At 39.2% G+C, this 63,925-nt stretch overlaps 2 protein-coding genes across 4 annotated transcripts in view; one reads left to right on the top strand and one right to left on the bottom strand.

Annotated features, from left to right (window-relative positions):
* The window catches only part of PDSS1 (prenyl (decaprenyl) diphosphate synthase, subunit 1), a 21,956-nt gene extending 18,876 nt beyond the window's left edge, over window positions 1-3,080 (top strand). The window contains exons 9-10 of the mRNA XM_010006961.1: window positions 2,012-2,092; window positions 2,832-3,080. Of these exons, the coding sequence (XP_010005263.1) occupies window positions 2,012-2,092; window positions 2,832-2,972 (222 nt within the window). The 3' untranslated portion in view covers window positions 2,973-3,080. The remainder of the gene's footprint in view (window positions 1-2,011; window positions 2,093-2,831) is intronic.
* A 1,224-nt stretch (window positions 3,081-4,304) lies between these two features.
* ABI1 (abl-interactor 1) lies at window positions 4,305-58,829 on the bottom strand. Of its 3 annotated transcripts, XM_010006962.1 has the most exons (10): window positions 58,665-58,829; window positions 33,939-34,115; window positions 23,162-23,262; window positions 19,580-19,720; window positions 17,258-17,358; window positions 16,063-16,143; window positions 14,293-14,469; window positions 11,479-11,565; window positions 6,854-7,039; window positions 4,305-5,196 (listed from the first exon to the last, which is right to left on the bottom strand). In XM_010006962.1, exons 1-10 carry the CDS (start codon window positions 58,692-58,694, stop codon window positions 5,021-5,023), a joined length of 1,257 nt encoding a protein of 418 aa, XP_010005264.1. In that variant the 5' UTR covers window positions 58,695-58,829; the 3' UTR covers window positions 4,305-5,020. The 3 variants fall into 3 exon arrangements, with proteins under 3 accessions (XP_010005264.1, XP_010005265.1, XP_010005266.1); XM_010006963.1 differs by lacking the exon at window positions 11,479-11,565; XM_010006964.1 differs by lacking the exons at window positions 11,479-11,565; window positions 14,293-14,469.
* Between the last annotated feature and the right edge of the window lie 5,096 nt (window positions 58,830-63,925).

A 63,925-nucleotide genomic window follows, 5' to 3' on the forward strand; every position in this document is an offset into this window, starting at 1 on the left:
ATTATCTTATGGGTGTTGAATATTCAAATGTTTAAAATGAAAACTGTGTTTGGGTTGGCTGTCGCTGACTTTCAACTTCATTTATCACTTAATTAGCTTTATAAGATAAATTAGTTAAGTTCATCATTATGGAAATACAAGAAAAGAAAATTTCAGTTTTATTTTAAAAATATTACTTGTTCTGTATAGGTCACTTTTAAACACTTTTCCTCATTTATATCTTTCATAGCAGGGAAGTGTACATTTTTACATTGAAAGATCACTTGACCATCTTGCAAAGTCTTGCATTACCTGGAAGGCTTCATTGCAGAACATTTATTGTTTTTTTCAAGAATCTGGAAGAACAGCTTACAGACTTAAATGATATAAAGTATTAGTGGTAAAAAATTAGGACCTTCAGCAGCTAATTAACTGTACTGCCGCTTGTATCTGAAAATAAAAACTCCTGAGTTAGTCCAAAATGTAATTCTCAGACATAGACTCTTTTTGCCTGTCTTTTAATACATCTGGAAATCCTCATGTTGTCTTCTGAGCAAACATAGGTTAGTTCTGACTGTGCTCTGAAGCTTGAGTGACAGCCTTTTCTTTTGTTTAGTTAGATCCATTTATTCAGTATTAGTTAGTTCACTCAGTTAAAAAAAACAAACAAGAAAAACCCCAACCAATTATTTTTAAAGAAATACACGAGTATATGCTAAGTCTAAATCTACTCTTAAACTAGTATGGTGGAAGACTACGGGTTATTTTATTATAAACTTTTTTATAATAATGTTTTTAAGTATTCCTGTCTTGCTTATATACTGCCCATTAAATCTGGAGAACTGCTACTAACAGTTTTGTATTGCAGGTTTGGGGATTTTTATATTCTTTAGTGCTTAAATATTAAAAGTGAAAGCATATGGATCCTATAACATTGTAAATAAGAATAATATGGAAACTGATTATATGAACATTGCAATTAAATTGTCATTACATGGGAAGAAAGCTAGAGTCTGGAGAAAGCTGAGTATGAGTCACCAATAAACTTTTAAATGTATCTTTCAAGAAGACTACCTATGAGTAATAGGGAAATGTCACAATAATAAGGAATGCAACTTGTTTGTTCCCTAACAAGTTTGTAGATCTGCAGTTTCAGGACCAAAGGTGTGCAAGAAACGCAGGTCATAGTTTATTGCAAGTGTATGGCAATAATCTTGGTTTGACTATAACCCTTTCAGACAAGGTTAACAAATACCTTTGTTTTAAAAATAGTTCTTCTGCAGAGTAGCTGCCTTGAATTGTGACATTTGTTAAGCACCAGGTTCCTCTGTTTCTGCAGCATCTGAGGAAAATGCCTTCCTGTTTAGATAAGTGATGCAGTGACTTTCTCAGACAAATTACTTCAGTTATGTACCTGATTCGCAGGGAATTGAGTGAGCAGTACTAACCACAAATTCTACAGGATTGATTATAGTTGTCATTTTTCTCTAATAAAAGTCTGTCCTGAGCTTTCACCAGGCAAAGCCTGTGTATATAAAATACTAGAGCAATGAAAATCCTAAGCAGTCATGAAGGGTTTTACAGATTGAACTGTGCAGTATAGGTACAAGCCCCTTGGGTTCTCTGTTGTATGTGGGGGAAGAGGTGCATCTTCTAGGTGTGCCAACACCAGCCTTCAGCTGTGGCACAGGAATACCATGCCTGAACCAGACGCCACACCTGAAATATAATGTGGATACACCTGCAAGTAGCCACAGCAGATATTAGCACATTGGATTATCTGCTTAACATGGCAGACAGACAGGTGCTTATGTTTGCTGCCAAAATAGTCAGCCAGTTGAAGTTTTAAATGCTTGAGCTTTGCTATGCTACAGTCCTATGGAGGTTGCAGGTATTATCCTATAGCTATACCTGTAGCAACAGCAGTGACAGGAGAAGTCTGTACTAAGTTTTCTTTTTGACCATAGCAGGACAGGCAGCTACATGGAAAACAACTCATAAACAGTACAAAACCTTCTCCCTTTGTGATTAGTTTCCAGAAATGAATGCCATGATAATGAGACGATTCAGTAAGCCAGGAGATGTTGAACGCGCTCGGAAATATGTGATGCAGGTAGGACCAGTATCAAATGTTTCATTCCTGAAATGCCATCCCTGCTGAAGTCAGCCTGACATTCACTGCCTTTTCAAATACATGCTAAGTAGCATGCTATGTACAGTACAAAGTGAGGACTCTTCAGCTGCCTTACTGGCACAGTGTTTTAGCAGAAATGCAGGTACTGAAGAACTTTCTTTCTTTTTTCCTTCCAATAGCATAAAATCAACATAAAGAGTAAAAAGCTCACGCACGAACTCAGTTCCTTCAGCTGAAGAGTAGCTGTATCCAACAACTGGTGTAAGCAATGCAATTACCAGTCTTGTAACTGCAGTGCACACTCCTGTGTCAATATGAATTGACACTGGTTCTGAAAAGACTGAATAATTGTGCAAAAATAATACCTATTTTTTCAGTGTAGTTTTTTTTTTTACATCCCTATTTAGGGCAGGAGGAGAGGGGTTAACCCATTACTTTCTAATCCTACTGAAGAGTAAGTTATTAATACCATTAATGTTTTGTAAGTATACTTAAGCTTAGCATGAATGAGTTTTATTATTTTAAAGCTTTGGGGAAGAGAGGTAGGATTCAATGAACATAGAATGAATCGTTTTCCTTTCCCCTTCAAAATATACTTGTTTAGGGTACTTACTGACCTTAAAACTACTTCCCCCTGGTAACTGGAAGGGGCAAAAGGCAGGAGGGGGGGGCTGAGCATTTATCCATTGCCTTTAACATCTAACATCTTGTACCTAAGAGTGATGGTGTGCAGCAGACAACCTACCTCGCCCAGCGCTACTGCCATGAAGCCACGAGAGAGATCAGGAAACTGCGGCCGTCCCCGGAGCGGGAAGCCCTGATCCAGCTGACGGAGATGGTGCTCACAAGAGACAAGTGAGAGAACTCCTCCCACTCCTTCTGGCAGCTACTTACCAGACTGTGCCTAAATTTAGTTCAAAAGTTATTTGCTTCCAACACAGGCTACCAAAAATTATTTTTTTAAAAAGCTTTTTTTTTTTTTTTTTGGGGGGGGAGTTCTTTTTTAAAAAAACCCAAGTTTAAATGTAGTGTTTTATTGTGGGAAGCCATGCAATTCAGAGCAGATCAAATTGTGCTGTACAGTTGTTAATTGAGGCTGTTAATTGTGGAGGGCTGGGGAAGATGTTTACATGTTGATGCACAAAGGCCACAATGAGAATAAATATAAATCAGTGTAAGAGAATGAAAGTGGTTCCAAATTTCACTTGTTCACACTAATAAACAGAGCATGCACGTTACTGTCTGGTAAACTGTGAAAATAGATGGTTTGAATGCTGTTCTGACTGTTAAACTACAGAAGTACCTGGAAGTGTACATACATAAATTGGTTCATTGTAAGACTGTATCTAGACTTCAGTTGGTTGAAGACTTGAGAAGTTTGCCAATTCATAATGAAATACAGGGCTATTGGTGTGCTATTGGTTGCTACTTGCTAGCAGTTAACAAGATGCAGAATTTGAGATTGCTACAATTATGAAAAATTAGGATTTTTTACTATGCTACAGTCCTATGCAGGTTAACTTTTGAAAGCAGCAAAAGTTAGCTCAGTATTTCTAACTCACACTGAAAATGAATGATTGAGCAGCCAGGCAAAGCTTCAACTCCATCACCTTCCATCACTCACTCACTCATTTAAAAAGTATATTCAGTACCCTCCTAGAAGTCTGCTTTGAAGTCCCAGACACATTTGTCTTACAGTAATTATCCAGTACCACCACATTCCTTTTCAGGTTAAGCCACAGAATGTGTAGAACAGGGAAGTACATCATCTCTATCTCTACCTGGGATACCTTAACACAGTGGCTAAGACAGCTCCTGTCATGTTTGTTCCCCCTTTGTCATATCTTGAGGACAGCCTGCCATCTCTGCCCAGCTGGGCACAACACCAGCCAGACACAAAGTCCACTGAGGAATGTCAGTTACAGACAGTGCTCAGTTTACTGCATCTAGATAACTAGATTCAATCAAGAATCCTTGGTAAAATTAATTTTGGAAGAAAAGAACTTTTAAGAGTATGTATAAATGTGTCATTCAGGTTTCATATCTAATTTATTTGCCCTCTGTCAGTGATAAAGTCACATTACAAACATTTGCTTTTAGTACATTGCCTGGGATAACACAGCTGTGATTTTGCTACGTTAGCATTCCAAACTTCTTTGCCAAGCCAACCAACAAAGTAATGGACAAGACCTTTGGTTCACTTATATATTTATGAATGGAAAAAGTCATAATGTAAATTTACTCATTAAAAAAACTTGGGTACAAATTACACATACATAAGACCACCCATTTTTTGATTCACATGGACACCTTAGACCCAAACAACTCATTGTAATAGACTTTAGTGAGAATACTCCAGGTAAATATTACAACAATTGGAAGCATCTTGGATTTTTAAAAAAGTATATTTCAATACATAAGTTTGTATGCATGCTTTAAACAAATACAGTTCAAGAATGAGCAAAGAGTCTAAACAAAAAGTAGTATGACCAGCACTAACATTAAACTTTTCATCCAGATTTTAATATATTAGTCTAACGTAGTGTTAGTTACCATGCTGTACTGAAAAATGTAATGGCACAATCTGAATCATGGTTCATTAAATATTATACCCTACTTCCCCAGAATATTTAGGCTGGTCATAAAATTAACAATGCATAAGTAAATAAGTATAACCAGTTATAGACAGTTGCTTGTTTTACAAATTGCTATCAGGTAAGACATAATGTCTTCAGAGACTCAGAGAGATGGACATTCAATCATACCATTAAAACAGTATGGCCTGAAGAAATGGGCACATTTTCTTTTTGAAAGTATATTAAGACAATTCTGTTAGCTTTTAGTTACCCCTTGTAAATAATCATGGTATGACTGAATACAAGACCCAACTTTGAAAAGCAAAGGGTTTTAATCAGCATAGTGCATGATTGATTCAACATAATTCCCAGGAAACAAGCCAGTTACTCGATTGCAAACTCCTTCATACCAGCCGTCATCGTTCTTCTTTATCACATAAATGATTGCACCCTCCATAAACGACAGCTCATCATCTTTGTCCTTTGTATAGTCATATATAGCAACAACTGTGGATGGAACAGGGGCAAGTTTAGCATTTTATTAATAGCACCACTATTAATTGTACTTCAAAACAATGTTATTTTTTAAAAGACTGGTTTGCTATCCTGGGATCTTCTGTAATTAATTCACACGCTTTCCCTGTTGAACATTAAATCCAGAAAATGAATTTTCACTTTTCTTGCAACGTTAGCTACCAGTAAGAAGTGGGTGGTAACTACTCTGAATACTCAGTTAAGCTATTGACAGAGAGGTACAGCTGACTGCAACACAGTGAAGTGGAGCATTTGGACACTTAAAAGCTGAAGTATGAAATAACTGGCTTAATGAGCGAGGCAGTAATTTCTGGTCAGGTTACCTCACAAACATAGAGATGCATGTAAAGGAATCTCTTGGTTAGAGAAAGCCTTTAAAAAAGTCATTCTGTAAAAATGGACCAACAAAAAAAATTCCTACACTATGGCCCCTGCACATATATAGTATATGTACTTCAGTGTATTATCTTGTAAACATAGTGGCTTAGAGCCACTGTACAGAAATAGACGGTATTTGCTGCAGAGCTTCTACATGGTAGGTTTTTGGCACTACTTTTCAAGGAGCTGCAATGAGTGCAGGTATAAAAGTTACTGTAGGAAAAAGCAGAAGCAAATTCACAGCAAAATCAGCTATTTTTCAGTATTTGCTTGGTGAATATATTACTTTTACCAACCTCCAACTCATTGTGTGCAGTTACCAAAGCAAATCTCCCTAAGGAAAGTAGATGTCACCACCAAAAACTGGAATTAAAAACTACCAGTATGAATACACATTTGGACATCACAGCCTTACTCTTCAAAACAGTAGGTTCTTTTTCTAAGAACCTACTATTTTACATATGTATGTTCTCAAAAACCTGATGTCTTAATGCCTAGCAAATAAAGTATTGTCATCCCATGAGAACGTTCTGTGCACAGTCCAGCCAGGAGTGAAGACAGAACACAGCAGTTCTGCCAAGACAGGTACACGGGTACCCTACCCTGTTCCCTATGCACTGCAGTATCAGCCTGATCATAAGAAAACTTGCAACATTGCTGTTGACAAAATGGTCATTGTCAGAACACAGGCAACTCTACAGGCAGGAAATCAGCATCTCAATTATTCATGGGAAAAGACATTTACTATATGAGTTCCTACCTAAGTACAGTTCATAGACTGCTGATTTAGAGTCACTAATAAGTCTCCAAGGAAACTCACTTCACTACATTTTATAGTTGAAAGTCTAATGATCCACTCTAGCTACCTAGTTGGATAGGATAAATAAAGCTTGGACTTTCTGGCCCTTTTGCAATGCTGTTTCTAGATCATTGCCAAGCAATGCTCAGGTAGCTACAGAGTCCAGCAGCTCAGCAAAGATGAAAGCTATTCAATTTACATCTGCTTCTCATAACAAGGGATATTTTTATCCATTCTAGAGTGCTTGAAGGTATTTTATAATCCTTCCAAAAAAGGCTTATATTTTATCACATTAGGCATAGCCACAGACAAACCAAGAAGATAATGGTTCGAGTTCTGACTTATCAGGGACAATGCCTGTTTTCATCAGACCCAAGCTAAGTCCTTCATCCCCTCCAGATACCATTAATCCTCTGATTCTGCAGTAACACAGAGTTGCAACACTTCTCTTACCTTTCTCTATATAGTTTTTAGGTGCCCAAGCAGGATCTCCATCTGCATAGGGATCACTGTACTGCACAACAGCAGCCTCCTCATCCTCATAATCCACGGGGGGTGGGGGTGGAGGAGGAGGAGAGTCATCAAACATCGGCATCTCATCGGGAGGCGGTGGTGGGGGAGGAGTCGGGCTATCAGCAACTAGAAACGTTTGGAGATTATTTTTTTTTCTTAAATCAAAACAGTGTGGGGATGCAAACAAACCTGAGGCTGCACACTGTAAATAAAAGGGGTGGGGCGAACAACACACATAGCATGCACTATAATACCATGCACTGATTAGGAACAGAGGCTTTGTATTAGCATCTACAACACACAGCTACAGTTGCTATTAGTGGTCAAATCTATGTATAAATGCTACTAGAGTCAAAGCACATGCTGCGGGGCATAAGCTGAACACCAGCAGGGGGGAAAGCTTCCTGCTGTGAAGTCCATACGCTGCGGGGCTTCTGCAGCCCTTAGCTATAGGAGGACTCCGAGTGGCACCTCTGAGCCAGGCAGCAACAGGCCTCTGGACTAGACCAGCAGCTTGATTATTTTTTAACAAATCCTTCTATAACAATCACTTAATGTATTTATCAACACAGCTTCCTTGGATCCCTTCTCTCTCAGAGCTAGTGTTAAGGGGACAAGATCTGGTGTGCATCATAAAAAAAGAGAAGAGACTAGTGTTTAAGATTTAACCAGGTGAGAGAAAGCCAAGTAATCCTTCTGCAGAAGAAAAGCTTTGCAAAGGTCCTTATCTTATAGACTACCTTGTGTGTGTGTGCACACATCCAGGATTCAACTAATAAATGGAAAACTACAACAGGCAGCTGCTGCTCTTGGGGAAAAAGTGCTCAAGGAATTAAGTACATAATCCAAAATGTCAAATCTCTGCCCTGAGATTCTCCAATCAGCACAATTACGAGTTGCTTAGGGAAAGGGAAAAGGAGAAAGGCATTATGGTACAAATCACTTAAAATCACTTCATCAAATTAGTTTTCAGTAATGTTCACAGCAGCTGGCAGCAGAGGAGACAGAGAATATGCTCAGCTGCAAGACATCAAGTCACTTATCCTGTTCCTTGGGAACTCTGGTTCACTACACACAGACCTAGGTGTAAGCACTAGGAAGCCCATGTTACTGAAAGGAAGCTGCTGTTACTAAACTCAATTTTGTTATATAGCAATATAGATATAATTACAAGAGATTTGGGGGTGTGTACACCGAGAAGAGGCTTTGGGTTTGACTGGAAGGTATGACATCAGGCTGGGCATGTGCTCCAGAGCTTGGAGCTTCAGCACAGTACACTGATTTCAAGGAAAAAGCCAAGCTGTAGGGCAAGGAAAGAGTAACACTGAGAAGCCTTAGCTATTGCTAGGTACGGCAGATTAGAAATAGGGCTTCTGTTTGCTTTAATGCTCTTTACTTTTGCCTGGCCACTGCTCCAGCAGTGACTAATGTTTGCTTTTCAGCCACGTGCCCCTGACAAGCGGCTTGAGCACAGCTCCCATGTCCTAGCTGGGTCAGACTGGTTGCACTGGTATAGGGGAAGCCAAATCTCTTGCTGTGAGGGGGCAGAAGCCACCAGAAGCTGCTGGGGCAGAGGCTGCCTCAGCTCTGGCACCCAGCCTGCTTTCTATTCCTTGAAGAGCTAATGCTGTATTTCACCTGCAAATCCAGCTCTTCTCCAACTTGACCAGCTGAGCTGTATGCCCACAGCTCTCTGAATCAGTAAGACTGGCAGCCCCTGTATTAGTGATTCCTCTCCCATACAGAAGCCCACTTATGTCACTTGGAGACAGACTAACAAAGTCCTTGGACAACTGAACACTATGTCTTGCCTGTGTTACTGAATAGCACTCACAGGCAGGCTTCATTAATCCACCACAGACACATGACAACACTGTTTGTGAATGGATTGGCTTTGTGCAGTAGTTTCAGCACATCTTTCACAGAACGAATATTTCTCCCCTTAATTTTTTTTTGCAGACAGGATAAAAAGCCAGTATTGAAACAACAATCCTTTAAGATCTTGAGAAATCCTTACCTTAAGAAATGCAAAAAGTTGCATTTATTAAAAAATGAAGTTACTTATTTAAAAAGAAGAGGGCAGGAAATGCAAGTGTGGAAGCGCCAGCACACACCCTAACTGAGATGCAGTGCAGACACTGCATGCTTTATGGGAATCATTTAAAACAGTTCAACTTCACATTTAAACAAGGGGAGAGAATGGAACAAAAAATTAGACAAGTGCCACCCCATGGAAGCATCCCCCCACCTCTTTCATTTTAACCTAGACTCTTCCTGGTTCTGAACTTAAAGCAGGCAGACTCTAAAATAGTGTTACTTTTCCTAGGGGAGGGAAAAAAAAAAAGCATACAGGAAACCACACTAAATGAGAAAGGGTAAGAAGACCAGTATTTATACAGCTCCAAATTAAGACTTCTTTTCTTGTCTGTATTCACGTCCCTGTTCTTTAAGTGAAGACCAGCAGACTCCTTTTTAAAGGACTGGGTGTGACAGTACAGCAATTTACATCCATCAGTTGTCTTGGGGCACCAGACACACTGGAAGGAGATACCCACAGCATGGGCACAGGGCGCAGGAAAAGACACGTTGCACAGTTTTAAGCCCTCTGTCCTCGTTCTCTGAAAGATGTCCACGGAGCAGAGGATGTTGCTATGAGAAAGGGTAAGAAGACCAGTATTTATACAGCTCCAAATTAAGACTTCTTTTCTTGTCTGTATTCACGTCCCTGTTCTTTAAGTGAAGACCAGCAGACTCCTTTTTAAAGGACTGGGTGTGACAGTACAGCAATTTACATCCATCAGTTGTCTTTGGGCACCAGACACACTGGAAGGAGATACCCACAGCATGGGCACAGGGCGCAGGAAAAGACACGTTGCACAGTTTTAAGCCCTCTGTCCTCGTTCTCTGAAAGATGTCCACGGAGCAGAGGATGTTGCTTTCCAAAGCCACAGATCTTTATGATCAGGAAAAGACAAGCCTACCCACACATCTCCTGAACTCCACTCCCCCGTAGACATCTTGCAGAAGATGAGGCAGATGAAAGTCTAGCACACAATGCCAAAACTCAACAACAGCCTCTGCAGCCAGCTTTGCTGAGCGTATGTGCGGATGGCCACACGCACTCCTGCCTCTGGAATGAGGCAGCAGCAGCTCAAAGCTATACTTGTTATGTAACTCTCAAACCCAAGGGAGTGTTAAAAGAAAGAAATTTAAAAGAACGATTCCTAAAACTAGATTTCAAGTTTCAGCTATTTTTTCTGCAATCTCATTCACAAGTCAGCTTGCACTTTGTTGTTTCACACACGAGTAAGTCTGTCCCTTTCACCCCTGTTCTCCCAAGGGCTGTGTTATCTACAGGAGGACAAAACTTGGAACCGTTCAGAAGCAGGTGTCAATTTTCTCAAGTTTATCTGCAAGTGAAGACATTCTGTAACCTTAATCTTCAGTGGGTTTAACACTATACTTTGAATTTTGGAAAGGTTTATCAATAAAATTTTGTGGCACACTATTCTACATCAACATGATTCTTACTATCTATCTAGCACAACAACAAAATACCTCCTGTCTCTAAAGGAATGCTCAGCACATGACCACTTAAAAGCTCTAATGGGAAGATGAACAGCAGCACTATGCAAAACTGAGGGCTCCTAAATGTATGCTGGAGCTATATAGCTACTATGCAGTAGTAGCTCCTGAGATCCCAGCAAACTTCGCTGTGGCTCCCAAGCACTTTAAAAACATTTTCTACTTATTTCATGCCCTGTCTATATTGCATTCATTCTGTTGTTTACGGAGCTGCAATGTACTCCTATAGGAAAGACGTTCTCAGATCAGAAACACAACTATACCTGCACTATCATTTGGGACAGTAACATCCACCTGTGATGAATCAAGCAGTAATGGTAAAAGCAGAGTTACCAGTATAAACCACCTTGCAGTACAGATCACAGCCAGGGAGCACATCTCTTGCAAACCTAACAAGCAGAGAGCTACGCTGCAAGAAGCTCAGTAGGGAAATCTGACTGGAGAATATAGAGAAATGGAGAGTGAAAGGCTGCAGAACCTTACAATATCTTACAAGCTCCTTTGTAATGGCATTAGATCATAAGACTGCACATTTTCCATTAACTGTACAGCTTCTTAAGCATTACTACAGTATTAGAGTCAGTGGTTACACAGTACATATTTTGACAGTCTACATAAGCCTTTCTAATAAAATCTAATCAATTATCACTAGTGAAAAAGCCTCAGGCAGGATGGTTCAACATGAAATTAATATTTTTAATAAGATACATTTCTATATTCATATCAAGCAGATGCCACGTATTTCACACTCTATTTCTATAATAATTTTGCAGTTTGGAACAAATGGGTCAGTAATAATCATGCACATGTTATAAAACACTGAAGAGTGTGCCCTTCAGCTCCAATAGCATATTGACACTAGAATGCAAGATGGTATTAGCTTCTGGAAAAGGAAACAAAATAAGAGTCTGACTTGCCAGCCATGCATGCTAGAAGAAAGTAGGCTCTACCCTTTAACAGCTCAGCTTGTCCAAACTTACTGTTTTCCTGCACCCTGGCCACGAAGCCTGTGAGAGGTATCTGTGGAGTCAACTGAGGCATAGGGGGAGGGGGTGGAGCGATAGAAACTGGTAGCAACACACACACCATATCAGGGAAAAGTCAAACAGACAAAGAGGGGGGAAAAAAAGGAAAAAAAAAAAAAAGAAACAAACAAAAGCAGCCGTCAATAAAAAAAGAGGGGGAAAAAAAAGTAAAAAAAAAAAAAAGAAACAAACAAAAGCAGCCGTCAGTAACAAGGACCACAAAACAAAGTATGTCAAGAACAACAAGAACACACACACAGAAGAACCTTCTTCAAGCTTGTGTTCCCAACAAGGCTGAATTCGTGGTTAGCCAATCGAGGATCAAAAAGCAAAGCATGCCCCTGTGTTTAGCTGAACAAAAAGCCAAGCACAGGATGCGTGTCTGGAAGCTCACAGGGTGCACATGTGAAGGGACCTGCTCTGCTTCACTTGGGGAGCACACAAAATACTGAGCTTTTCATCTTGCTGCCAAATGAGGTTTACTGAAATTCAGTAGTTATCTTTTAAAAGTAGGCTACTAGAAGTAGAGGTGATGTTTTGCAGGATTCTGGACTCCTGTAAAGTAAGAGTAGAATGCTACATCAAGTGCAGCAAAGCAGCACTGAGAATGAGCAAAGTCAACTGCTTTATGAGGGAAATAATGCTGCAATTTCATATTCATACAGAGAGTACCTCTTGCAATTTTTTTCTGCTGGGACAGAGGGAAGTGGGTTAGCTTACTATGTTTTCATTTTACATAGAAAAAGAGACCTTGTTGCTCACTGGTAGGAAAATCAAATGGGTTTAGACCAGAAGAGAGCTTTATTATAAATTATTAAGTCTTCTGTGGTTAGAGGCACTCAGCAACCTAAAAGGCTGATGAAGTCTTCAACAGCTATCACTGGCTACACTAGCATGCAGAGCTTGCCAAGAAACACTTCTTCCAAGCTCATCTTCTCTGAAATATGTACCCATTTGGTGAGTAATAAGATATGAGACACGTGGCACCAGTGCTCAGAGATGCGGGCTGACAGCTAAGATGTCCAGCTCCTCCCTCTACACGAAGGAAAGAGGCATGGTAGGGCACACCATTCCAAGTATCAGCTCTGACAGGACATCTACCCATGAAGTAGGGAAAAGAAGAAAATGAAAAAACCCAACATAACATTAACTCATTTGTTTATACCATCCTCCTTCTCAGTGGAATTTCTCTTGCACTGAAGATGAGAAATTCTTGTGAAGATGGAAATTCAGCAGGGTAATCCAGTTGGAACCAAATTTGAAAGAGGTTCTGTATTTCCAAGTAAGCAACGGTTTTAAATAAAGCCATAACTAAGATTAATGTCTGATGAATAAAAATGGAGCATTTAGTTCATTACAAAACTAATAACCAGATAAACGGTATGGAAGAAATTATCAATAAGAGAGGGATAACAAACAGGTTTCTCACAAAATTGAAGTAAACATCTAAGAAAAAACAGAGTGTTTGTTAGCATGAAAAGTAAAACCTTAAGGAAACATGGGACCTGAATTTAATGTCAAGACAGCAGCATTAAAAAATAAATAAATAAAATCACCAGTTACAGAAACAGAGGAAAACAGTTTAGAGTAGAAAACCACATCCATCAAAATACTGGTTTAAAATGTTGACAATCAGTATTTTGAAAACACCAGAGAAGCTAGATTAAGGAACAGCACCTGCATTTGAGCAAAAAATTGCTTTGAACAAATATAAAAATTCAGAACCGGTGGTGTGCACTGCATTTAAGACAAATGAACTATTTTCAGAAGTAAAGCTCTGTTTATTCAACAGAACATAACTGTTCAAACATGAAGGAGCTTCTGTTGTTATGGTGAATTAATTTGGGGAAACAAGAAGGTGGAGGAAAATGAAGAGCCAGCATAAGTGAGAGAGAGTACAAGAAAAATCAGATTAAAAAAAAAGGTAATCTGTCTGGATATAATAATGTTTTCTGAAAAATCAAATACTTGTAAAGAGGACTATCATTCCTCCCTGTTTGTCTGGTCAAAATTTATGGAAATGGCAAGGAATAATTTTCCTGATAGAAACAGCTTTGTACAAACACTCAAGTAGATCCTTGTCCTGCAGATCTTTCTGCAGTTAACCTCATTTGCCCTGTTGGGTAGTAGGCAGGATGCTGCTGACTAAAACCTTCTTGCTTCCCTACGGTATACATCCCTTCCCTCATTCATCTCCATCTATACTACTGCAAGTGTGAAAGCACAGAGGAGGAGTCTGTAAAAAGAGAGAGACTGAGCTCTTCTTTAACAGCTGAGGTTAAAACTAAGGACAAAGGATAAACTTGTAATCAAGAAAGGATTTAGGAAAGAGACAGAGAGGAACTGTGTAATGGGAAAAGTTTGTTACATGAGCACTGTGCTCTGACAGTACTCTCTTGCCACTAGCCCAGCAGTGGAGGGACTATACTACAAGTGTATTAGGTCTCCTGAAAAAAAAATATCTGCTTTTAGTTTATGTTCTTCAAGCACACCTGAAATGCTAAGTAGAATGTGCCTATAATTAGATAGGCAATCATAATTTTTTGTCATGAGTAAAAGCAAACAATTCAGAGGGGAAAACAGTATAATTGCATATAGTGCAATCACTGTACAACTCCAATATGGTTTTTCTTGTTTGTTTTTCCTTCTATTTTAGGAAAGAAAGCAGTAATCAGATTGACATTTTTCATAAATTAATTAAAATGCCATGCATGCGTTTACAATCATTTTGCTCAAAACAGCTTTTGATTTCAGAGCTCAGCAGCTTACTTGAATTTTGAGAATAAAGAGGCCCGCCATTAACATGAGGTTGAGCAGAAAATGGGGCAGTCACAGAAGTATTCCGTCTGTATCCACCAGAAGATGCTGAAGAAGTGGTAGAGTTGTGTCGCGAGATTTGCCTGGTCATTGTGCCATACTGGGAACCAGGAGCTGAACCCGGAGCAGCTGAAAAGCATTAGCCAGAGGAACCAAGGAGAAGACTTAAGCAGAGCATTACTTGGGACAGAATGCAGAAAACAGAAAAAAGCCCAGAAATACTTGATTACAGGTCTCCAATAACTTAAGGCCAGTTAACAGGAGATTAACAGAAACCAAACATCCCTGTTATAATCAATAATGAGAAAAAACACACAGGACATAAAACAACACTCATATGAAGGGCATTTGAGAAATGCTGAGAACTACATTGAGAGACTGGATTGGACTGGAAAATTGAATCAGCTTCCAATTCCTAAGCATATCTCAATTATTCTACATGCAATACCCTTTATTACAAAAAACACAGAAAAAAAAAAATCCACATTCTGCTTAAAGAAAAAGCTCTCCATTATGAGCCAGAACTTGTCTCCAATCTAATATAAAAAGACACTCTAACAAAACAGTAAAATAAATGTAATGAGCTTCAAACACTCAGCACATTTATAAATCATACTTGCTAGTTGTGCTTTTATATTGATGGAATTTGCAGTAACAAATAAGAATCAGCAATGCCAGCTGACAGAAAGACATGTCTTTCATTCTTCAAGATGAACACCCATTTTTACCTTCCACATGCTTGCTGCACAAACTTCAAGGTTAATAGAACAACTGAAGTTCTCTTTTGGATTAATTTCTGATAGAGAAAAGAATCTCACGAATTGATATCACATTGCATTTTTAAATGCAAAAATTGTTTTGCAAGAAAATGTTTTGTGCTTTTATACGCATATATATAGCTATATATAAATACACACAAAAATGCATATCCACATATACATAAACAGTGTGTCATCAGCAGTTTGCAGTCTTGTAATGATAGCCACAGTCACTTTCGCTTAACACTTAAGTAAGAGAAAGTGCAAAGGGTTATATTGGTCAAAGCCTCCAAAGCTAGTTTCATAACACAATTAATTTTGTCATCAGCCTATGATAGGAGAGGGTGGGGTATTTTTCCTGCCTGTTTTGAAAAGTACAACTTTCAGATTTTGCCCTATCAGCTACATGTAACGCGTGAAGCAATTTTCCAAGAACTGTTAGTTCATATCCTCAAGTCCTCCAGTTTGCCACCCACCTGCAGCATTAGAGATTGAAACCCAAGCCACTGTGACAGACACTTCTGCTTTTCAGTCCCCTTCTGCTCACAGCATAGAATGCATACATCACCCTACACATCAGCTACCGTTAAGCCAGAATGCAACTGTAGTGGCTTAGTTTCAGCTGCAGGAGCGACACAGCAGAATACCAACATTTATGCTAATTTTGAGTTCTTAAAGATCAGATTATTTGCATCTTAGCTTTCTTGGGAACAGAGATTTCAAGCAACTGGCAGCTTTTCCCCCCTGCCTTGTGCATTCAGAGGCTTTAACCACAATAAATTAGTGGAGATTAGATTTGTTTAAAAAATAAATAAATACAAAAATCCCAGAACTGATTTTTACACCAGAATCATGTAGACCCCACTACAAAAGAAAAAACAACTTCACTAAGTCCATTAGGAAGAGATGATTATTTGATTATGCTGCATGACTGCAATCACTTCAGCATTGACACAAGTCTCACCTATCAGACTGCCCATCGGGAGAGGTGGTGGCAGTGGTGGTGCTGGCGGGGCTCCAGGAGGAGGAGGAACAGAAATATGTGCTAATAAAATAGTTCATATTCCTAATTAGGCCATATATTTTAAAAAACTAATAAACAAAAAAGCACGGGCACTTGATAGGCTTCCCAAATAAATACAGAAATACAGCTTTGATCAACTGATACAAACTCAGGCCTTGAAACTACATAGGGTTCTGTACCTGCAAATCTTTATTCCCATTGATGATGTTTTTTAGGATGCCAGAAAAAATTAAGATTTCATGCCTATCTGTACCAATTTAGGATCAGAAACAGCTGGGAAAGGAAAGTCTACACCTGCATAAGTGAAGACTTGTCATCTGAGGAGCAGAGGTATAAGAGATGCAGTACCAAAATTACACTGTTCTCTTGTGCAAATCAGCTTTATGTGCTTACAAAATACACAGATAGCAAACAGGTGACTGAGCTGCTTGGCTTATAATAAGGAAGGATTCTACACATTCTCACCATATATCCTTCTTAAAGATAAGGGAGTATGCTTTTAATGCTGAGAGATCCTGCACTGTTCTCTTCTATTGCTGTGCCATCTTACACACACTAGTTCTCCTGCCTCTCTCAATGATCTCCAATATAGCTTAGCAACTGTAATCCTAGCATAAACAACACTGGTGGATAAGCTTGAATTCTACTGCTGCTACTAGCTGTGTTTTCATAGTCATCTTCTGTGTTTTATTGTAAGACTTTTATTTAATTAAAAAAGAATATGTACATACCATCATTGGAAGATGGTTAAGTTAGCAGACTATTTCAGAAGGCAACATGTCCCATCAAACATTTATGTAGTTGCTGCTGCTTCTCAGGGCATCCAGAAATGCCAAACTGTAGATAGGCATTTAGAAATATATGCATCTCTCCTTCTATCCCCTCCTCTCTTTGATTAGCTTGTAAAAATATGGACCAACAAAGGTGTTTTAAACACCCACTATTCTATAAGTGATTGTTCTGCAAGTACTTTTGGTAAAGAATTAAAACTGTAGATGTCCCTCAGCACTCATAAGAGATTTTCTGATTGTGCCTCAGGGCAGTTTCTATCACCTCGTGTTCAGTCAAAATCCCTCTGCAAACACAAGCGACTGACACTACAGCCTGAAGTTACCACGGGAAGAGCCCCACATACCTGGTCCAATGGTTGGCGGTGAAGGTGTAGGCACGGCAATGGGAATGCCAATACTGCTGCTGCCACTGTTCTCTCGACTGCCGCTTCCTCCACTACTACCACTATACAAGAAAAACACAAGTATTAGCACAGCATTTCCTACAAAGGCCCGGCCCAAAGGTGCTCACACTTCTTGTGAGAGCTCTGCTAGCCTAACTTAATTATAGACTGTTGAAAAAATCCCCTATGAAATGCCTCTGTCTCTACCTACAATTGCAAACAGCTAATCAACTCTGGATGAACTGCACCCCTAATAAATTGAGTTAGTCAAGCTCATAAACATCACTATGCATAAAATGCCTAATTAAATGCTTTAAAAAATGAAAAGGTAAGCAACCATACCAGTTCTAGGCGACGAAGTAACAACTGCATGAACAGTTCAGAGGCCTTGTAATATTTGAAAGGAATAAGCTGGGGCAGGAAGAGTTAATGCCTAAACTACAAATAATAATTCAAGATTATTTATGATGTTGGCTGAAGGAACATTTCCTCTACTCACAACAGTTTAGATTGAGAACTTTTTAACTGAGAACAGCCATGATAAACCAACTGGGGTTTCACATGGTGTGGCTAATTTTCAGTATAGCTAACACTCCCCCCACAGCCCATGCTCACACTTTTTGCATACGAGAATTTTGTTTCTAAGATACTCTGAAAGGTAACAATACAGCCAGATCACAATACATGTCATTATATGATATAAAAATTAGAGGTCAGCAATACAGATTTTTAAAGAACATAGTTCTGTTGAATTACTGAATAACATTTCTACACTTCTTTGGAGGACATCACACTTCATTGAGAGAGATGAAGAAAAATCAAGATTCAGGTGGAATCTCTCCTTATTCTTATGCAAGAGCACTGCCTACATCAAGGCTTGAATTTACATTAAATTGATAATATAAAGGGAACTAAGTAGTCAAGATGTTTTGAGGCCAAAACACCACTTTAATGCATCCATGACAATTAAAGAGTACTGATGTTACAGTTTATTTACCATTCCTGGGTAGCTACAAGGCAGTGCTGTCAACAGTCAAGCAGAGATCATTCAAATATATCTTAAGAAAATAACATTATTACAAAAAGCAACTCAGTGATATAAAATGGAAGCCAAGATAACTCCTTCAAAATTAATGTTCTATCTGCCGAAGACCTTGATCTTGTCACCATGGTTGCGGCTGAATTTCTAACTGCAGTCTACATAAAAAGATCTTGTGAGACAGAGTAGGGAGCATTCACAGTAGCCAGCTAAACAGATTAAGATGATCTTCATTGCAGACAGATTCAGAAGTTACTTAATTCTGACAGTAATCCATGATCAATTGACCCAAATTACTGTCTTGATCCCTATTAGTGACCTACTGTGTTAGTTATAACACTTCTGGGAGTTGTCTTCTGGGAGTTGGAAAAAAAACAACAGAAAAAAAGCTCTCCTAAAAAATAAGCTAACACCTTACTTTTAACTGCACTCAATTCTTTGGTCTCTTTCTTTCCTGCAGTTTGAAGCCTATGACAAAAATCAAACTGAAAAAACTGAACTCATTCAAGAGGCTCAGAGAAGAGCTAGCCTTGCAAATAGAAAAAAAAAAACAACAACACATTTAAAAAAAACAAACCAAACCCAAACAAGGTATAATTGGAACACCCTTCTCACCTGAAACATACGCTACTCGGTCACCAAAGCCTCTAAGCACGTGGAAACAAGTGGCTGATGTATCTGCTTTATGAATAGGTTTTATTTTCTACTTTTTTTAAAGTTAGCACTGATCATGAGTGTTATGTTTTAACCAAAATAAAGCAATCAGCTCTTTCAAAGTACCTTCCATCACAGTGTTCCTAATCAACAGAAATTTCCCTTTATAATTAGTGGTCTTGAAAACAACAACAAAAAAAGCCTAAGTGTATTTTAAGCTAAGGTTAATAATGCAGCTTTAAAACCATTAGAATCTATCACTATCCTACCTTGCAACTGAATAAATTTGGAAGTTTTTCTTATTCTTGGGAAAAAAGCATCACACAACAAAATAAATTAATTGTACAAAATGAAGCCTGTGGTTATGGATGTTGCTAGATACATTAAGGCTTCTAGAGAGTGTGAAGAAATTTCTGTGTGTTGGAGAAGTCAACAATACAGTGATGTTCTGTTAATGCAGCATGGAAGAATAACTCACCTTTTGCCTTTCAACAAAAAGCCAAGAAGCATAAAGCTTCAAAGCTTTTATCTGACTTCAGTAAGCATCAGTATATGAGGCAGGAAAGAGCTTCAGAAAGAAAATGCTCTACCTGTGTGTTCGTGGTCTCTGGTTCAAGGAAGCTGTCCTTCCTGGACTGTGCTGACTGCCCAGCCTGGCAGGACTGGTCATGTAATCATTGGGGACTGTTGGTGGTTTGACTGGCTCCAGGGTTTTGTAAGGAGTATTTCGTCTGGTCAAGGAAAAAAGATTTGAAGAAAGAAAAATAAAGGATCAGAAGATCAAAAGGATAAATTAATGAAGTAGTGCAGCCATTTGTTTCCTAAGTTTTCATCAGAGATCACTACACAGTGACCCACAGTCCACTGTATTAAACAAATTCCACCAGGCAGGGTAAGCAGGTTACATTCAACTCTCTAAAGTGCCCTTACATAGATAGATCCATAAAGCAGGCCTGCAGCACATAAATGGATTTAAAAAGTGTAACGTAAATTTATCACCCAAAATATATTCTATGAACTACATAACATCCAATAGTTACATCCACATAACAATCTGGAGTTACCTTTCAGCACAGTGCACATGATAAACTCCTCCACTGTAACAATTTCCTCTTTCCCCCCTGCCCCCTTTCCCTCCCCCTCCAAATGCTTTCCAAAAGCACTCCTGATTAAAGGTATTCAACTCATTAAGACAGGGTAATGCTGAAAGATTCACTGAACAAGTTACATTTGCAATTACCAGTGCTCTTCCTATCTAGTGGCATTACTTCATGCAGTAATCAAGCAATCTCATATCACTTAAGCAGATCTTAAAAGTGCTTCACAGATGAGCTTCATTGTCTCCATTTTGCAGCCAAAGAAAATGAAGCCCAGAGAATTATAGGGTCACCTAGCAGAGCACATCAAGTCAGAAACGTAACACAGATCTTTCATGATGTATTTACCAGACCCATTCTCCCTTAAGAACAGTGCATTTATTGTACTGAATTGCAGAGCTCTCCATTTCTGACCAGTACCTAAGAGATCTCTTGCAAGACATGGAATTTGGCAGTGCACCAGCTAACCAAAACAAAAATAGTACTAAACTACAGACATTTAATCATTTGTTCAAACACTGGTTATAACTGAGTTGGTAAGTTATACAGCTTCCTGGTATTTAAGAAACTCACTAAATTCCTTTTTACAATATGGAACACAATAGTACTAAATTTTAACTATCACATTTTATTATTAAAGCCTCTCAAAGAGAAAGTGGAAATACCATAATTGTATACATGCACTGCAGTATTTGCAAATTAGTTTGTCTATACAAAGAAGTTCAGATGATTTTACTATGCAGGCTGCCACCACCCATAGATCTGCCAGAAGCAATCATTCGTGGGAAAGATAAAGCAACTCTGTATTCCAGTTGTAAGAGAGAGAGCTCTAAATATCACCAGATAAAATTATAAGCAGGAAAGATTTCAAATGTGTTTCAACAGAAATAAATCTTGAAAACTAATGTTTTAATGTATGCTACCCTGGAATGCACTAGCTATGGGAACTACTCCTCAGCTTTGCAGTACTATTTATTTTGCCTTTACAGTTTAAATATACTGTCTAAAGCAAACCCTGACCAAATCCTCAGGTTCAGCCATGCCTCAGTTTCTCCTTTGTTCTTCTCAGCTTCACTGAAGAACTCAAACTCCTAAGCATCAGAGAAGTAAAAAACAATTTCTTCCCATCACTGAAGTCCCATCCTTCCTTTTGCTTTTCTGCCACACTTGAAAGGATGAGGAAAACATTCTTTCCTGTTACTGCCTAGTACTCCTCATGGATTCAGTGAAGTGCTGATGTCCATTGCCATCACAGAGAGCTACAGCAAGGCCTTGCTCTGCTCCAGGACCCTCAACACATGGCTGCAACCACTGCCTCCATACAGCTCCAGCAATTCACTCTTTCTCCTGTGGTACCTCCAACCTAAGTGTCCAAGGTTTTCCACAGTCTCTCCCTGGTCTAGTGAAGAGACCTCTGCTTTCCTGCCGGTCCTTTCCCTTTTCAGCCTAAGCAATTTCTGTGCAGGGCTCTCTCCCCACCACATTCCTTCAGATAGTTCTGCCTTGGAGGGACAAGCTGCACAACAGGCAGCACCTACTTAAAGGCCCATGTTAGACACCAAGCTTGTTCTGATTTTAAATGCTTATCTCTTTTCTGGATCAAAAGGTGAAGATTAGTACCCTTGCGGTTTCTAGCAATTTTTTCTGCATGTATTAGGGAAGCAGTCAAGCCTATGATATTTCATGCTTTGGCAGAACACGTCAGCTCAAGACAAGAGCTGTACTTCCTGAACAAGGGCAGATAGAAATCTCTTGTTACAAACCCACATTATTCCTCCCCCTCAGCCAACTGCTGCCTCTTGTCAAGCTCATCTGGAAATGATGTTCAGCTGATTAATCCTTATCAGGCATCAGTGAAGGCAACCAAACAGCTCTGGTTTGTTCAGGGGGGAGCATTAGAAAGAGGCAGCTCACCAGCACATCCAACACTGCTGTTTCACTAGCAACCATCCAAGAGGACATGAAAGCACTACCCAGTTTCCCAGGGCTGATAAACAACTCTCTCTCAGCTGGGATAACAAAGACAATTGGAATACTGATTACATGCCCCTGAGCAATGGGAATTTTCACAAAACATGCTGAGGAAACCTCCAGAGTAATTTCTCTGCAGAATACACAACAAACACTGCAATAGTGAAGCAGCAAAGCAGGATTAAAAAAATCACTCGGTCTTTGAGAAAAGGAGTTGCTGCTTCTAATTTTCCTTGACCATTGCTCCTGATCCCCATCTTGTTCCACCTCCATTATTCCTCATTTTTCCAGCTCCACACTGCTCACAGACAACACACCTGAAGCGAATACAACTTTGCCAGCCAGCTTCACAGTGTCTCAGTCCCCCACAGCACAAAGGAAAAGGCAAAGTGACAAACAGGTAGAAGGTCTTGTTTAGGATGCCTTTTGGAAGAAGCTGCACAGTTGGACAGACAAAACCATATGGCACATGCTCTGAGCTTCTCAAGCATTAATGTTCTGGCCCCTAGCAACAATTACTTGCTGGCACACCAAGATAAGCAGATTTCTTTCCCCACAGGTCCACAGCAGCAAAATAGATGCTACAGCAAGTAACTATGATCACACTGGGACTTGGGAATAGCAAAATCCTTCCTCAATTAAACATAAAAATAAAAATGTCTAAGAGAATCAGTGTTTGCAATGCCACAAATTTTGCTTAGATAATACAAATATAGAGCCAATAGCCATATCATACTTGTTAACGTATTGAAAAATGAGCAGTCCAAAACTTTTACAATTCTTTCTCCCACTGAAGTTAAAACTTCTTGTTTTTCTTTTGTGTTACTAAGGATCTCTCCCCAAAAATCAGGAATAGCAATAGCCTCGCTTCCTCATTTACTAATATCTATAATAAATTCTTCACCCATGAAAAAACATTATTTCAAAAGGTCATAACGAAAATAAGAGTCAGTACAGCTGAGAGGGTTTATACAGAAAAGGTAACTATGTTTTTTGCTAAACGCAATCAGAATTGCCATGTATCCACGTATTTATGACACACCAACACTAGCACAATTAAAACTTCCTATATCATGGGCAGAACCAAGCAGTCTTCATTCTTACCCCAGAGTTCCCCGGCCTGACATGGGAGGACTTGGTGGTTTTTGTGTAGGCGGATTTGTTCTTGACAAGGTGCCAGTTCTTGCAGGCTGGTTATTTCCATGCTGAAATAAGGGAAAACATGATTTTATTTTTATAACAGAGCAGCCTTATTATTGACAGCTTTTTTTTTTTTTTTTTTAAGTGTAAGATTATGAAGTGAGAATTCCCAGACAGCTGTCAAACAGCAAGTTTTCAGCTACACGCAAGACGGACACCAGTAAACAAAGAGAGTCTAAAGACAAGCTTAATGTTATTTTTGCTATTAATTTACAGCAGACATCAGAAAGGTAGGCAATTGACAGGTTCATGCACAAATCTCGTATGTCCTCTTTTCTTTAAAGGGAAGCCACATTTGTGTTCATCTCCATACAGGCGTTAATAATTTAAATCAACCTTTACTCTGACAATACAACACAGTCAGCATGGGCCCAGAATTTCTCAATTTGCTCCTCCAATTTGACTACCAGAGTCATTCAGGTTGTCTGGGAAGTCTCCTGCAAAATATGTAAGTGAAGGGAAACAAGGCATCTACTGAATTCAGAGCAAAGCACTACATGTGTTAGAGAAATTAATGTATCTATGTTTAAATGCAGATGTCAATGTATCATAGATACATTGGCACACGCTAAATGCTGTAAACAAAAAAAAATCAAGTATAGCATGTTTAATCTAAATATCCTATGGAAAGCAGAGGAGAGCATGGGAGCGCACTAGTTTTCAGTTTTAATGGCTCTGCAGCCTCTACTATCAGTCACATGAGGCACTGTGGGTCAAAGGAGAAATAACACTTCTTACCTTGGCTTTTAGCCACTTAACGTTGGCAAAAAAAGGGGGGAAAAGGTAGAAATTAATGGCAGATCCATCACAACTGATAGGACAGGTTAAACGACAGATAATCACATTTTTAAAAGTCATTTGTGTCTGCTGATAATTAGCTACATCCCAGTATACTAACAGATTTTAATGGCTCACTCAGTCATTGAAAGTTCTGTGTCTAAGTGACCACAGGGAAAACACTTGTGTCAAAATTAAGTGTAGGAAAGCTTTGCCAGACTTGTTTGCCAGGCTCCTCATGGGCAGTAAAGGGCTGAGAAGCCATTTGCTAACCATTCAAGTCCAAACCCAAATCAATGCTACTTCAATGGCAATATGCACTTAAGTATTTGTTCACAAAACCACAGTTTCAACTATACGGCACAGAATAGGCTTGCCTGTTGCTTTGATACTTAACCTTCACATGTTTGGAAGAAATCCTAACTGCTAAATTGAATGGCAAATAAAGGAAAGGAAGTTCTCCAACAGGATGAGCAGCAGTGCCTTTCACCTCTGGTTTATTGATTGAAATCTGATTCAAGCCAGCACAGCAGTGGCTGCTCAAAACTGTTGGCAGCGCTCTGATGATTGTTACTCTGAAACTTTACCTCTTAGAATCAAGTCATTATGTGACTCCACTCTATCATTTTTACAGCCTTCTTGATTGCAGAGGAAAATTATTAAAATTTGGCATCATAAGAAAAAGAAATGTAAAATTTTATTTAAATTCAAGTTGAGTTATCTAATTTTAGGGGGGGGGCAACTGATGCTTTTGAATGAGAAAAAGGGTTAGTTTCATCAATTAAAAAAAAACAAAACACCACAAAAATTACCCAAACACAAAAAAACAAGCAAACACAAACACTCAACACATAAAATAATCCAAATGCTTTTCCTGAGGTTGTTTGGAAATACACTGTCATTTCCAGAACAAGCCTTCTAATGCACAGCTTTTCAAACTGCAGTTCACACCTTTCTTTCCTCCTCCTCTTCCTCCAAGAAACACAGACCAGTTTATAGGCATTCATGAAATCAACAAAAATAATTTAAACACGCTATTTAGCAATGTGCATATATGAGATTTCTGACAGGGTCTGCAAAACCACTGGAAAACAGCTGGTGTTACAAATCAAGAGGTTGAAAGTCATTGCCCTCAAGTGATTCGTATTACAAGAACAGAAACACAAAACCCTCTTCAAAATTCAAATGAAGAAATTCAGATGTGGTAAGTAAATTTGAAGGCCATCCCATTCCTCCCAGTCTGGGCAGAGGTTCATCAGCAGTGGCAGAATGGAGGCATTTAAACAACTTCTGTCCCTACATACTTATTTCATGGGTAAAAATGAAGACTCCGTTTCCAGGATGCCAGGATAGTCTCCCAAGTACTATATTTTTAAAACAGGCTTTTAGCAATTAAATTTGCTTTCTGCTCTCACAGAAATATGTGACCCTTCCCCTCATTTCACCAGTTGCCAAAAGCAATGGCATAATACTAGGAATTTATTGAGATAAACCAAAAAGTGAAACTTGGGTCCCATCCCTTCCCAGCAGCCATAGATAGGAACTTTTTAAAGCCTTAAAAGGAAGAGTGGCATGGTTTCCTACCCAGCCTCTACTACTAACTTTGCCTGCCTCAAAAATACAAAACCTAAAAGCTTTCTCTCTTTGCTTCCCTTATGCAATGTCACTCAGCACTTACGATGAGTTTTTCTGCCTCCTCCTTAATCACTGTTACATTCTGCTTCCACTGCAGTGACAATATGAATATCAACACCTAGCAATGATTCAGGAATTTTCATCTTATTTCAAAACTCTCTACTGCTATGTACTATTTAACATACAGCTGAAGTACAACAGCTCTTGACCTTTATTCCTATCAGGTGAGCTTAATATCTTTTGCTACCAGTTAAACAATATACAGACATGCCTCTATTGTGCAAAAGAATTAGTAACTCTTGTCACACTGTTTTCTATAAGCAAAAAAGCTCTTTACATGTCCTCTCTATTGCTGTCAATATAAACAAGAGTCACACAGGCAGGAAAACACAGAAGGAAGGAACAAAAGGGGAACAGGGATTCTTAAGGGAGAGAACTCTAGCTCTAAAAGACAGAAAGGGAGATGAAACATATGGCTATTTAATCATGATTAATAAGCTAATTCATGAGGAGGAGACATTTTCTTGTACTCACTGGCTAAGCTTATGAGGTCAACCTTGTTGCATTTCTTGGTATGAAAATTAAATGTAGTGCTTCCTAAGCAACTAAAAAAAAATGCTTGGAACTGGAAACAGGATTTAGACTCATTATGACTTAAAGAAAAATAGAAAAAAAAAACAACAGTAGAAAACAATTAAGAAAAAGCAGGTACATGTTTAATGTAGGTTCAAGAATCTACCAACACCTCTAGGCCAGACGGCCAGTTGGCAAAACATGATTGTCACCAACTGCCTGAGCAGTACGAAGAAGGTCAGCACGGAAGGCAGGCAATACAGGGAAGCAGCAGCAGCATGCATAAGGGCTCAAAGCTTGAAGAGGAAAGAGACTGTTCTGAGATGGGTCTATAAAATAACAGGAGGTACAAAACAAAAAATGCTTAGTCAAATGAAGAGCAGCACTGAGAACTCCTGCAGAAGCTGTAAGGAGCACACCTCCCTTCTCCTCCTAGTTGTATTAATGTATATACAGGAGACAGCCAGATAGCAGCGTCCTGGATGACGTACACATCAGAACAGAAACACAGTGTGCAGGCTTGCTGGGGATGCTTGTGATGCCAAAGCAGAGAACTAGAGAGATCAGGATATTCCCAGAAACAAGACAGCATGGTAAGCAGCAGTATTGGTTGTGTTTTCTTGATAGCATCATAGCAAGAGAGATGTTCTAAAGAAGCCAGCAGAACAATTTTGCCTTTCCAGGAAAAACCTGACAAGCATAAGACAGTCCTGGGTGAAGTTTTAAGGGCTGTCACCATGATGCAGAAAGAAACCACAGTCTTGGGCTTAATAACCAGGAGTCAGCCTCACTGTATTTCCAAAAGATCACAGCTAGGGCAGTGGCACATTCACAGGTTTTTGACAGTGTGGGAAAGCAGGTCGGACAAGGACTGAGAGTCAGCAGTGGGCTGGAAAGGAGCAATGCAATTAAGGTAACAGGCAAAACAGGTGTTTCAAACAGCCATGCAAGGCATTTATCAAAGCCACAAGTGAGGCTGCTTCTGTAACTGATGCCAGGAATTCAGAGCACCTGGACTGAGAATTTTAGCTGTGGGTTTAGACAGGACAAGCAATGTTTTGGGACAGTCAAACACTGATTGTTAATTCCAAGACAGAGGCCTACTTGCTTAAGGCAACTACTTTAGCAATCCCAGCACACTCAGTTCTGTCTTAAAAAAACACAAAAATACCTGCTCACAAAGGCAGCTCTGCAGGTTTCTGTAGCTGAGACCAAAGGCACAAGACCAAGAACAGCATGAAAGGGTAGGATGTGAGGCAATCAGAAGTTATCTACTGGTGGCCAAAGGATGCCCAGACATTTGAGGGACTCAGAGGTAGCCATCTAACTGTTTTTAATAGTTTCCATGCCAAGTTACAAGTCATGAGGGAACACTAGTCATGATTCAGGGAACCAGAAAGCTAGTATTTGGAGTCATAAACTGTCTTTTGGAAACTAGGGCTAGGGACACTGCACACAACTCACTTACGTAACCAAATGTATCTGTAAGCACAGAAATACAAAAGGCCACCTGCACACAGGAGCAAAAAACTTACTACACTGACATCCAGCAAGTTTCTCACATTTCAGCTATGAACTCTCCAATTTCAGACTGAAGAAACTCCAAATCTCTATGCAGGTTGGTTGTACTTCCCCAGCTGCATGTTGCTCGCTATTTCCCCAACTCCTGAATTTAGAGACAATTCCACACTATATCCTGCCATAACCAGGATCACTAAAAGCTGGCATTAAAGCTACCCAATATAAATGCTGATCAATTGAATCAAAGGTTTAAAAACTGCACCAGTCAGAAATTTAATGTCTGCTGTAAAAGCAATAACCAGCTTTTAGATCCATTACCTTTGACCAGTAATCACAGACATCAATCACAATAGAAAAAAAACATGATTGCTCTTGACTCTTCAGTCAACATCCCCTTTTACCTAAAAAGGTATTTCCTTTATTAGCCAAGAAAGAATTATTTGAGACATCCCTACGGAAAGGCAGCTGGCTGTAAGATCTTTTGAAGAAAAAACACTTCTTTACTGTGAGTGACAGAGCACTGGAACAGGCTGCCCAGAGAGGTTGTGGAGTCTCCTTCTCTGGAGACATTCAAAACCCACCTGGACACGTTCCTGTGTGATGTGCTCTAGGTGATCCTGCTCTGGCAGGGGGGTTGGACTAGATGATCTTTTGAGGTCCCTTCCAACCCTTAGGATTCTGTGATTCTGTGAAGTGCTATTATGCAGCTAGGCAATTCAATTGCCCCATAGGCATCCTTATAGATTTTTGCACAAGATTGCCTCCTGTCTCATCAGTGGCACAATTCTGGAGTACCACAAGACTACAGGGTCAGAGCCAGAAAAGCAGCTGGAGGGGCATTTGTACAGGAAGGTAAGGGGATGCCTGTGGAAAAGATACAGTAAAGCAATAACTCCAGAATGTCATTTCCATAGAGAAATCAAGATATGGGCTTAGGGAGAATATGTAATCAGATACGTTTTTCAGAAGGCAGACTGTATGTGGGTGTCAGACACTCAGGATAACATATTTCTACCACTCATTCTGTGCAGTTTTAAAGAAATCATTCCTGTGTCTCAATTTCTACAACAGAATAGGTCAGGAGCCTTTTTTCTGTTATTTCCTTTCAGTCTATTGTAAGGCAGATTATTTTGAAAAAAAATAGGTTTCAAATCAGTATTTCTTTCAGAATTGAACATAAGTAGGTAAGTCTCTCTTCAGTGAATTTTTACCTTTAACTATAACCTCTCCCAGTATTATTTGCAGGCTAATAATTACAGTCTTCCATTAACAGCAACCAGATGTAGCTTGTCAATATTGCTTCTGTCCTTGATTTCTTCCTCTTTTTTTTTTTTTTTAATTTCCAAACTGAGCGGGCAAAAATTTAAATCACATCTGACCTTAAGATGTTTTTATATATTAAACTACAATTAACATACAAGAACCTGCTTGTGGATGATAGAAACAATTAATACCGTTCCCTCAGACCTCAGTATTCTGGTTCAGAGAAAGATACCTAGATTCCTGCCTTTAAATACATCAAGCTTTTTTAATTCTTTGAGTTGGTAACTTCGAACCTAGCTACAATAAAATAAGATGTAAATGTAAAAAAATAAATGTATAAATGTAAAAAAAAAAATCTTTTCAAAATTAGAAAATAAAGAGACCTCATAGTTTTGAGTTTTCCTTGCAAGCAGGAGGCCTTGAAACCTACATTGTATCAGATGACACTGCACACTTCTGAATTTCCAGTAGCAAGTGCCCTATGAAAAGCACAGTGTCAACACTCAAACGGAGTCATTAGAGCTGGCAAAGGAGAGAGAGTTGCTTTTTCCCCCAGAGAAGCGTTCTTTACCCTACAGCAGTATTTACTGTTTGGCCATGACCCCAGAGGGATGATGTGACATTAATGAAATTGGCAACATGACATCCTTTGAAGCGTGAGTGTCTGGTGGAGTCTAATACAGGGACAAAGGCAGCAGAGGCTCAGGTTCAGACTCCCTGTCACACTTTGTTTTTATTACTGTGAACTATTTAAAAGTGGCTAACACACAAAAGGTCTTATCCTAAAGGGGAAGATTACATGATAAGGTAGCCTTCCACCCTCACATCAGTACCTCACCTGCAATTTTGTTTTGCAGCAACACAGATGTAAGTACAAGGACTATGGGTTAGCAGGGTCGGCTGGGAAGCATAACCAGGGTGAGAGCAAGGCTCCCTTCTCCAAGCTTAATGTTTAGTAAATTTTGGCCCAATCCCTATTTTAAAGTAGTCCTTCCAGCTTCCATCTGCCTAAGAACAATTTCTGAATTTTTAACTCATGTTTGACATCCCGGGCTAGAAAGCTTCTTACAGATTCAATGCTCTGAAATGCAAGTATTTTACAGTGATTAAATTCCAATTTTTTTTCTTAAAACAAAGCTGAAAAGTGATCAATCTTCATATACAATTCAAGTCTGGTTTTGAAGAACTATTAGTTTGTAAAACAAATTCAATCCAATTACAGCTACTAGGCATTTCCATTTAGCAAGTATTCAACATTTTATCTGCCTTTACCATAAGGCATCATTTCAGTTTCCTATTTAGCTGCCATTTTACTAATTGCTGCAATTCCACTTGCCTCCTATTAAAAAAAATTTAAAAAAATTAAAGGCCAACTTTACAGCTTTTAAGGCAGCTTCCAAGCTTCCTCCTCCTTCTCCCCCTGTTCAACTGAGGATTTTCTGTAAGAGTAATTGTATTTGACCTATTTATTTGCTGGCACACTACTTTTTTTTTTTTTTTCCCTTTCACAAAAGAAGGGGAAAAGAAGGAAGGAAATGTTAAAGTAGCCTCTGCCTAATAATTTTAAACCAAGCTGTACACAGGAAGGTAAGCATTCACATCATGACAGTTACTCTTATTTACCAAGAATGACTTCAGCTACATTCCCCTATCCCCAGAGGGTAACAGCTGAGCAACGACTTAACAGACCAGCAAAAATGCTTGCATGTGTGTTTCTTGGAGCCATCTACACATAGCATTTGTGTTGCAAGGGAAAGCCTTCTGACTAGCAAAACTATTTTAAAAGCCCCCGATTTTGACTGATGCTGGCCTTGACTTCATAGGCACCTAGGTTAAAAAAGCATATTTATCCTTTTGGAGACTCTGTATCTGCCCCTGCAGAGGCAAAGGGCAGGGAGTACAGCAGCTGGGGCAGCTTGGGGCTGCCACAGAGCTTTCGAGGGAGAAAGCACCTCTGCAGTTCTAGGGTGCTCCATAAAAGCTTTTCTACCAAGAAGCTGCTGGAGGAAGAAACTGCACTGCCTTCCAAGGAAGTGTCTCTCTCATCAGGGAGGAAACCTGCTCCTTACTATCATCACTGCCACCATCACCATCATCTGTCTGCACAAAATCACTATATGCACGTGAGACAGAGGGGGGCATGTAGAGCCCTTTTCCATGCCTTGAGCATAAGCATCTGCTTTTTCATCCTCTCTACACAACCATGAGAAACATCAGAGACACACAAAGAAAATCAGCTGTGAGTATGCACAGAAGGTGTTTCTGCATTTGCTCAGATAGAAGACAAACAGGAGAAAACATTCCTGTGAGGACTACACTTTTTAAAATTTTGAGACAGTATTTTTTACCCTTTTTATGTAAAAAATTCAGGATCATCTGCTAAAACATACTGCATACTTTATTTATATTTTTCCTAGGATTAGTATTTTATGAAATAAATTAAAGCAGAAATAGGCTACAATCCAGCCTATATCTTTGATTTATCTTCCTTCTGTTTTTCCTTTGTTTCTTTATCAAATCCCATAGGAGAAATCAGAGAGTCCCATTAACAGAAGTAAATTGTAATCCACACATTTCAGTGCGTCATAATTTTTATGAAATACTTAAGTGTCAATGTATGTGTTGTACTGTATTTTATTGGCAGTTGCCTCAGTAGAAGACATTCAAGGACCTGCAAGTTATTCAGGCAGTTTCTCTAGGCACAACTCAGACTTCTTTTGCTCTAAAAAAACATGGTTTCCAATGCCTTATCAAATGTGTTGCTGTTCAACTTGGGGTGAAATTTTTGGTCAAAAAGATTGGTCAGTTTATAGCATGCTTCCCCTAATCTGTATGTTCAAGAAGCAACTCAGATTCTCACCATCATCCATTATTTGTACTGAGTTCCAACAAGACCTAATCCAGTTGCTACAGTAGTATCAATTTGATTTTTCTTATAGCAGTACTAGCTGCATCTAGTTTGCAAAGCAAGCTCCTTCCTTCAGAGCTGTGGTCTGTGCCACACTAAACACATGTAATTATATAATCACTACCTCAACAGTGGTCTCAAGTACCTCACTCTTTTCAACAGTGTGTCCAGTACACGTCAACACTGGTGAAGGTGTCAAATGCATGACAGCCATCTGGAACTATATACTTGAGGTCCAGTGGCAGATTATTTCGTTTATGTAACAAGTCTACATAGGAAATATTAACATATTTTTTCTACTGTTTCATGCCACAGTCATACAATAGACTTAGGTCAATCACTCAATAAAGGATAGCAAAATACAAAATATAATTTGTAGCTGACTCGTAAAGAGTTGCTAATTTGGTTATTACTGGAAGCTGTTTTACTTCTGAACAAAGTTTTAAACACAGAATTAAAGCACTAACATTTAAAAAACCTTTACCAAAATGTTTTGTAAGAGCTGTCTAGAAATAGGTAAACAGCACCTTATTTCCATCCCCTAAACAAATAAGGTCTCCCTAATAAAACAGACATCAGTATTCCTAAAAGCAAATAGTCATACTGGAAAATATAACTGCTGCACCTTAACAACTTCAGTCTATGTTTATGGATTGAGCAACCTGTTTTGAGCCTCCACAACACAAGCAGTTCAGAAAAGCACTGACTTCAGAAACTAACAGTAATTATCTTACTTTTCAAAAGTTTTCTACAGTGCTTGATCGCTGGAGCACTTAAAAAGCAGAAACCAACTTTCTGACACTGAATTTCCAGATTCCTGTATTCTCTATTCATAGAACTCTCTTCTTCAATGCAGACTGTTCTGAAAAATTACCAATTTCTGACCCCAGTAATTCTATTTCATAGCATTTCAGGGCATGTCTTTCCGCCTTCTATATATAGGCTGGATTCAGTCTGGCTTACATTATTGGTATAAAACAAGCCTAAGAGTTACCAGTTTAGTACCAGTTTAGCTACAAACAAAACAAAACAAAAAATCAGGTAGACCAAAGTCACTATGCTAATTCATAGCCTATAGCTGCCATGGTATAGAGCTGCTTTCTAACTTGTGTTGGAATTAGACACCTCTGGACATTCAGATAGTTACTAAGAAGTAGGAGGTACCCTGGCACTCTTATGTATGGAATAATTCTGAAAGATTTGTTCCTCAAGAGCTCAGCAATTCAAAGGGCACATAATGGGTTGATCTAGCTGCACAGCTGACTGACCAGAGCACATAAAGCTTTAGAGGATACACAGGTGTTAAGAAAAGCTTTTTAATGCCATTCAAGGAAAGATTGTTGTGAACTGATTATACCTGAAATGCCTGCTCTAGGGGGATACAAAGCTATTTTTTATAAAGTTGTCTAGGGAGCAAAGGGTGTTCTATTAATTCACTTCAACTGTGACCATTTCAAGGGATGTAGACAGTAATTTATTAAAGCTTTTACTTAGAGAAAAGAAAAATGAGGTACTAATGGGAGTGAGATACAAAGTGCCACTGAGATTTCAGTGCCAACTAACTTTTCCTCTTCCTCCTGGATCACACTCCAAAAAACCCATAAAAAACCCCCATCCCACCAGCCAGTTTCCCCATAACAGATGACTTAATTTTTCTTAATAGCAACAGAAATAAAAGGAGTGGCAAAGACAATTTAATCAGAGAAGGAAGGAGTGATAATTTTCAAAGCCAGTCATGGCTTTTTTAACAAGTGATTAGCTGAAGATCATGAGCCATTATTTCCAGACACTGTGACTACAACTGACAGTCACAAGGTTGTAGTCAACATTGTTCAAAAACTCCTCACTGTAAGCCAATCAATTTTGTTATTAAAATGTTTGTATCTGGGAGCATATCAAACCCATAATCCTTCCTACCACCACAAAAGAACTAAACATTTTAATGTCAGTAATAACTTCTGCCCCAACCCCCTCTCCTGCTTTGGAGACCCCAGGCATTCTTACCTTCACGCCATGGCCAACATCATCCAGCACCGTGTAGTCTATAGGTTTTCGAATATACCTTACAGGACGTTCCATGTTCGCTGGCGCTATAATTTTGTGAGTTCTTGATGTGTTCTTATTGGTTGTCAAAATGCCTATCTCTCTGCGAGCAACCTTTTCTTTGTGGATGTCCACAGTCTAGAATAAAAACAAGAAATACAAATTTCTTTTGGCATTTGTTGTTATCTACACGTTTAGGCTTCACTATTAGACAAAGAATCTGAACCAAGTTAATGCTGCTGGAAGGATGCCAGTTTATTGACAAAATGAGTTTCATCTACATGAACATTGTTTGAAAATTACACTGTAATGAAATGACCAATATTAGTAATAAAATTACAATTAGAAATTACTCCTCTGACATGCTAAAGACACTATGCAGATACAGTACTTGCAGATTAACCATCAGTGTTCTTATGACTGGCACTAGTAATAAATTACTACAACTCCACAGCTGGGAAACCAGGACAGACAAGCTAAGCAATTTGCTCACAGCCCCAGAAGGGGACTAAGCTTGGGAAGTCTGTGTGGTAATTTCTTTCAGCAAAACCATCAGTGCATATCAGAGTAAGAGCCTGCATATAGAAGGTCTAATTTCAGCACTAAGGCTAGTTTCAGTCATACTGTTTATAGCAGCTTTACTAAAATAATAAAACAGAGCCTTAATGATGCATGTTAAAGAATATAAAATCAGCAAAGCTCCATCATCTCATTAGAAAATACCTAAAGAGACAAAGAAAGGTAAGTCCAGCAGTCTGTGAAGGATCCAACTAAGCTTCATATAACAGACACATGCTTCTACATGCAATATAAGCACCACTTAAGCCCTAGCTTAGGGAGAACAAGTACAAATCAAGCATCAGATGCCATAGGAAGTCCCCCCTCTAGGAAGCCTATTTGAAGATTCAGGGATTTAATTTACTGGTTTAAGTACCTACTAGAACCTCAGGTTCTCATTGCAGGAGATGGTAACTGACAAAAACTACCACTGTCTGTGACTCTGAACAAAACCTATCAAGCCACAACTTTTTCCACTAAGGAAAATTAGTCTTAGTCTGTAAAGCATCAATTCCTCCTGGAGAGACTGTCATAGAAACAGTCAAAGTTCAGGAAAAGGAAAAACCTTGTCCATCAATACTTGTTTGGGTACATCTCTAGAAATGGCCTAATCTAAAATGGATATTGTGACATGCAAGGTTTTGTTTAGTGAAGCAGAGTCAAAGATGAAGCAAAAAATTAAGTTTATATTTCACTCTACTTTCATATGAGGCAAAATACAAAAAGCATCCAGGAAATGGCCATTTCTGGGAAAGCTAGAATTCCGTGTTCAGAGTTCACTAAGATATGCCTTCAATTTAACTGCTTTTTTCATTAACTGCTGCACACACTCAAATAATCTTAAATTCCCCTAAGTACAGGAAGAAATAAAATCCTCCTTAACAGCTTTGATACTTGGCATTGCATATTACAAGTAGGAACACAAGTGAGGAAGCACCTAAAAGCAGCAATATCAAGCAAGCTTGTTTTCAAAGCTTAAAGCTAAAGAACAGACCACTTATAACATTGCAAAAGGTTCTTTTGCTTTGGAAACACACAGAATCTTTTTTCTATTAAGAGTTGTGATTTTCCAGAGCAATGTAAGACATTTATTTAAGCAATTAAATGCATATGTCTGCAGTAATTTATTTCTAATAAGTTAATTAAAGATCCCAATAAAGCTTTGGAGCAAACTTTATTGTTCTAAATACTCATGCTCTGAAAAATCCCCAAAGGAGACAATCCTATATATCAAGCATTTACCACTACATCAGTATCAGATATCAGCCACTGCTCTGGCAGCCAATTTCACAGATGACAGAGCAAAGTCTTAAGAACAAGACTACACGTATTTCTTCAATGCTTCAGCTACAGCTACAACTACTACTCGTTCCTTTTCTTTTAGAAACCAAAATACATGTTAGTTCTGCCTTTTAGTTTGCCTTCAGAGAGATCCAGAAACATTATCAGAGTGCTGTGCTACATGTTCTGAGATCATCTCTCTTCCAATCTATACAACCTGAACCCTTGTGCTCAATGGTAACACCAGGTTTCAAACAATCCTACAGAACACGTTAATAATAAGCAACTCTTCAGATTTTGGAATACATGAGCACTGCATAGGTGAAAATAACTCTTTATTTAGAGTCACCTAAACAACATAACAATATAGGAGGCTAAGGACAACATCCATTTAATGCACATACTGCAATGTTTTAAAATACAGTATTTTAAAATACTACTATGCAATTGACATAAATCAATGCTTCTACTTCATTCTCACAAACAGTATCTGTTGTTACTAATAAATTCAATTTTTTTTAGTGGATGGACAAAAAAGCATCTTCATATTAGGAGTTCTCTTCACATTGATGTCAAAAGAAAAAAGAAACAAAACTCTTCACAATACAAAAAGATGCATCTTCTCCTATCAGATAGTCCAAAAAGATGGACTTTTCCTCCGTGCAATGAACCATGAAAATTCCATTAATTACTAGAGCAGAGGATAAGAAATTCCAGGAACAGAGATGCTGTACCATACATGCTTTGGAAAATTACTTAAATAATCTTGCAGTAAGTTGTTGTTAACAGAAAAAAAGCCTCAACTTAGAACAGGAAAAGAGCATATATTAACTCTATCAGACAGCTTATAAAAAATTAAATATAGAGAAGCAATTTGTGAAGTCTTTGCACAGATTTCAGTAATGTAAAGTTAGCACAGAGAGGACTACCTGTATCACTGTGCAGGGTCAGTAACTTCTGGCACATTATGTAAAACTTGAAAAATATGCACATGTGCCTGTGCAAGAGACTAATTCAAAGCAAATGAGACTGCAACTCTTAACACATCTGGCACACTGGAAAAGCAAGGCGAAAGCAGAGGCTCTCAGCAGGGTTGTCAGACATTGGAACATGCTGCCCAGGGACATGGTAGAGTCACCATCCCTGGATGTGTTCAAAAGTCGTTAAGATGTGGCGCTTGGGGATCTGGCTCAGTGCTGGGCTTGGTAGAGTAGGGTTAATGGTTGGACTTGATGATCTTACAGGTCTTTTCCAACCTAGAGTGATTCTATAACTCTGTATGCTTTGCTCAGAGCAATATGCAGCCCATCAACTACTAGACAACATCTTGTATCAAGAAAAAACTACTTTTTCTAGACCTAGAAAGACTGCATGCTATTAATTGTCATGTGATTGACTTTTGTCAAAAAATTGTTAATTTTTATTTATATCTGTTTGCTAGATGTTGATGTGGAAGTTTGTTTAGCCATAGGCAGTGTTTTTCACTTCCAAGAGAGAAAACTCAAAACACAAGCAATTTTTAGCAGGATAGCTTATCTATCCTGCCAGCCAGTTAATTCCCAAGAGAGATAAGCTACATATACCAGGTAATAGCCAAACCAGGCCATTCTCAAAGCTCTAGACTTGGCACCTGTAGCTATAAGTATCTGCTCCATTATGGTAACAAAACAGCTAAACAGTAGTTAAGTTTGTGATTATATGCACAAAACCTACTTTAAAACATCAAAGATTGAGAAGAGCAAAGCATGACAAATTGGCTTGGGTTAACACAGGCTAACAAGCATCAGAAAACAGAGCAGCTTCAGGTATGCTCGGCCTATGTTGAAACATAAGTATGTGGCACAATTTAAAATTTGGGGAACAGGGATGGGATTCTTACTCCCACACAATGCAGCAGTAGAAAGTCCAGCATTGCACTGTTTTGGAGAAGAGGAATCATAGAACCATTTAGGTTGGAAAAGACCTTTGGGATCACTGAGTCCAACCAAGATAGCTCTTCCAAAAGCAAAACATGTTTCCTTTGGGAAGCAAATTTAAAGTAAACCATCAAACATACTCCTTTGCCATTATAGCTGGGACCTAGGGACCATGTCAGCTAATCCTAGAAGCAAAGTTAAACTTGGAGATTGAAGGAGCTGTTAATGATTAGCTGACTTCACTATCTGTCTGCTTCAAATTATATGAGAAAAAAACCACAACACAAAACAGTTGATCAACAGGATGTAGAGTTAAATTTTAACTGTTTGCTTCCTCAGAAGTAGCCTCAAGGCCAAGCACAGCACCACAATGATACAGCAAGTAATTGTTCTTTTCTCTTGGTCTTTACTGCACATACTGATCTACCCATGTGCTATGGTGTGCAACTCCAGGACAAGCACTTTACCAGAAACAGACTGCAGAATATTTGACCAAGCTAATTTGAGGGTATCTAAATAATTTTATAAAGCCCACATACAAAGGGATATTAAAAAAAACCAACCAGACAAAAAAAACCAGCTTCACATGAACCTGTACTGTTTTAGAAATACAGGTCTGTCCCACTGCTACTTCCATAAAGAAGGTATATTGCATAAGACTTCTAAAATAAATGAGTTATGGTTACTTGAATAACAACAATGAAGAGATCCTGGACAATGCCAATTGTACAGGATACCTGCAAGGAAGCAAGTCTGACCTATGAAAAGGACAATAAAATCCCCAGCTTTAATGAGCTCAGCTAGACAGATAACTTCCTTCAGGGAGAGCATCATTTTATGCTGTTATTTTCTGAAGGAAATTTAAAAGAAAATATAGTATATTTAACAAGGAGAAATGTAAACCCATTAAACTGCAAGAGAAATATTCTACAGGAAAGATCAATTATGGATTCAAGGCACATCCAACACTGCTAAGCAAGCCTGGCCTCACTGGAGATGCAGAGAACAGAGCACTGGTGCAGCTGGCATTGCTCACTCTTGTTGATTGCCATACACACACTCATTTATCCCAAGGGAATTTTCTCCAAGGTATGAGGCTCTACTATTAAAACTGTCATTCCCATTTATCAGAAATAGTTTGAATACCTTAGCTGTGTCTGCACAAACTCAGTTATAGACCAAACCAGGCAGTCTGATGGGCTTCTGTCTCTTCCAAGTTCTTCAGGACAGACACCAGGTTAAGTTAACCAACATCTGAGAAACATAAAAATCCTGAAGGAAAATATCAGAAGCATTGCCCTGTTGTTAATGACTGGTGGCACCAATCCTGTCTCTAAGGTAGAAGACTGATGCAACATTTAATCATGCCCAGTTAGCCATCAGTTGTGCGAAATTCAAGTCTCTAAGTAGCTTTGAACAAGTTTTCATCTGAAGAGAGCGCAGTGGAAGCATTATACTGGCTATCTCTCACTTTCACAGTAAAAGGGGGAAAGGTCCTCCTTACCACCAACCTCCCCACCCCTCAAGAGATGAACTCATGATATTTTTAAGAGCCCCTTGGGCAGTCACCAGAATCAAGTCTGCTAAGTACTGTAAATTTATCAGTCAATCCACAGAAGAAAGCCAGTGCTAGCAACAAATAAGAGGAAAAGAAAAGCAGCAGTTTGTTTTTTTTTCAGTTCCACAAATTCTTTTAAGAATATAAGGATTTCAAGGCTTTATTGTTTCACATATACAATCCTCCACTCTAATTTTCACTTTGGCTAAAAGTCATTTGCCTGAACACCAATGTCTAACGTCATCTGAGAATCCTCAGAACACCCTGCCATGACTTCTGAAGCTGCACCATGAAAGACTGGGCTCCTGTCATCTCTGAAGCACTTAGCCATCCAAGCTTCACCTTGTGTGTTTGCTCTGTATGTGGTGCTGGCAATGTAGGAGACAACTGAAATAGCTTTAAGAGTTTTATTTCCAGAGCTGCAAATCCAGCAATGTTTTCTTGTAGGTTTACAGATGGAAGTTCCTCACACATTTCCTTCAGCATGCAGACAAGTTACAACAGTAGGACAGACTCTCCAGAAAGCTTCATTGCCTGAAGTCCTGGTAAATCCAGGCCTCTTGAGGTAAAAGGCTATAGGAGCCAGATAAGCCGTGTCTCGTAATCTGATATCTGCAAAGAGGGCTCACAATCAAGAGCTTTTACAGATTAACATAATAAACCGAGGCCATCAATACATATACAGTAACTTGCAGAGTCTATATAAAATGTTTGCCATCATCAGAGGTGGAAAGGCACTCGGCAGAACAAAAATTAATGAAAGAAATACTAAGTATTTACAGAGGTAGCACTTGTAAATGCAGATATTTTTAATACACTTGTCTACATAAACAATACACATTTTTAATATGTTTGTAAAAATACAATGCTAACAATGCATTTTATGATTATCCAACATTGGCGGAGAGCAGAAAAGAGGTGGCTGTGGTTTTTATTTTGACAGTTTATAATTGGATTTCTTCAATTATGTCTGAATGCAGACTATATGCCAGTTTGATCTAGCCCTTAATTTAATAATTTAATTTTTTTCTGTATATACACTAGCAGATTTTCTCATTTTCCTACCAATCAACATTGGCATAAAGCAGACCAGATTTCAGCAAAGGTTTGAAGATATTTTCTAGCTTGATTTAAGTATTTTTCCTGGGATATTAGGGCAGTCGGAGTTAGAAGTCAGGAAAGGAAGTATATGTTATTCAGGACAGTTTGCTTGCTCTATGGTTTTAAAATTCAGAAGCAGAGAATGTAAAACAATAAGGTACATCATCCACAGCATGCCCTGCTCCAGAATTATGTTTCTTAAGTTGTACCAAGCTCCATGCAAGGCATACTTCACTAAGATTTGATTCCTGACCAACAGAACATGTGCTTGCAAGTGTTAACATACTAATTTCTCTCCCAAAAAAAAAAGAGGGGGCGGGGGGAGGAGAAAGGCCAGGGGTGTGGAAGAGTGAAGGCCTTGATAAGCCTCATTAAAAATCAAGAAGCTGAAAACGAAGAGATAGAGAAACAGGCTTAACGCTTGCTGGCCATAGACAAAGAGCCTCATCACCCTTAGCCCTCTTGCTCTTATGAAACTGGAAGCCTTTCTTCCAAAAAGACCACCAGAATTCACTGAGAGCTGGATCCTAGACCCCAATTTCCAAAATGCAATCAGTGAAGTGGCACATACATCTATACAGCACGGAAAAAGAGAGGAAAGCAAGGTTTGTTCAGATAAAGGATTATTTATACAGATGCTTTGCAGCATACTCTATTGGCAAATCTAGTCACACATTCTGCTGGAGAAAAATTGAGCAAAAAGGGAACATGCACAAAGAGGACATGGAGTAAGGACAGACCAGAGGGGCTTAGAGCAGGTGCATGACATTCTAGGACAAGAATCAGAGCAAAGAAAGCAGCCCTCTCATCCAAGAGCCAGATCTGAGTTCATGCCTGATTTTTCTTTCCTGGTGCCAACTGGAAATGGGGGGACTGCTATGAAGGACATATATTCATCCTTCAGAACACATTAATGTAAGATGCTAAGAACATAAAATGGGACAACTGAAGGAAACCAGTAAGTGTCACCTATGAAATGGCAGAATTAGGCTCTATAAATGAGGAGCACTTATGGAGAGATCATCACACCCTCCCCCCCTGCCCCTCACTGAGAGGAAAATTATGTCAACAGAGAGCATAAGGAGGGGAAGTCTATACAAGTATCTTTGGGAATAGGGAGAGATGTGGGAAGGAAGACTGGCAGATGGCAACTGAAGACAAAGTTTAAATCCTACAGAGGAAAATATTTTAGCAGCTCTACAGAGGTCCTCATTGTGGAAAGAAAACAGTTAAGACAACAGTCCTCTCTCCTCCCCATTGCATTGGTGAAATGCCAGAAGTACTTTGCAAAAGTTCACATAAGCATGAGGAAAATGGAACTTCAAACATCTGGAGTATGGAGGTCAGACAGTGCTGCAGAAGCAGCTGGCCCTGCACGCAAGAGGCAGCTGTCTGCCAGGACACCAGTCAAGTGAAGGCAAGAGGTGGGATGTGCCTGTGGCCAAGAGAAAGAGCCTGGAAAACAGCAGATTGAAGCTCTCTATTCCTGGCTTCATCCAACTTCCTGTGCTACATTCCAGCAAGTCGCTTCTTCTTAGGCCAGCTTCTGGAAGCTGCCCACCTGCAGCAGCCTTGAGAAGAGACACAGAGGGTAGGTGGGCACACAGGTACAGGCAATGCTGCCATAGTTGTCTGCTCTGAGCACAGTGAAACAGAGCAACAAAGATACCCAAGATTTCTCCATAAAACAGCTTCTACCCAGATTTCTAATTGCTAGTGAAAATGCAGAAGTGAATTACAGATCATACTTCCTGTGCTTTGGCAAACCCTACTGTTGACTTTAGCCATTAGAGCAAATGAAATGTACATACAGTTCATTAAGAAGTGAGCCATGAGCATTACTCATTAAAAAAAAAAAAAGCAAGCCCTCCAGTGACCTCTGGTACACAGGGAATAGAACACGAATTGCTGCATTCTTTTTTTTTTTTAGTCTTTCAAATTCAACAGCTAGTTAAATTCATGAACAGGTCACTAATGTAGATTTCTGCAGAAGACACAGAGAAAGGGGAGATGGGGAGATTATTTGTCATTATCTTCTATTTGCATCCTAAAGTCTGGTTTTTCAGTGTCAAAAGCTAGGAGTGAGGGAGAGAGAAGTAGCTCCCATGGTGTTAATCCCTGTTCCCTGTGTCCATGATCACTCTAGAATGCCCCTTCTAATACCTGCTGGTGATTCCGCTGTGGCTGAACTCCACACACCACCCCTTCACAACGACTGTACCACAGGAAGTACATACCCAGCTCTGCATCAGATCAAAACCACAGTGCAAAGCAAGTTAACGATTGCTAAGCAACCACTTGAATTTCATGCTGTATGACAAACACCTTTCTGAAGGACAGTTCCCTTACTCAGTCCTCCCTCTGCGCCAAGACTTTTCTAGTGAGCTACAGATATACTGCACAGTGAACTGAACAGACATTTCAATTATTAACTAACATCAGTTGCACTGCTAATAGAAGCTTCCAAGAGGAAAAGCTATCTAAATGGAACCAAAGACTTATATTTGGATGCAAGCCAGAAATGAAAAAAAAAAATCTGCTGATTAAAACCAGTATTTAAAATAGAAGAGACTTCAAAAGAAAAGTGTTCCAGCTGTACAATCCTACTGGTGGGTTGTGACAGAAGAACAGTTGGAATGTGCAGTCATAACATGTTATATCTGTATTCAGTCTTAAAAAGCACAAAAAGCAGATAAATGCTTTGGATAATGTAAAGTCAAAATCCCAACTGTGAGTGTATTTCAGTACCTGAAATTAAATTTTAGTAATTTCAAGGGTTTTTTTGCTGAGTATTCCTCAAGATACACATGCAGGAGTAAGCTCATTAAAAAATAATTTTAAAAAAAGAAGAAGGAAAAATATTCTTATGCATGTTCTCGACATGAGAGTTTCAACATTATAAAGTGGCCAAGTAAGTCCCTCTTCTATTTGCTGGAAGCAATGCACTTGCCTAGGATTAAACAAAACATAGAAATCTAAATATAAACTTGACTGAAGGAAAGCGCAAGGACAGAAAAGAAAAATTAAAAGGCTTCTTCAGTAGTTTGGACTCACCAAAGAAATACCATGAGAGTAGAACAAAATTGTATGTCAAATGCAAAGCATTTTGTGTGCCAGAAAAAGGAGCTTCATAGAAGATGAACACGTGCAATTGAAAAAAGCACTGCAGGTGGCTGAAAAGGAAACCATCTAAAAAAAGCCTATAAAAAAATAAACTCCACAGAACAAGTTTGAACTTTCTGAAAGTTTGTTTGAGGTAAGGAACTGATAGAGCTAGAATAATGACAAGCCAGAATGCCCATCCCTGAAGAAAAAAAAACAAAAACAAAACACCAAAAAATCAAACCAAAACAAAAAAACCCAAACAAACAAAAACTGCAAAGTCAAAATGGGCCTTTGCTTTAATTATCACCTATAATAGCAAAAAATAAAAATAAAAATAAAAAAATTCAATGACAAAGGTTATGTTACATGATTGAGATAGCAGACTTACTGCTCAAAACAATCATTATGCTACAGAACTCCCACATAAAACCCATTCTGATTTGTCACAGGTATTTACTTGAAAGTTTTCCAAACTAATTTTTAGGCCCATACACAAGTATTCCTTTATTCTTAAAGAATAAAACGAACAAACAAAATAACAAACAACCAAAAATAAACAAAAAAAATCAAGCAAAGACCACATACACACACACACAAAAATTCCTCTCCTAACTGCCCCCAAACCTTTCCCACGTGAATTCAGGACCTAGGAGGTGTCTAAGATTGGTAGTCCTGGGACAGATTGCTTCCCTCAGATATAAAACAGGGACAGTACATGTGGAAGCAACATTGAGTATCCTTTAGCCACCCATCAACATAATTTTTTTACAAATCATTGAAGGGCCAACATTATTCCTACACCTCTTTGATCTTATCTCATTTGATGGCAGCGATATAAGCCAGTGGGAAATGTGCTGGTTTTCAGTCAGGTCAGCACTGCACCAAGTGTAACTCATAAGTACTTTAATTAAACTGCCATCAAATGGCTAACGGCTGTATTAATCTACATCACCAACCCTCTTGGCTTAGTGTCACAAAGACAGTAAATCACACAGGAAATTTATCTCTTCTTTTGTTTCCTAAATGTTCAAAGGTTCAAGACCACATTTTCTCCAGAAGAGAACTATTAAAAGTTTTGGATTCTTTTTCAAAAGATTTTGTAGAAAGCAAGTCGCTATAGCAAGCAACTTAGTTGCAACATGATGAAGTGCTACTCCAGTGGTGGGATAACCAACGATGGCCAGTTTTTTCTTCTTGTCCCATTGCTGGTGGGTCTTATCAATAAGATGGCAGCAAATCTTAGCCACTATAGATCCAACTTAGATTTTCAGTATACTTACTCCACTCTGCAATTAACTTGCTACTCACACTGCCTTCACCATAGTACTGCAGGAAAAAGCTTTTCCATGCCACTTTGACATTAAAACAACTAGAATCTGACAGGCTCTTCACTTGTTTTGAAAGACAAATCTAGAGTTAGACAGATCAACTCTGCCTCAGTCTCCCCTTTCTCAAACCCCCATCAGGAACCAGCTATCCCTTCTGAAAGTACATCAAGAGAGGACAAGCTTAAAAGCATCACAAACTTAACTCAGCTTGAACTTCTGAAATCCCAGTCTCCACAGAATTGCACACGAAAGCCTATCAAGATATTCTAGCAAAAAAGAAGAAAAATGAAAAAAAAAGAAATCACTCATGTTTCTTAAGACTGTGTGTATTTTGGACCAAGTCATGCAAACTTCTTGTTAATTGGGATATATTAAGTACAAGCAGAAGACAGACAACCAAATCACAAGCATGTATGACATTTACCAGTTTAACAGGGTGGGGAAGAAGACACAAGGCAGAGAGAGATTTTCTAAGGCTGCTCTGCTTCTCCATTGCCATTTATTTCCACACACAACTAGAAGAGGAAGTTGCACATTGTTTCTGTAAATGGATTTCCCTTAGCCTCCTACTCTTGGCCATGACTGATATGAAATGCTGCAATTGAATCTGCTGGAAATATCACACATGGCCTCCAGACCAATCAGCACATACTGAACCACAACCTTTCCCAGCCAATATATTCCCAGACTAAAGAAAAGCAGCAGAGGACCCTGTGCAAGTACAGCTGAACTGCAGCCTGATGGCAGGTTAAAAGCCAGTGTGAGTCTTGAAGAGAAGTGTTGTGAGCAGTAAGAGAGGAGGACATTACTACATCCCTGATGTTGAATGCATTATCCTGCTACTGTTACAGCAAATTCATTAGACAGACTGATCACATGTTCAGAAATTACACATTTCCACTATGCAGTTATTATCATAATGATTAAACCTGATTGCAAACACTTGGGGAGGAGTGTCTGCCACTGGGGATGACACATAGAAAGAAGTCTGTAGAAAGAAGCAGCCAGAACTCTGTAGCATTCAAGATCTTGTCTCTAGAATAACTGTTTGAGGTAAGGGAGAGGCAGAGAACAATACACTGCCTGGCACAAGAAAAATGCAGCAAAAAAGAGACTGACCATGTCTTAATCTCACTTTAGGCAAAAGTTAGATATACACTACTCAAATATTGACCAGTGGAGTGTTTAAAGCTAACTGAGGAAGGTACACTAGTGTCCTGGTAAAGGTGCTCCAAACACTGTGGTGGGTTACATGCCTCTGAACCACACTGCAACATTTCAAGAGATGGCCTTACAGCTCTGCAGTAACAAGCACCACAGACTCACTTGGTCACACCTGGCTGCTGACCTGTGTGATACTGAGCATCTAACATGCTCAAGAGTTACTGAACTTACACAAGAAACTTAACTGTGTGGGAAACTGGCTGGGATCAATACATGACTGCAGTTACCTTAATCAGGGAGGGAGGTGTTGGTGAGGAGTAAAATATTTCCTTAAGAGATAAATGGGTACATCAGGACTGTAAAGGACTATACAAAGACAGCTGCACAAACTTCTGTGCCCTGCCTCCTCCCCCCTGCTTTGGTGAGGCCTAGTTTTTCTAAGGGAGGTCAATGTACTTTTTGGATTTAAGTTGTGTATATCCATCCAACCATACAGACAGTGTTTACTCACAGAAGTATATAGTTAACGTAAACAACAACTCTGCATTTGTTTTAAGAACCACCACCTTGACAAAACCTAGGCACATGGGCAGAAGGGGTAAAGTACACAGGAAAAGTATCTATCTTCATTCAAATAAGAACTGCAGACTGTTTAAATCTGTTCTTCCAGGATGTTTGCTTAGATGACATAATTGTTTGCAGAACCTCTGCTTTCTAAAAATGCCTTTCAAATTCACACCATGTTTCTTTTTTGTGTTTCTGCTGATTAGATGATGCTTTTAAACAATATAAAACCAGGTGACCTGCCATTATTCAGTAATGACCAGTCAATAAATTTTATTTCAGACATATCACATGGAAAACAGTCTTCAGAACGTTTTTCAAGTAATTTCCAAAAGGATAAATGTGTTAGATACATTTATTTCAAGTCATTTAACCAGCTGTAACGGAAAGCATCTCTGAAGAGTTTCTGCATTGACTGAAGGACTATATATTTAATGCAGCTCAGGGAAACAGTTTCATAAAGATGTTGAGTTGAAAGTAAGATGCAAGTAACTTGAAGTTGTGATCTCATCAAGCTCCTTTTGTGCCCAGGTCTGGAGGTCTAGAAGTAAGCAGCAAATTAACTGGGATTGAAGCTTGTTATTTCTCTCTGCCAAGCAAAAGTCACACTGCAGTATAGAAGGAATGCTTAAAGCAGCAAAATCCCAAGTGATTTAACTTGAATTTCTCTCAGTGAGAGCTTATGGAGACCATCCCCCATTTCCTGAAGTTTCATTATTTGTTAACGTGCCACAGCCCATACTAAGAAAAGGGAAAGCCATGTTATTTTAACCAAAATATCATGAACGCTCCCAGTTCTCTCCTTTCTGTTTTAGCATCCAGATGCAAGAGTAGCACCAAACACACACAGTGGCAGCAGTAAGACACTAACTGAGAAAGTCTGATTTGTTTCAGGCCGCTTGACTGGACTTATCTCTTTACCTTCATGATCCATAATTAACATAAAAATAGCACAGTTCTGGTATGACTTACAGCTTGCACCTTCCAAATGGAAATTGTCCTCAGTTACTTCAGTATCTCACTTGTCAAAAAGTGTCCTGAGCTGGAGAACTCAATAATATTTCTACTGCTCATCCACTCTCAAATGCTATGTTTAATCTTCCAAGACACACATGCAGATCAACTGCATAATCTCAAGCTAACTTTATTTTTTAGAAAACGTCCAGGTTTAAATAGTACTTGAACTTCTTCTAAATAAGAGTAACAAACAATTTGCTAGTCTACATGAGCTGGCATTTTATCAGCTTACCATACACTAACTATTGGCTATTAGAGTGCAAAATTACGTACACTGTTGAAAAACTTGAGTAACACCTTTTCCAGCCTAGTTTAGGAGACAAGTCTTTTCCACAGCACAATTCATCCCTTAGTCCTTTACTACATGTGGCCATTGCTGCATCTTGCCCAATACTTAACAACACATGTAAGAAAATCCTATAAATGGACATAGAAGGATCAGCTTCCTAAAGATGACGTTTATCCCCTTTCCAGTCAGATAAAAGGTTGATTTGTGGTTTGAAGGCTTATCCTGCAACCTTATACTGTTTAGTCTGAACAGTTTAAAAAAAAATAACTTAAAAAGAAGAAAAAATAATCCCACAAGACACTGAGTTCAACAAGAAATCAGAATTTCCTATGATCAAACCAAGCTCTTCAGTCATTATTCAATATTTCCTTGTTCTTATATTTTCAAAAGATGGCCCACCAGACCTTCCCTGAAGCTGTGGTATGTTTTATTATTTCCGTCATGACCTCTCTTAACTCTAAGGTTCCCATCCTACTTGTTCTCACTTTGTACAGAAACCTGATAGCTTTTAATCACAGCCTTGTTGCTCCTGGTTTTGCCACATACAGGAATCTGAGACAGCATGACAAGATCAGGTTGACATTACTTTTCTCTTGCACGCAAAGAACTGAGAAGCCAATTAGAGAAACAGCAAACTATGCTTCAATCCCCAAGTGACACTGCACTGAATTGTGTTGATGGATCCATAGTAAATAACCATCCAAGGATAACCCATGAGGGCAAAAAGCAAGTGCTTTTAGGCATGAACAGGTGAAGCTACAAATCCACTGCTTATTAGTATTCATACCATGGTACACTGAGGAAAAAGTCATATCTTGTTTGCCTCCTCTTTGATAATTTGCTAAACAGCTATAAGAACTGTGATCCCACATTCACGTACTACTTATATTTTTGTGCCCATAAGATATAATTAGGCACAATATTACAGAAAATTATTTAATAATGTAACTCATTTGCTGGAACCAGGAACGAACATTCAGAGGAAAATTACAGTCTTAGTAATCTATTTTTTAAAATCAAGGAAGGCATACATACTTATGGCTATTACTTCAACATGCACAGCCATCATTCCAAACGGGAATGACTGAAAAAGCAAATCCTGTCCTCCACTAGTTGTCACTCATATTATGCTAATTCAAAACATACAACAATTTTTCTCAAAAAGTAAAAAACTTACATACAGTACACCTTCTAACCAAACAAATCTACAGTTTTATTTCCACTACCACCATGATGTCTTTTCTGCCATGGCACTAGCAGCAGGGTCAGTCAAGAATCAACAATATTCTCTAGAGGAATAAGTAGTTCTGAAAAAATAACATTCCTGGTAGCTTGTTTCTATTTCAGTGTTTAGCCATAAATTGTATCAATTAATAGAATTTCACACACATCTTTTTTCTATTTCAGTAAAAGGAAACTTTTCACTTTGTGCTCTGTGACTGTCCCAGTGATGCACAGGTCATACTGTCCCAGGTGATGTTTGGGAAGGGATACACACCAGGACACAGCAGCCACAAGCATTCAATAAGATCAACAGTTGGATGAATTCCCTTCACACACATTTTTTTCAAAGTTACAATAAAACAACAGAGGTTATCAGCAGTTTTTCTTTTGGGGTCAGTCTCGTTCAGTACCTTTATCAATGACTGAGATGAGAGGATTGAGTGCTTCCTCAGTAAGTTTACAGACAATACCAAACTGGGCAGGAGTGTTGATCTGCTCAAGTGTAGGAAGTCTCTGCAGTGGGACCTGCAGAGACAGGCTGGATCAATGGGCCGAGGTCAATTGTACAAAGTTCAGTAAGGCCACGTGCTGTGTCCTGCATTTTATGCACAACCCCAGGCACTGATACAGGTTTGGGGAAGAGTGGTTGGGAAAGCCACCCAGTGGAAAAGGACCTGAGGGTGCTAGTTGGCAGCCATCTAACATGAGCCAGCAGTGTGTGTCGAGGTGGCCAAGAACGCCAACAGTATCTTGGCCTGCATAAGGAATATTGTGGCCAGCAGGAGTAGGGAAGTGATCGTGTCCCTGTACTCGGTACTGGTGAGGCAACACCTCAAGTACCATGTTCAGTTCTGGGCCCCCTTACTATAAGGTCATTGAGGTGCTGGAGCATGTCCAGAGGAGAGCTACCAAGCTGGTGAAGGGTCTAGACAACAAGTCATACAAGGACTGGATGAGGGAATTGGAGTTGTTTAGTCTGAAGAAAAGTAAGCTGAGGGGAGACCTCATTGCCCTCTACAACTACCTGAAAGGAGGTTGTTGGCCTCTTCTCCCAAGTGAATAACAATAGGACTAGAGGAAATGGCTGAAGTTGCATCAGAGGAGATTTAGACTAGATATTAAGAAGAATTTCTTTACTGAAACATTGGATAGGCACTGGAACAGCCTGTCCAGGGAGGTGGTTGAGTTACCATCCCTGGATGCATTAAAAAACCCTTGCAGACATGGCACTTCAGGACATGCTCTCTAGTGGGCATGGTGTTTTTTTCTGGGTGGATAGTTGGACTCCTTGATCTTAGAGGTCTTTTCCAACATGACAATTCTATGATTCTGTAAAGCTGGGACAAATAATTCATATGCCTCTCATGAACTAATAGAATATATATATATGCATATATATAATCTGAAAAGCAGCTTTTACAAGACACACATAATAGATACCAATGGGCTTAATAGGCTGCTGGTAGTGAGAACAAAGTCAAACCAGCAGCAGCACAAAGAGTGGTAGAATGTTACTGCTGGCTTGTAAAACATGTGTGATTCATTACATCTGCAGGTCAACATTAACTAAAGCAATTCGTGCCCCAAAATTAAAACAGCCAGCAGAAAACACTACGATGTTCCCTTCTGAACAGCACAAGAAGTCCAGGCACAAGCACCCAGCAGCATGTGTTCACGTGTTTGAGTGGCGAATTATGAAGGGTAGCTTCAGTGATGCAGTACCACTGAGACTCATCTGCTCCACAATAATCTTACCGTACTTGCTTGTCCCCTCCTTTTCCCCAAATACAGTCAGCTCAAGCATAACACTACATAACACTACCCAGCTACCATGAAAACCAGCAGTCGAAATAGCTGCATTGGATGGTGCAGATACAGTGGTCAATTTAAAGCTCTGATGGCTGGTATTAGACACATTTAAACTTTATAACCATCACCACATACAATGCATTTCCTTTTTGGTTTGCCCTTATCCCACTAAAACATTGACAGAATGAAGAAAACTCTAATTCAATGTAAAAAAGAAGATATTCACATGTGTGGACTGTTGGTTTACCAAGACTTGAAATAGAAGAAAAATCAGTTTCAGGCAACAATCTAATCAGATGCATCTGAAGGAAAAAAAAAGACTCCTTGAAAAGACCAATATGAGACTTTACAGCAGGTTAGTGACACATTTCATGCATGCAGTATACCTTCCAGATAAGAGAGATTTTCATTAAAAAATTGTACAAACACCTTTTACTCCTTTTCTACACAAAAAAAGACCTTTCAGAGTAATGTTCCAGTCCTGGGATTTTTTGCTTTGACTTCAGAAAACAAGGAGCTGCATCAGGCCTCTTAATTTTGTATTTCATGAGGTATCTAGAGCTTACAGCCAAATATTCTCTCAGAAGAAAGGAGGTTTTAGTGGTCTATAACACATTGAAAACTATGCTTTCAAACTATCCTTTGACCAGACTTTGGAACAAGAATCAGCATGTGAAGGAATCCACTACACTCAATGGCTATTAAATTTCACAGCTTTCCCTATTCCCCAAAAAAAACACTGAAACCCTGCACTCACAAAAGAAAAAAAAAAAAAAAAAAAAGAGTGTGAATAAAGAAAGGCAGGAAACAAAAGTTTCTGGCTCAGTTCCTTGTTCTCCACCAAAGCAATGGCCCTTCCTCGTCACAGAAAGGCTGGCAGTGTGATTGCTCCTTCATAAGTATCATAGGGGTTTGCTTGTTTTGTTTGGAAATTTTTGTCAGTGCTGGTGGTGGTGATGTGTTGAGTTGGTTTTTTTTTACTGCACCAGCTGAACTGTATAGACATTAAAGACAAGTCCTATGTGTATTCATTTGCAGTCAAGAAGGGAATTTCTCAACAGAACAGCTGACAAGGCAACCCTTACACATTATCCCACATTCTGAGCAATTTCCACGTATCATGTAGAAGCTGATATGCACAAAGTTAATAGCAATTTTCATAAGCAGACAGATAACCAGAGCAAGCACTGAACAACTTCTTGAAGCCTTGGCCTCTATCACAGTACACAGTATCACAGAGTACAGGAAGAACAGGATGTGAAGCAAAGGCCTCAGAGATAACAGTTACCACCTTATTAGGAGAGGGAATATCACCCAAGGCAAAGTTAATCTAAACAAAAGATGCAAGTTTCTTCACCATATTTGAAATATTTGTGTCTGCTGACACGCAAGGGTAGTCCAAGAGAATAAGAGAGAAGACATTGTCTTTCTAATGTATACACTAGATGACTCTCTAGCTCCTGCAGAAACATTTAGTCTCTTCACACACTTCTGGACGTGCAGAAAGGAAAGTCTGTGTGTAAGTGGAGCTTAAGGATTTGTAGACATGAAGTAGCAGTTTCTCCCCTGACTTCATAATTGTGTCCCACCTCACCATTTGGTTCCTATAGCTTATGATGTGCCCTGTAAGGATACAAAGCCAGCTTCTAGAATATATCCAGCTGCTGTAGTGTAACACTGAGAGGAGTCACTCCAAATGGTAACCTGTTCCAGTGCTGCAGTAGCCTTCAAAATAAAAAGGATTTTCCCAACTGTGTGTACTAACCAGCCAAGCTTCAACTTGTGGCTAACTGTTCAACATTACATTGTCACTACCAACAGAAAGACTAACTGCAAAGATGACAGAGCCAGAGTGAAGTATTTTTAGGCTATTGTTATGTCAGTGCTTTGCTTCCACTTTGTCAGACTACACAAGCACAAATTCTTCAGCCTCTCCTTGTAGGCTCCATACTCCATGCCACTGACCATCTCAGCAACTAGCTCTGCTGGACTATCTCCAGTTTCTCTAAATTGCTCTTGAAAAAGGCAGCAGTGACCAAAAAAAAAAAAAGGGACACAGTGCTCCAGGTGAAGCCTCATCATTGCAGAGCAGATGATAATCACCACCCTTCATCTACCAGCCACACTCCTCTCAATGCAGCTCTGCCACCCTCTTTCGCTTACTCAGATGGCCTTGTGCTGTTGGCACATGCTCAGCACAGCATCTACCAGCACACCAGGTCCTTTTCAGCAGCATAGCTATATACAGTCACCTCCTAGAACATACAAATACATGGGGTTATTTCACTTCAGGTGCAGGTCCTTGCACCCTGCCCAAGGTTTTTGCTGGCTCAATCCTCAAGTTTCTCAAGGTATCTCTGCACTGAAGCTCTCCCATTCAGCATACGAACTACCTTTCCTAACTTACTTATCTCCAAATTTGTTGAGGATATGCTTTATGTCCTGAGTGGTCTCAAAATAATATTTTGAAGTGTGTGGACTCCAGTATTGACCCTGCTTGTTAGCAGCAGTGAACAAGTTGCTAATTCTGGCTAATTTTCTTTGTTATTAACAGTCCTTTTGTCCAGCTCCTATTCTTCATGTCAGAGAACAAGATAAGGGTTGTAAGCATCCTCTTCTTTTTAAAGAGGCAACTTCAGTGCAAAAGTACCTGTCCTCTGGAAGCATAAGAGGATCTGAAGAAGCCTTTTGCTCCCATCCATGAGTACATTAAAGTACTTTACATAATCACTTGTTCCTAGGCATGACCACCCACATTCATCAGCAGATGATTTGTCACATTTTCTACCCTCTATTTCTTGGCTTTCAAACATAAATGTGAACCGTGTTGTCATCATATACTACAATCCACGAATGCAGTATCACATTAATCCAAAGGGACAGACAGACATATCCAAGAGAAAGGTCCTTCCCACAAACTCTTTATGTTTGAGTCCCCACTGTACATTAACTGCTTATTGCCTCTTCAAACAACAGAGACCTAGGCACCTAGCAGCTCTTGTGCTCCTTTTCCCTGGCATCAAACATCAGTTACTGTGTTCTCAACTTGTTCAACTACTTAGGAGCTCACTCCTTCAGCCCCAGAAAAGGTTCAACAGAGCTCCTCTGAAACGTAATCCACATCAGTAATGACTGGTTGCTCAGGTGGTGTGTGTGTGTGATTCAACACAGGCTACAGCTGTAAGTTGCAGAAGTCCTACCAAATATATAACATCCTGTGCATTTCATTATTACTCCTGACATTAGCTAGACAATTATACCGTAGAAACATAAGGCATTTGGCTTTATGCTTGCATACAGTTCTTGAATTACATGTGCAATGAATTAGACATGGATGGTGACAGGCAAGATTGTTCTGAACTAATGCAGGCATTTGTTTTTATTTTTATTTGGTTCTAAAAGCTTCTAAATTTTACTGGTGAAAAAAGTGCTTTGTTTGCTGAGAGTTATATTTTCGGAACATACTGTTTTGTAGTAGTCCTTATTTCGCATTAGAAGAGAGGTTCAGATACAGGAGAAAATCTTTAAGACTGAATCTTTAAAGGGTGCTGTGTTTCCTGATGCAAATCAGCATTTCTTAAAAAGGAGTCTGTTGCTTCCTTCAAGCTTCAAAAGGCATGGATTTAAATACTGAGCTATTTAAAAACTATTTATGTCCAGGGGAAAAAAAGGGAATAGTTGGTACACCCAGTACTGCAGCTGCTCTGACATAAATGCGAGCACTGATCTGTTACATTTTTCAGTTTTGACACAGTAAACAAGAATGTCCCTGTCAACCTCTCTCCCCTCTGATGAATCTGGCTGACCTATGTCCATTCTCTTGAAGTTTGTGAAAGCGGAGCAGCAACAAATTTAACTTAAAAGCACATGTTTAAGTCAGCTCTTGTTTCCAAGAGGAGGTGAGGAAGAACAGAAAAAAACCCAAGAAACAGAAAGTCAAAAGAGCAAAAGAACATAGGCCCAAAAAGACATTGATTTTCAGAATGGAGAGGGATACGAAGGGATTTTTATTTTAAGTATTAACTCATTGGCTCAGGGACCCATGCAAGAATGGCAGAAATTAACACGAGTTTAAATAGCAGACTAGAATTTCGTTTAATACACACAGGAAATAAACTAACAAAGCATAAACTGCATTCAAAGCACAAACACACAGTAACTTACTTAATTCCCCATCACGGTATGTGAAAAAATCCTTATTTTTTAAGTCGCAGCACACCTTAGGAAACATATGCTGAATGCTAAGGTCTTAATTCCTTCCCTACCTCAATGTCCAAGTTCCTTCCTGGTGTCTCCCACTGCAGGTCAACTGTCATCTCCTTTCCCCTTTTCCTTGTCTAGTCCACACATTCACTCATGTTCCATGAAACTGCTGGAAAAGAAAATACTACCTATTGCAGACACCTTCCACTTCCTGCACCACTAAGAAAGCATAACACTTTTTTGTATTGCTTTTCAAACTTTTTCATGAAAAATTTATTTTTGGTTACTGCAACTGAAGGCAATCTATGCCACAGCAGAACTGCTGCTGTGCTACTAGCTAGCATTCACGGATGGACAAGTCAGCAGTGGTTGCTAGGAAACACACGGGGCTCCAGTCCTTCCTCCATGGCCTTTTTACAACAGTGTACCACAGGGAAAGTTGAGATGGCACACAGCAGTACAGCACTCAAGCTGGCTCTGCTTTCACATCATAGATCAAAACTAGTTCAAACCCTACCTGAAAATTTCCTTCTAAGTATGGCCATTCTCAAGACAAATAAAAACAAACTAAAGCACCAAATAGGAGCCGACAAACACACAATGTAATTGCACAGAAAACTTGTACTAGAGTCACAAGCATATATGCAATAATGCCTTTAGTGAAGCCTTGATGCTCATTGCTATTCCAAAGTAGAGACTTGCTATCTTTCCCCCCCTCCAGATCTTGCCTAACAGAATAAATAGTATCTCTTACACCAGAAGCATGTACAGACATCTCCACAACAGTGATCAAGTCTCAGTTCTGCAATGTCAGAGCAGCTCGGAAAGGTCAAGTCAGCTTGGTCAAGCTCAAAGTTAATGTCAAGGCTTAAGCAAAAGACCTGAGCTGTGTGCACACAGCTCTGTATACCGGGTGCAGTAAATTATTATGTGGCAGGTCACTCCAGACACACACATTACAGCTGAAAGACAACTATGACTGCAGAAAATACAGATCCAGCTGGGCAGGGTTCTGTTCTGGCTATGTGAAGCCACTCCTGGAGCTGTTCACTGCCTCCATGTGCTCAGCACGGTGCTCCCTCATCACAGAGCAGTTACTCATGTGAAGCTTCAGTTTGCTCTCAACAAGAAACAAAAGTCAAATTATTTTTCTCCCATAAAGCAAGTGAACTTTTCATCTGTAAAATTAAGCTCCAGTATCAAGACTAGAACACAACACTCTACCACCTAACTCTTAATGAGTGATTTTTCCAGTAAAGAAGGTACATAGTTAGGAGAAATATTGAGTGGCTACTAATCAAGGTGAGCTACTCAGCCATTTAGTCTGGAGTCCATCTGGAAAACATGCATAAAGAACTGAAACACAGTAGGGGAACAGAAACTGCCTGCAGGTCAGAAAGGCCACAGGATTTTCTTCTACAGAAAAGAAGAAAGGTATCTTAAGCAGAAACACTATCAAAATGTACCTTATCTCACAGATGCCTGCTCTGTGTCACAAAACCCAGATTTGAGTAATTTGACCAGCAATGTCTTAGGTCTGTGTTTCTAGGCAATAATTTCTTCATGGAAAAGATTTCAACTGAGAATACGTTCAACACGTTCTAGTGGTATGAAACTATTAATGACTGATACAAACACAGGGAAGGACACTGAAGACCTCTGAAGTTTAGAAACAGTTTATCAAAGCAACAGCATGCTAGGTCTAATATACACAGTTGAAACATCTGAGTAGAAACGTTTCAAAGCAAATAGATGAGCAGGTATATGTACATTATCTGTATCCATTTTAATTCTCCAAAATTAGTCTGTAGAGGTCGATTTATAAGCAAGGATTAGTTTCAGGAAAGACCAACCAGGACAGAAACTACAAGCAAGTGACCTTGCTAAACACTCCTCACAAACTCTACAAAGCACTGATTGTTCACAGCCTTTAGCAAACAGTTCATGTATCAGGTGACTCAGTAGCTTTCAGCATAGTGCCTCCAATTCAAGTGGCAAACAGTACAGAGGGTTAACACCTTTTGTGCTAGTATCAAACATTTTGGCTTTTTCCATGGTTAGTCATATCAGTGGGCCAATGAGAATTTAACAATAATCACTTCACACACACTGCAGCTCTGAAACACATAAGAAAATACATGCTCAGTATAAAAGGGAATCCAACACTTGGGAAAGCCTGTAAATATATTCCTTTGTCCAGGTGTTCATTCAAAGGCAGTCATAATCCGAGCATCAAGAAATTTCAAAATACTTGACATAACAAGAAGCTTATATACAGCAATTGTACTTCTGAGTACTTTCCTGTTTCAGTATCAGGTACTTTTAAAATACTTGATAGAGCTTTTAACACTGTGTAGTTCTTAGCACACACTAACTTGACCAGCCTCCTGGAAAGGTCTGTTACTAGGAGGGCCCTTCTACATGCACTGGAATCTTCTCCCTGCTGACACGCTTTCAATGAACCACTGCACTGTCATTTAACAGATTTTTAGGAGCCTCAATTATTCTAAAAGAACAGTAAACAGAGGTTAGCAGGGCCTACAGAGCAAAGGCCTAAGAAGCATTTTCTTTCAAGCATTTGGTGTAGGTGTACCACTAACAGAGTATTGGTTAACCGACAAAGGTTTTAAATGCACCAGCTCCACCAAAGAACATTTTAGGTTGAAACCTCTGAAATTCGTTTATGAAACGTCTCAGATAGGCTTACAACAGAAAACCCAGCAAAGATAAAACTGAATTTCAACAAGAGCAACTCACTCAGGCCCACTTCAGAACACCAATGTAAATGTGAAATAACTGAGTGGATCCTGTTTCTCCCTTCCTTGACACTAGAACAGCACACACCCGGTTATGCAATAAGCCACTTCCAGGTTAAACGCAGCAGACATATTTTGGCTGAGTTGCCATACAATCAGACCTGTGCCAGATCAGGTACAAGGCAGGCAGCAAGAGCAACTCCCCCCTCTCAGCAGCAGCCAGCTATGGTGATGCTTCAGCCAAGAGAACACAAGGCTGCCACTGACAGAAAGAGGCCTCTTCTTTCCCATCATCTATTTCCACATTCTCCCTACATCAACTCCAGCAACTGCCTTGGGTTGGACAGAGTATGGCTTAAGTAGGCAGAGCAGCAGGTGAATCCCCCCTCCCTCTCCACATAGCTCATGAAATTATATCCTGCAAGGGCATGAAAACAAATGAGATTATTGCAACATTAAACAAAATGCCACTACTCATAGCATATTTTTATCTCTATTTTCTTCAGAAACAGAATCCTTCTCTACGCCTCCCTCAACTGAAGCTTCAGATCTTGGAATCTTAATAATTAACTCCTGCTTTAATCCAAATATATTCTCGGTGCTTCTTTATAAAGGAACTGCTTTATTTCAGTCATGGCCTCCATCACAAAGTGACCTTCATAAATATTTAAAAGCTTTACCACTTTCTATCATGTTATTCAGGGAATTCAAGGAAGTCAACATAATTATCCAGCTCAATAATAAAAGAGACAAGATAATGCCTCCTCCAATGCTGTCAGTCCTCTATTAAATATATATATATAAAATATATTACCTGGGAGATATGGTTGATGGAGGACTCCATCCTCCGTAGCTGGGATGCTTGGATGTCCAGCAGTTGCAATACATTGTTGGCCAGTGCATTGATCTGATAAGCAACACTGGCTAGAGACTGAGTTGTGTAGGCTTTGGTCTCTTCTAATGCTTTCCTTTTATCTGGAGCCTGTAAAGCAAAAGAACAAGATGTTTTCTTAAGGCCAGGAAAAGGGTGGGGGGTGGGGGAAAAGTCAGGAACAAAAAAAAAAAAAAAAATACAGCCTATATTTAGAAGAATCTGTAATCAAGATCTGACTGCAGTCACAGTACTCTATCTGCATCTACGTTTTAAGAATTCTCAATAAGGAACAAAAAAAAATTTTTTAAATATGTGACCATAATAACAGTACATGCCAAGAAAAAATTTATTCAGTAGAAAAAACAACACTATCATGATTTGTTGGAAGTAGAGTTTCTACAGCCTGTCCAATCCTTCATTTCCTGAAAAGTTTCCAGTTTCCCAGAAACACTGAAATGCAGCTTTTGCCATCTCCTTTGAGGTCACACAGCCTAAGCCAGTTGCAGACAAAAATATTTTCCCACAGTTGGGTGTCCCTACTGCACATGCCACCTACAAACCCAGTCCTCCAGTGATGCTGACTACTACTCCCACACTCCAGGAGATAGGTGAGCAGAGCAACAGGATGGCATGCACAGAGAACTACTGCATGCAGGAGTATTTGTGAAACTCTCTCCTCATACATAAGCTTAATAAAATTTCCTTGACAGCTGAGGAAGTTCATCCTTGAACGGGAAAACACATACTTTGAAGTGTCAGAAAAGAGCACAGTTTCCTCCTGGAAGACAGGGATATAAGGATCACTTTCCCACTGAAATCACACCTTGCCAAGGTAAAGTCCTCAAATATGTCCTCAGGCATTGCTCTCCACTGTCCAAGATCAGCGAGTGCTTACATGAATTGAATTGCATGGCTCAAGTAAGTCCCTTCTCACTAGCAGGATGGGAGGTACCAACACACCTGGAAAATCCACATGCCCATCGCTCTGAAGTACTCCCTGTATCACAGGTTGGGATCTGGCAGTGGAGGCCACAAACTTTATCTGTCACCCAACTTGCAAACTGCAGCTATGCAGAATTCTCTTCCCTTTGTAACAAAGGTGCTCTGCATAAGGAAGAATTTGCAGTACACGATGACTCAGTGCTAGCTTAGCTTCTTCCGCACTTTATTTGTGGAATAGTCAGTTATCTCAGTAACCAAAAGGAAAGGTTCATATTAATAGTCACTCCCAGCCGGACTTCTATTTTTATTGTTGATTTCTTTGAAAAACAGTCAACACACATTGTATTCAACAGTTACAGTATTAAGCAAAAAGTCAGGAAACAAAGAAATTCCATTTACATTCAAATGAGCCTGGTGTTTTCCGGTTTCCATGCACTCTTTCATTCTTAAATCCTGCCTCTTATTTCTTCAACTCAATATTTTAGTTTAACATCCAGAAGTGTTAAATTTGCCCCTGAGTTAAGGTATGAAAAGATACAGCAGCTAATAAAGAAACCTCCTCATCTCTCTTACTTTAAGGAGAAAATCAGAAGGCAATCCACTCGTACAGATTGTAAAGTTGCAGCATGACCTAAACACCGCACAGAAGCTACGCTGTGCTTTTTTATTATTTTTTATTTAAAACTTTTTAAACATGAGTGAATTCTCCCCAGTTTGGGAAATTTGTACATATTGTTGTTTAACATTTCATGTTTTGACATGTATTAGAACATCCTTCAAATGGATTCACATACAGACACCTTCTACGATGTGAAGCAGCAGGAACAGTTTTAAGCAACCTGTTGCCAAAACTTAGAAGAGCCATTCCATGTACTAAGGCCACACTATGCAAAATCCCATTTTTTAGTATTTCCAAATGCAAACAAAGCTACCTTTCGCCTAAAGAGAATATCAACATTTCTAACCATCAGAAAACATTAGCAAGAGTAGGTTTGCTTTTTTAGGATCTGTAAAACAACTACTACAGGTTCAAGAAGCAGATTTCCCAAAGCACCCTGGATTTCTCAAGAGGCATTTTAAACTTCAAATTGTCACTAGCAGTGGCATCAAAACCACTGTCTTACTGACCTGGAGCCTGAAGAAAAAAATTGATTATTTATACTTGAACTTCTACCACTCCAGACAAGCAGATAGCAGCTTCAGTGATATCAGAAATAAAAGCTTTACTGAACTAGACTCAACTGATAAGGCAGCAGCCAACAGGATTCTACCTTTAGATAAACTCAAGCGTAGATCTGTTGTCTTTACTCAAGAAGTTTTCTTATTACAAAGATTCAACTAAAAAGTGTCAGGCTGAACACAAACAGGTTATTAAGCCACAGCACTTAATTACGAGTGTTGTCAACTAAGAAAACTTCAGTGTACAGAAAGCTTCTTCTCTAATGATTTGTTCATCAAATGTCTTGCTCTCCTTTGCCCAAGCAGCTCGTGTTTTAGTTATTTGCTCAAGCTACTGGTTTCGCAGCAAGACTAGATGAAAATAGTTGTGATGTGGAATGTACTTCATGTCCTAGAAGAACAAGGTCAGAAATATTTTCAAGCTCTTCAGATAATTCAGGCAATTTCAATTTGCAGTTTAGCAGTTTAGATTAGAACTAACTTGACATGTAGTCTTTTGCATTTTTTAATTAGGACTGCTGGCATCTGCAAGATATAAGCTAGAAGCTTTACAGCAAGCAAAATATGGAGGGAAGAAGGCAAGAGCTATGTGGCAGGAACAGGAGGGAGCCAGGATTTCCAGCATTCTTCAACTGTTACTTTCATCTTCCTCTTTAAGCAAAAACTAAAAACAGTAGAGAAGGTAATGCACATGTCTACACATCTTCAGATACTTCAGTATGACACATGAGCACCAGTTAACTACTCAAATTTAAATATGACAAAGTGTCAACTGACTTGTTTTCCTAATAGTTCAGATATTATTTAATGGTCTCATATAAAAAGCTTCAAAGATACTGCTGTTTCTCAGTAATCCTTGATATAAATGGAAGTTTGAGTGTTCCTTCATAGCAAAGTGAATATAATTTAAAACCAGAATATCACAGCTTTTGAAGTTCCCCTCCTAAAGCAAGGTCCCACCTATATCTCCAGTTCACCCTTCACAATCATGTTACTATGGCAAAATTGTAGTTTGATATTGCTTTCACATAACTAGGTTTAATATTGAAAAAAAAAATTTATCCCATAATCCAAGTGGATACACAGAGAAACAGTTAAGCTAGCATGACATTCCACACTGCATACCACATATTTTTGTCAAACTGAAACTTCTATTACAAAGTTTCCCTAAAAGTTTACATAAATACTGTAGTCAAGTCAAAACGGATTCTGCACTCAAGCAACTGCCACAGTAAAAAGAATAAGAGCATATTTACTGGTTCTTCAGGGACACACCAAGGTCAAATGATGAGGAACCTGTCAATCACTTGACAGCTGATCTTTACAAGTCTCACAGTCAGTCAGCTTTTTCTTTCTTTTTCCCAACTGCCACCCACATAGGCACATCCCCACAACAGCGTCTGTTGAGTGTTCAAACCATCTGCCCACTCAGCTTTCTCTCTCTCCCAACTAGTTCCCACGATCTTCTAGTTCACACAGCATGCAACTACATGTAAAAGTTTCCTCCAAAAAACACATCAGTGCACACTACAAAACATCTTCAGAAGACAAACTTTTTCCTGCAAGCACACCAGCCCATACTTTCATTTCCCGTTCTCTGTCCTCTTTTCCCTCTTTCTACTCCAGTCCCATTAACTGTGCTTGAAACTCCCTTAAAGGTAACAACCACACCAGAAGAGCTGGCTCCAGTTGACACAGGTCAGAAAGCAGCTCATCAGAACACACCAAGACTGGCTGCCCTAGCAGGAGCAATTTGCCCCCTCAGTATGTGGCATGTGTTGTTCTACATTTTTCATCTTCAACTGTTGGCATATGTGCAAACTCAGGCACAGAAAAACGCACCCAGGATAAACTACTTCTCTGTGTGAGTGCTTCATCAGTCTCAGCAATCAAGCTAGAGGAACAGCTTTACACTCAAGTTTTATATGCCTTTGTTGTTACTGATTTAATGAATTCAACAATGCTGTACATTTGTGTTTGCTTCAGAAGTAAACACAAGATAACTTTAGCTTTACATTTTGGTTTTCTTTTTTAAAAAGACTTCCACCTTTCATTAATAGATTACAGAGTACAGAGAAAATTAAGATTACTACAGTCAGTTGCCACATGGATTTAACAATCTCTATCACGTACCAGCAGTCACAAAATTAAACTATCCTGTTCAGTCCTCAATATGCCCATTAATATGCACTTTTGTTCATGTTGTCATAGATCTATCTTTGACATTTACAGAATGCATACTTTCTGATAAGACAGATACTACAGTTGAGTTTCAAAGTCCTGCTTCCTTCACAAAGGTCTTGCCATTTTAGCTCAGAGATCTGGTCCCAAACTCAGGAATGACATTTAAAAACAAACAAACAAATCGCCACACCCATCCAAACTGTTTAGCTTAAGTTAGCTACAATCTACAGCACCTAATTTTTCAAATCAATTGGAAATAAATACTTTAATAGAATGATGAGCAAGAGCTTGCAACGTTATGTGGAACTTCCAGATGCATTTTGAGTTTGAAGTTGCTGCTTCAGTGATCTGATAAGGCTTTTAATAACTCAAAGCTGGTGTCAAGAGTATTTTACTTACAGTTACTTACAGTTCTGACTGCTAATAGCAAAAGGCTTAGGCATTTCTTAACTATTCACAAGGTATGTTCATCTTATACCAAGTATTCCACATCCAAGCTGCTGTGTTGTGTTCCAAAGGTTTAAATATACCATACACACTAGATAACATTTACATACTGAGGCAAAAGTCAACTTACATTGAATATAAAGAACTGTAAATCCAGAGATCACTACATACTAAGATAAGTAGGTAGCCCATGGATACAGGTTCCTCTTTAACCATAGTTCATGAAGCTTGTTAGACTGTTCTGTACACATGCTGCATGTTTTTTTGGCTGTTTTTGAGAGATTACATCAGAATCTCAAATGTAAATGAGAGAGGAAAGCCAAACTGGCAAGTTACAGCAGCAAGTGCCACAAGTTTCTTTATTTTGAAGAACTTTCAGGAGTCAACTGCCTACCTGGAAGCCACCCAAGATGATCTAACCACAGTGGTCATTACTTGCAGGTGCTCAG

Source organism: Chaetura pelagica, unplaced genomic scaffold, assembly GCF_000747805.2.
Source record: "Chaetura pelagica isolate M959 unplaced genomic scaffold, ChaPel_1.0 scaffold17, whole genome shotgun sequence".
Lineage (NCBI taxonomy): Eukaryota > Metazoa > Chordata > Aves > Apodiformes > Apodidae > Chaetura > Chaetura pelagica.

Excerpts from the sequence above, each read along its gene's own strand:
- ABI1 (XM_010006962.1), bottom strand. The coding sequence starts at position 58,694 with ATGGAGTCCTCCATCAACCATATCTCCCAG. Across the intron at positions 17,359-19,579 it reads CAGAGACCACGAACACACAG|TGGTAGTAGTGGAGGAAGCG; the intron begins GTAGAGCATTTT and ends TTTCTTGTATAG. Across the intron at positions 7,040-11,478 it reads GGCCAGGGTGCAGGAAAACA|TTGCTGATAGCCCGACTCCT; the intron begins GTAAGTTTGGAC and ends AAACGTTTCTAG.